Here is a 72,089-nt window from a genome sequence, read left to right on the forward strand (position 1 = left end):
CGAGTGTTAATATAATTTCCAAGGAAGGGGGGGGGTGTTCCAGGCGGTTTTAATCGTCGCTCCATTAAACACAGATAGCTATCATCAGCACCGCTCCGATGGACACAGATTGCCGTTATAAAATTCTTTATAATTTTTTGGGGGTTTCAAAATTAATGTAGGGATAAGCGCAGTCTCTGTATCTTAATATGTGCATAAAACTAATTAAAGTATGTTTGTTTCCTATTATAAATTAATCGGTGAAAAAAATCTCTCTCTCTCTCTCTCTCTCTCTCTCTCTCTCTCTCTCTCTCTCTCTCTGTTCCTCCGGTTATTAAACAAAATAAAGATAATGAACCAAAAATGCATGATTTAATTTGATAATCGGTTTAAGGTTTGTATTTTTTTTTTCAATTTTCATTATTTCTAACTCTAGATCTGCTAGATACATGTTAAAGATGAAAAAGACTCTCAACTGCCTTTGTTATATCGGGCAGGATATTACTGCTTTGTTTGTCTAGACAGTTTTGTTCGTTTGTGTATATCTAATTAGAGTCTATTGTTTGTCCAACTTAAGAAAACCCCTGGAACTAACACAGAATATACAAGATATACACAACAGTTGTGTCGTGTGCCCAGGTGCATGTTTGTGTATATCTAATTAAAGTCTATTGTTTGTCCAACTTAAGAAAACCCCTGGAACTAACACAGAATATACAAGATATACACAACAGGTGTGTCGTGTGCCCAGGTGCACGTCAGGGTTTCTAAAGGCGTTGAATCTTAGTATGTACGAGTATACGATAAGTCTAGTGAGTAAAAGTTAATTTACATTTGTAATTCATTTTCAAAGTATTATTTCCTAGCTCTGGGTTTCAAAGATGTTACGTCTACAAATTAACGATACATGTATGTAAGAGTAAAATCCTGAGGCTAATTAATTAATGTACCGGTGATCATAAATAAGGGTTGATTATTTAAATATATGTATAAGGGTAAATATGTCAAATATACCCGGCCTGGCACATCATACAATTGTATATACAAGTCATTTGCAATTGCCACATGCAGTAAATACGTCACCGGTAATTGGTAATTTTGTTTGTTATAGAATTAATAGTTTAAAAATCATGTACATACAATTACATGTAAATATTTAAACATATTGGAACGGCGCCGCGATCATGAAAACCGGGAAATTGCGGGAAATTGAACAAATGCCCTAATAGTATCAATGCATTTCATAAAAGAAATGATTTCATTTTCTTTCATACATTTTTATAGCTATAAATTAGATGAACGTATATCTACTCGGTTTAAATTTATTAACTAAGAAAGCCTACTATACTGAACCTAACGGTTTCCATTTAGGTATAATATATTTTTGTTCACTGAAGACCAAGTTTCGTATTTCATTCTAAATACACGCATGCATGTAATTTATAAATTAGATATAATTGATTGTTACAAACTGAATGGTTTGTCAAAATCTTTTCAAGTAAACACATTCAATACAGTGATTCAATATCCACTGATATATAGGATATAAAAACGCTCATATATAAGTAAGGTGCCGTGGCGCAGAGGAAGTGTGGTGATGCTAGTGAACTAAGGGTCCCGGGTTCAATTCTCGCCGTGGCCGTTTTTTTTGTGTGTTTTTTTTATTTTTCTTTCTAGAACAAAGACCGTTTTAATACCTTTTCTTTCATAAAGTTAATACATTTTGTTGGAAATTAACCACAATATTGAAATATTTTTTTTTAATGGCTTAAAGGTGGCTTAAAGGTAGCTTAAAGGTGGCTTAAAGGTGGCTTAAAGAAGTTTGGACATTAAGGACCTATAAGTTGTCCTTAAAGGTGGCTTAAGGATAGTCTTTAAGCTGCCTTTAAGCCATCTTTACGCTTTCTTTAAGCCATCTTTAAGCAACACATATAGCTTAAAGGTGGCTTAAAGATCGTCTTTAAGCTACCTTTAAGCATCTTTAAGCTATCTTTAAGGAGAACTAAAAGATTGTCATTCATCCTGTGTCTTAGTTCGAGAATTAAATCTACTTTAGATTATCTTATTTCTGACACTCAGTCGGGCTTTATTAAAGGAAGATACATTGGAGAAAATACCAGATTTATATATGACTTAATGCATTTTACTGAAGTTAAGAAAATACCAGGACTATTAGTGTTAATAGATTTTGAAAAAGCCTTCGATTCAATTTCTTGGTCTTTTATTTACAAAGTCTTAAAGTTTTTCGGATTTGGTGAATACATTATACAATGGGTTAAGATTCTTAACACTAATTTCAAGGCAGCTGTTTTACAAAGTGGTTTTTTATCAGACCAACTTTGTGTTGAGAGAGGATGTAGGCAAGGAGACCCTGTTGCACCTTATTTATTTCTCCTTTGTGCTGAGATTCTATCAGCCTTGATAAAGGAAAATAATGATATTAAGGGCATTCTGATACATGGTAAGGAACATAAAATAAGTCAATATGCTGATGTTACATCTTTAATTCTTGATGGCTCACCAAATTCACTATTTACAGCTTTTGATACTTTAGAATTTTTTTCAAAACTATGTGTGTTAAAAGTAAATAGCTCTAAAACAAAAATAATTTGGATAGGATCGAAAAATTTTCAAATCAGGTGTTTCATCACTCTAGATTGAAACTTGATTGGGGTTCAACAACATTTAACTTATTGGGTATCTGTTTTTCTGTTGATTTAGAACAAATTACTGACCTAAACTACTCTATGCAGATTCCTAAAATAAAAAGTATGATACAACATTGGAATAGAAGAATTCTAACTCCAATTGGTCGTGTGACTGTAGTAAAGTCCTTAATCATTCCAAAAATCAACCACTTATTTATATCATTGCCGACACCCAGAAGGGAGACAATTTTATCTCTCAATAAAGACATTTTTGAATTTGTTTGGAATGCAAAATGTGACAAAATACCAGTCTCAATACCATCTACCTATATTCCAAGTTTGAAGTCTTAATGTCAAAGGGTATTCAAGTTACGGCTTGGACAAATTTGGATGAAGAAGAATAAGAAGAAGAAAGTCGACAAAAACAATATGTCTCCCCTTTGAAAGGGGAGACATAATAAGAATAATCTTAATTTTTTACCCGCACAATAATAGAAAGGTCTTCCGTTGGAAACGGAAAACCTTAATTATTCCATTTTTTTTCATTGGGCACGATGTTTCACTTTGCCAGAATGAGTATTGAACAACGATGGTAATTGATTCACAAAGTCATAAATACTCCTGATATCAAAGAGTTTGATTTAAATGGGGCGCTTGGTGTCTTTTTCAATTAAAATCGTTTAGAAACATTAAGTATAAGAGAATGTAGAGATGAGAAATGAATGAGTGAAAAAATCTGAAACTGTTGTAATACTGGGAATTTTGTTTGTTTGATGTGTTCTTTATAATACAATTTTACGTTTTTTGTTAAAGATATTCCTTGCGATAAAACAAAATAGTGTAAACACATGTACATACATAGGTCTACTGCCATATTGTAAGCTATGGTCAAAGAATAGCTACATTAACTTGTGCTTTCTTTTTAGGAATACAGTATGGATGACACATTGACAAATTATGGTGATGTGCACCTGCGGGGAAGTGGAGTCCGAATTGGAAGTCCAAAAAAATAGAAATTAAACAGAATGAATAAAAGTCACTTAGAAACTCTATCTTTAATACTTGTATTTTGAAATTAATATATTTTATCAGACTAAATATTGAGGTGAAGTAGGATTTTTGGCCAATTAGAGGAGGATGTGTCTTCTGTGCAGACAAAAGTTTAGTGAGGAAACAATCCTATTATTGAGTGCTAACAAACACTTTTCAGACCTAAGAAGAGTATCAGGGAAATTACATGTAATGCTGTTGTCACTCACAACAGCGAACACTAGCTTAAAGGACAAGATAGGATAAGGGCCATTTGTGGCCCCCTCAGCAAATATGTTCATTTTACTACCATGCATAGTATTGACCTCAGTAATCAACATGATAGGATTTTTTTCTTGGTAACCCTTCAGTATAGTTGCTTAGCAACGAAACAAACGTGACCATGGTTTCGGTCTAAATCAAGAAAAAAAACATCTTCATTCAATTGGGAAATGTTAAGTTACTGTTATTTGATTAGCATAAGTTTATTTAATTGATGTACCAACATGAATTAATGCATTAAATGCATAAAAATTATTTACTCAGCGTTTCCATGGCAACCATGAATTTCCTTAGTAACCAACCAAATAACTTCTATTTCAAGCCCGATTGCATTCTGAGAAGTATACAAGTTAATAAAAAACTTTAAAAAGCTTTTAAATAAATAATGTAAATAGATAATGTAACATATTTTTTTTACATTAACGTTCATTACATTGTGTTTCCTGTTACCAAAAAACATTCCATAGCAACCATATGAATATAAATAGATCTGCAAATGTGTAAGTTTGTTTGTGCTTAACATAGCATTGACCTTAGTTCTCGACACCTAAGAGGATTTTCTTGGTAACCATTTGATTTACATATACATGTAGAATCGTGCAATTCAAAAGATATGAGTGAGGGTTCTGTTATTGAATAGATAAAGGAAACACCTTGTCCTTTTACTTATATGGTAGTTACAATAAATTACGTATTTATCATCCTTCTTTTTTAAACTTTAAAACTATCAATTACATTAACACATCAAAAGAAAAACGTAATTTAAATTCAGAAATTCATTTATTCAATGACTTTTTTCGGTAACCAACTAAATAATATTTCAAGCCCAAATACAAACAGCATGCACAAGTATAAAAGCTACCTAGTATTTGACAAGCACACATAACATAGTATTCATATTAATGTAATGGTTTCAAGAAATCATATTATAGTCAACAACATTGTGATTGTACATTTACACATGTTGTATACACATCAAAAAATTCTTCACAACAGGCTACACGTAAATTGTAAAAATTTAGGCTACATGTACATGTAAAAATCAACAGAATTTATCGTACTATAAACAGAATGTATGGTACATTTATGTACATTAGCAAATACATATAACAATTACATGTACATATGTGCACTGTAAACGAGAAATGAACATACATGCATTGCCAATAATGATATTCATGAAGGATAAACATAACTATGAATTGGCTATAAAATTATTACCTTGATAAACGAAAAAAAATGGCAATTTGGCAACTTATTTGAATGTTTTTTTTAGAAGTAAAATAATGTTGTTTTCCAAAATAGCATGCGTCTCTGTTAAGACTACAAATTAAGTAATTGTGTCAAGTGATGTCTTCTATAAAAACAACAATTTGATATCAGAATATTAAAAAAGGAACTTCTAAACAAAATGTTTTGATAAAATATAGCTACAATTTAAAAATATCTCAAAATGAAAATTTCAGAACAGTTAACACAGAAGAAAAACAGTGCAAATTGTGTCAAGTTACAGCTAGTATATATTTAAAAAAGAGATGAACATTTCTGACCAATCAAGCCGCCCACAAAGGAGATTAACAACATGAGTTGGCCAAAAAATGTATCTTTTTTTTAAACTAAATAACAACATTTTATATGAATGCATACAATTGTAGATGGAGATTTAGAGACATATAATGCTACAGTATATATATGACAGTTCGTATAATCCAAGATTTATCAGTTTACCTTTAGTCAATTTCGGAATAAAGATACATAATAATTGAATGTTGGAAATTAAATCATTTTGTACTAAACATATAAATATGAATGATTCAAAGTATATTCCTCTACAGACGAACTGCACTCAGACAAAGTATCAAAGTCAGGAATATCATCTGCATCCAATACAGACTTAGAGAAACTGAAACAATCAGAATTTTGCTGCTGGAATCTCTGATATCCTAGGTACCAGATAATGCTGGCAATATGTGCACAACACCCTACAACTCTTGCTCCAACCTTGCATGTACAATACCATCCTGTTATTTCTCCATCTAAATTGTATTCTATAAACGATATATGCGAAATATTGTTGCAGTGACGAGATTGGATTTTCACTCTTAGAAGATTTTTTTTGATTTTGCAAACCTGCAGTTGGTAGGCATTTTCTTATCCATATGCTCTCTTGTATACAATGGTGCTTGTTTTAGCTGATATACACCAAGTGTAATCTGTCTCAGTTTGTCCTCTGACAGCACTGGGAAATCATTCAGGAAAGAAGATGAGCTATCTATATCTGTATAAATGCTTCTTTTTTTTAATAACCCCTCATTTTCAACAATGGCTTTCACTAGATTTCCCTGTCTACTCTTCTTCAACATTTCTTCAGCAAGTTGTATATCACATTGTGAAGAAGCAGGAGGCGAACGGTACTTATTGCATATTGCAGCTACAATTCGCAGAAAATCTCCAAGATGTGGAATATAATGATTGGACACAACTTTATCAAAAAAGCGCCACTGTTTTAATCTTCCATTAATGCTTTCCACTATCCATCTTATCTTTGTAATGAGGCGACTGGCATTGGCATCTTCTGTAGTATGCTGCTTAGAACCTTTTTTCAAATAAACAGGCATTTTTACTGATAGACCCCGTTCTTCTAAAAACTCAACCACATCTCGAAATCCTCTGTCAACAATACACAGGTCATTGTCTTGCAGCCAATCATTCATTCCCTCAGAGTTTCTGGTTACCATATGTCTTGTTATTGCAGCGTCATTATTCTTCCCATTTGACAGGTAGGGGCCCAGGACCGATAAAATGTACCCATCTGTACCCACAACAAACATTGTCTTTACAAGCGGCCGATGTTTATGAAGATTGTAGGACTGGCGTTGAAACTTGTAATCTGAGCTTTTCTGGATAAAGATATATGTACCATCTAAGACTAAAATTGCAGATTTATCTTCATCGTCACAAAATAGTTTTTTGGCGATAGGAGTAGTATGCTTTTCGACAAAATCATCATGGCTAATATGTTCAAATCCAACATTTTGAGAGACAAAATACTTGAGGGAAATTCGAGCACTGTGTATGCATCTTTGAATCTGACATTTTTTCATGGAAAATATGGTTCCAAGGATATGGTTTGGTAATCCAGTTCGAAATTTTGTCATTAAGATGGCCACACATGTTCTTACCGAGCGCACTGATGATTGGCGAATTGATGATGCAGAGCATGCCAAATCCTCAAACTGTTCTTTTGATAAACCAGTTAGGTTATAGTACTCCTCATCTGTTAAACTTTCAGGATTGTCGAAGTCCAAAATTGATGACTTTTTTAAAGTTAAACGGACATTTTCAAGAAGATCAACTAAATCTGTGCGATTGAAAAATGAATTGTCATACTTTGCTTCTAGTTTTGTTAATGAATTCTGCAGCAAATTCTGTCCCTTTAAGTGAGATGAACAGCATCGGGCTGATGATTTAATGAAAATTCCGTTGTGGATAAAAGCTTGTGTTCTGGCCGTCAGTGGTATGGTACATAACTTCACACGTTTGTTGCTTTTCTTTCTACAGATTACACAGTACTTATGAGAGGAATGCGTTGAGGGGATCGTCAGCTGAATTATTCTAGGACTGCTCTTTTTGTTGTTTGATGTTTTAGCTGTATGCAAATTCAAATCACAATCACTGTTATCTGATATTTGTAGATTTAGGGAAGAAGATGAATTTTTTTTTAGTGAGTATAGATTCTTCTACAATTATTACATATGACATCATCACTTCCAGGATCTCGTCCAGATAATTTGGATACGTATTCTCTGAGGGAAGGCTGCTTGATTGGTCTCCTTATTCGTACATGAAATTTACAGCATAGGAAGCATTTGTATTCTTTGGGCATCTGTAATAAGAAATGTTGGACTTATTTAGTACTTGAAAATAGTTTTCAATAAACTAGATAATTAAAAAATCTGCTATGACCTTCACGTTTAACCTTGAAACTTACTTCAAGGTCACTGCACAACATTTACTCAAAAGGACTTCTCTCTCTCTCTCTCTCTCTCTCTCTCTCTCTCTCTCTCTCTCTCTCTCTGTGGGTGAAGTATAAGTTAGATTTGGCCAATGTAAGAGAATATATGCTCTGGACAAGGTTTTTTTTTAAACATAATTCTGCAATGACCTTAACATTTGTCCTAGAAACTTAATTTAAGGTCACTAAATACCGTTAGCCAACAAAACTCTGTTGGTAAAGTATGAGCCAGATTTGATCAAGGGGAGAAAAGATAAGCTCCAGACAAGTGATCTTGGATGGACAACCAGACAGCCAGCTAGACAGATGGACGGTTATACTGACAGGGATGGGGTCAATTACTTTGGAAAGTAATTAATTAAATTACGATTACTTGCATAAAACCCTCAATTAAATGACCGTTACCATTACAATTTTTTGCTATTTGATTGCAGTGTCAGTTTTTATATTCAATGTATATACTTGTATTTTGACAGCGCATGATAATTAAAATATGTTTTAATATTTTATAATACCAGTTACAGTACGTATTATACACCAATTTAAAGGTATAAAAATTTACATGGTTTGTGTATAAGTAGATCAAATGCATCATTTTTAAAATAAGAAAAATCATTCAAGAATTCAGTTAACAAACATCATATTTCAGCTCTCAATGTGCATCCATGCCACATGCATGTATATTATTTAAATGTTGTTTATAAATATATCTTTCATTAAAAAAAAATATGTTGAAGAGTATTAATATAAATTCATATGCAATGTTGTAGTGTTATCAGTTATCTTTGTTTTTCACCCAAAACCCAGTCACATGTAGGTGTTAGATAAATGTGATAATAATAAAATGTATAAAGATGATTGATATTCAAGACTAAAATAGTATATTCTGCCAAATGAAACCTATAATCAAGTTCAGACTGGCAGAAATATTGTTTCTCAGTCAGCCCAGTTCTTCATATTTAATTATGTTCTCTGTATATATAATTATATGATGACAGCATATACTTCTTTTTTAAAATCTTTGTTTTGATAAAAAAGAAATATGCATTTTATTAAAATTACCATATACATACTGTAAACCAGCTTTTATTCGCTTCGACTTTATTTCGCAATTACTTTGAGATAAACTGGATTGCGGTGACTTATTTTTAAGACCAAGCCTTATCAACATACGTTTTGTTATTACAATCATATGCCGTAGATTGGTTCGCAGTGAGATATATATTCGAGACGACAAGGCTGTGGCAAAACTCGCAAAAATTTCTCGCCCACAAATAAAAGTTGGTTTACAGTATATGCCTGCTCACAAAAATTCTGTTATATGTAATGTTCTTTCATGGTCATTTACCTTGTAATTTCATCGTACTTGAGTCCAATTTTCATGAAGCAGATCTACACAATCTAGCACTGAAATGATGATTCATGATCTGAAAAAAAAAATCAACAATACAAAACACATTTCTTAAACATATGCCATGAAATGCATTCATAAAAAATATTTCTAAGGTTTCACTATTTTGATTCAATTTAATTGATTAAATTGTCTTATATTTCTTCTTATATATTTTAATTAAGACACTATTCTTCTCAAGGTCACTGACTCAATCACTACATCTGTTTACAAGCTCAATACCTTACCCCTGTGCTATGATGATGTTCAACCATAATGATTGATACAATTTAACAAAGCATTTTTAAAAATTCAAATGAGGTACCTTGCAATTTTTTATTCATATAGGTTTGAAAAATATGAATGTTTTAATTTATTTTCATAAATAATTTTTAATAAAGAATAAAATGTATAATTAATTTATTTTATATTAATATTATGCATTTATTGAAACAAACATATTTCCACTTTTTCAGAAATACAAAAAAAAAATATTGTATAAAATAATTATAAGAGCATATTTTATTATATTCTTCTTTGAACAACGAAAACTTGTTTTAGATTTGATACTTAAACGATCCACATGGTAATGTCTCAGTGTAATATTCCACCTTAATGCAAATACAATCACTATCTGCTTTTCAGTACTTTCAGTACTTTGATTATGTACTGTCAACAAAGTTGGGGGCTTTCCGCATTCTAAAAATAGATTTCGAGGGGTTTGAAGATGAATTGGGTTTTCAGCAATACAATCGTGATTTAGCATTGTAAATACCAACCAGTACGTACATTACTTTGAGCTACTAAGTACTACATGGCTTCTATGCACAATTTCACTGTTTAAGCTACTATAGCTTCTATAGTGACAGCAGGCGACAATCGTCGTCTGTAAAAACGAATGCGTTTATTTACACCAATTTTTTCATAAATAAATAATCATAAAACACATTCTATTTTAATACATATGAACATTTTTAATAATATTTGTTCTAAATTTGTAAATTTTAACTGTTTATAAGGATATGGTATATATGTAGTCATTTCAAGCAGTCGGCTGTGTTGCAGGAACGCTACGTACGCCGCGTCAATCTTGATACTTATTGTATGTGTTGTTCACATTAAAATTCATACTTTAAAGAATAAAAACCAAATTAAATCATAATGAAAAGTAACATTGCTGATAATTTTGTGAAAATACACATATGTAACTACATAAAATAATGTGCACTTACCAAACTTCTGCAAGTTCAGCTTCACCGTCACAATGTTTGTTTCCGGAAAAAATTACGCCGATCGATTCAGACTGATACTTATAATTTTTCACACGATTTTTTTCTCCGAATTTTCGATATTTTAACATGAGCGACTAAGAATACCACGAAAAAAATTTAAACAAAGAAAGTTCATATCTATTGCTTACTACAGACGAAATTTTGTTGTGGTATTCTTAGTCGCTCATATTTTTTAGAACGCAAGAAAGTTGAAAATAGTGGTTTTCTTGGTGTTTTTCAGAAATAGGCATGTATTCCATCCATTTAATTTTATTTTTCCAACACTTGTGAAGAAATCAAACAGTTTCTATAGTTAGTGTTTGTTATCAACTTTATAAAAAATATGATATTTGTTAATGTACGTGCAGTTTATTTTATAGAAAAATTGGGGGCATTTCTACTATACATATCCTATCTAGTTCTTTTTCTTTCTTATCTCATGCAAGTGTGACAAGATAGTAATAGTTGCTGTCATTGAAATTTGCATAACATAAATGTAATGGATTAGGTCAATACATAACAAGTTTTTTTTTAATGACTATTTTGAAATAGCAGGGCCAGGAAGGACCTTTGCCATGTACCGGTCTTGTAAACCTTGCAAAGTTCCAACACAAACTAATTAGTTTCAACAAAGATCAGCCTTTTCGTACATAAAAGGTATGGCCTGTTAAATACTTCTGATAAAAGGAATATGCGATAAAACTTGGAAATGGTTTGGTGAATCTGTAATTAGAAAATGTAACTTTTTGCTTGGTATTAAGATCCATTCTATGTAAGAATCAATGATTTATAAAATGGTCTGGCCACGCATAGTCACCAATTTTCCTTATATTTCATACATGGACACACCTAGGTGTAAAACGCAAAAAACCACTAAAAGTTGGTTCCTGGGGGTAACCGTTGCCATGGTAATCGAGGCTAAAGATGGGAAAATAGCAAAACTTACCTACTTTGAAGCCATATTAGAAGGTTTTGCCCACTAATGTAAACTATCAAAGACATAAAACAGCCTTTGTCCTATTTTCAACTATTTAATTATATAAGAAAAATGATGGAGAAACCAATACTTTTAAAATGTTACCATGGAAACCGTTACAGATTTTTGAAATCAGTTTTCTGCGATTTTTTGATAAGCCCAAATGGGAAACTGTTAAATTTTTACATCCATATCAATGTCCATGCAATATATATTTTATCATGAAAATTGACATCCGTTGCTATGGCAACAAGGCCAAAAATTAAGAAAAACTGAGAAATTGAAGATTATTTTGATATGCTTTCATTCCTGATTTTAGAATTTATTTGCAATTGTTTTAGTTGAAACTTGTAAAAATATATCTAAATTTTTATTATACAGGACAAAAACCATTTTTATGCAACAGAGAAGTGCTGTTGCTATGGAAAATTAAGTTGCGTAAAAAATCACACAGAAATTCTTTCTTTTTGAAAAGTCCATAGCAACGGCAGTTATTTTTAGAAAATATCAGATTGTTTTCAAGTGTCGATAAAGTTAAGGACATACTTTATTTTTTCTCACCATTTGATTTTATATATTAATTCATTATAAGGTAATAATATCCATTCAAATATGCCTAAAAATATTATGATTTTCCTTATTTTTAAGCGTGTTACCATAGCAACGGATCTCAATTTTCATATTTAAATTCTTAATTGCACAATCATAATATTGTTTACCAAAAAATCCAAGATTTGCACTTTTTATTCAAATTAAATGAAGAAAACAGATTTTAAAATTCCTATTAGGTAACTATGGAAACGCTCTAAAAACATGCGTTTCTCCATGAATTTTCTTCTTTCTTTTGAAAAATGACATCTATTTTTAATAATATATTTTACCCTGGAAACCCCAGGTTCTACACATTACTCACAATATGTTCTCAAATAAGCATTAAAATGCCATTTTTACCACTTTACCCTCGGTTACCATGGCAAAGGGACCACATAGCAACAAACAAATGGTGTTAAGCTTTTTTACTCACCAAAGTATATCAAATTGTCAAGTATGAAGAAAATACGTGAATATGCGTGGCCACCGAATTTTGATTCTTACATAGAATTGATCTTAAATATTCAAAATTTATATTCAAATGCCTTTTAGTAGACTTTAAAACCAGATACTACATCTTTAAGGTAGAGAGGTTGACTGAACATTATGCAAAAATCCCCATATTCTTCTCTTCATTTTTTTCAGAAATGACTTGACAGTTAATAAGAGCATTTCCATACAGTTTACAGAAAATACCATATATTTCACATTCAGGTATGCGTTTAATTTTAAGCAAATTTTGATAAAAATGGATTATCTCCTTATTGGGGACATATGACAAAATTTCGATGGTTGAATATTGCGCATCATTCTTAGCATTTATTATTATATATTACTTTTCAAAATATTGCTCAGTAAAGTGCTATGGAAGAAAGACTTAAGAGCCGTTATGGCCCATAATTGAAGGGCCAGCCCCTTTTTCTTGGAATCATATAAAAGGTTTTTTGATATTAAACATATTTTGTTCAACAAGTTATTAGAAATTCTTTGCCGTTTTTTACCTATCTGGTATAGGACGTTTTAGGGGCCATCCCCTTATCTCCTATTTGGGGCTAGAAAACGAAATTTTTATGATTGAATATTGTTTGAAACATAATTCTAAGCATCTTTTATTCTATATCGCTATTCAAAATATTTGTCGGTTTTTAATTACATATGTATAATTGATCGAAGTTTTGGACTTCTGGGCCCTTAAAACTCCAAATTACGTAACACATGATAAAAATTTTATAATGTATAGTTTTATAAGTGAAAGATGAACATTTTTGCCTCTTAAACATATTACAAAATATTTGTCAGTAAAGTGCTATGGAAGAGAGACTTTAGAGCCATTATGGCCCCTAAATTGAAGAACCAGCCCCATTTTCTTGGCATCATATAAAACGTCTTTTGATATTAAACATATTTTGTTCAACAAGTGTTTAGAAATTCCTGGCCGTTTTTAGATATCTGGAATTGGACGTTTTAGGGGCCGACCCCTTACATGTATAGCAACAAGAGTCTGGTTTATTTGTACTGTTTGCTAAGAAAATCAATTCAATTTTTAAAGAATCAGGAATAAGGGGGATATATTATATTTTTTTTATACTTGTAGATTGTATGTATACTTGCAAGTTATGAACCTTAATAAGAATTTGTACGATGTATGTTTAAGTTTTATCAATAAAGTTTTAAATGTATTATTTCATATAAATAATTTATAACTATTTCATTTTTTAGGGAAAATGTCCAAAAATATGTTTGGGTTCGAGGTATTCCCTGTGTACCATTCAAACGTTGGTGGCCAGGAAAATTTTATTCCTGTAACAGTGTGTACATCAAATCTGACAATGCTTTGTGAGCATAATAGATTTACCATTTTGAAAATGCATGTATGTGAAATATCCATTGTTTATGCCCTCGCCATAAAATGGCTGGCCCAGGGCATATAGTGATGATACCCTGTTCCGTCATTCTGTCATTTTGGCACATCTAGTTCAACATGCACATATAGGATGAACGTGGCCTGATTTAAATTACCTTTGTAATCATTACCAACCCTTAATCTAGTTGTTATTAATTCTAGCGACTTTAACAAATATGTTTTAATTCAGAAGTTTGTGTAGACAGCCATAGAAGTATGTGATTAGCAAATAAAGGCACCATTATGATTTTTTACATTGTTCCTTTGAACACTGCACTTTATCTTTTTACCAGCTGTGAATGTAACAAGCACAATTTGAGGGTGTTACTTTTTACTCTCATATGTTAAGTTAACAATTGAAAGTATACCAGCTACAGTATGCTGCACACATACAAATGTTAAATGTTAGGAGGTTTACATTTGAATAACTTATTATTTATAGCTACCTGCTATCTTAACTTAATCATTTATATTTAAAGAATAATGCATCGATTTTAATCACTGAAAATAACGAAAAAATGCTGTAGAATTTTACTACATTAATTTTATGTAGATAACCATTCAAAGAAAAAGTACCTTTTCAAGTTAGCCAAGAAGCTGCCAAGTATAAGGACATTGGAACAAGTAATAATTAATTCTATTTTTATGTTAACTTTATTTTTGAGAAAGGTAAGGATGAGCCACAAGATAATCTTGTTTTGTCCGTTTTCATGCACACAGTCATTTTATCCAATATTTTTTTTTTGAAATTATCAAATCAAGAAAAAAATTGCAATATTTATGAATTACATTCATGGAAATTATGATAAGTTATTTATATACTTTACTACCCAAACTCTCCATAAGTGGAAAACACACTGTGTTACTCCCTGAATAATTCTTTTAAGCTCACCTGAGCTGAAAGCTCAACTGAGCTTTTCTGATCAAAATTTGTCCGTCGGTTGTCGTCGTTGGCGTTGTTGTAAACTGTTCAATTTTCTGCTCCAGAACCACTGGGCTGATTTCAATCAAACTTGGCACAAAGCATCACTCAGTGAAGGGGATTCAAGTTCGTTCAAATGAAGGCCACATCCTCGGTAAAGGGGAGATAATTTAAAAATGTGTTGCTAAATTTCCAAAATCTCAATAAGGATAATTAGGCTAGAAAAGCTTAAACTTGTGTAGAGGCATCCTCAGGTAGTGTTGATTCAAGTTTGTTTAAATCACTGTTCCCAGTGGTAAGGGGTGGGGCAACAAGGGGGGGTCAAGTTTTACATGGAAATATACAGAGGGAAAGTCTTTAAAACTCATCTTCTCAAGGACTATTTAGCCAGACAAACTTGTGTGGAAGCAGCCTCAGATAGTGTAGATTCAAGTTTGTTCAAATCATGATCCCTAGGGTATGATAGGGCCATCTTAGGGAGGGGGAATGCAAATTTTTACGTAAGAAGAATTAGAGAAAAATCTTTAAAAATCTTCTGGAAAAGTATTCAGTCCAAAAAACAGTTGTTGGTATTTACCATAAAAATATGTGAATAAAAATTGGAAGATTTAAAAAAAAAAGTTTTGAGCAAGATCTACTGTACTTACTTGTCAAGATATTTTAATTTTGATCATGTAATACTGATTGTGCTCACGTGAGCTATGTGGCCTCTGGGCCTCTTGTTATTTCTTTTGTTGCTACATTTAAAAAAATAAACAGCAATTTAAAGAGTTCACCGGGATATGAATTTTGTTAGTCACGTGATCAAAATATAATATAGTTCTTAGGCACATATAAAACTACTAAATAGAATGTGTTTCACACTACGGCATTAATACAACTCAAAAACATGTTGACTACCGAATACCGGAACATAATTAACGATGCTATCAAATACGAATTAAGTTATAACCTAGCAAAAGCACGGAATGTTTTACTCATAGTGTTTTGTAAAGACCTGTACCGGGAGTGAAAAAGTCGCCGTTTTATTTGAAAGCTTAGATGCCATAAAACCAGGTATCGTTGTCGTGAATATTGCGGACCAAAGAAATTAAACAAAACAGAGCTCCCTGAACCTTTAAAAGCAATAACCATAAGCAGGAACGTATATAAACGGAATAGGCAACTTCTACATTCGCCGTGTTTACTTTCAATGCGCAGAATCACGCGAGCCTTGACAAGTTTGTAGAACTATGGCCAATCCCAGTAAAATATATAGGTTTTTAAAGCGATCTGGTTAGACCATCGGAATTCGAGAAGCACATATTTAGATTTTTTGAGGCGGTACCAGTCAATCCGTTTATGTTGGCATGTTAGTAAAATAATGCAAGGAAAATATCATCCATTATATACTCGTGTGGGATAGTGATATTTCACCTCGGGGCCAAGATTCACGGTCTAGGACTCGGCAAAGCTTCGTCCTAGATCGTGAATCTTGTCCTCTCGGTGGAATTTCTCTATCCCACACTCGAAATAATGAATAAAAATCTACTATTGGTATTGCAAAATCACCATTAAGCTTATTAAAGTCATTTATGATTGAAAAATTAGCAAGACGCAAGAACAACCGATGTAATAGTGTCTAAAGAATCCTTTTGTTTTCGATTTAAAGGGGGGAGAGGTAACCATTACCTATGGCCTCTGTATTCGTGTTCAAAATTATAGGCTGTAACCTTCTAGTGTAATGGATTTTGCTAGATCATTCATGTGGTTGATCTCTATTTGTTTTTCAAGGCGCAACATTTCTTGCTCTTGAATGTCGTTCAAAAGATTTTCTCTTCCATTGTTTTTCTACATTGTAACAATCACATCGTTGTAGGATGTGATGAAGACACAATTTGAGTGTAAGGTGTTGTTCCACCACTTAGAAGTGGAAAACTTCTTCTATCAATTCAGAACCAGGAAACTAACAGGAAACTTTTAAAAGACATTTTGATAAAAATGAGAGATGATGAGGTCCGCAGAGCAATAGAGGGTGATGACCTTATAATGCGTTCTGGTCAAAGATTGTATGAAGAACAAGGTCATCATCCTCACAGACTTCAGAAGACGAGAGAACTGAATGTTCTAATATTTTAAGATCTCAACATTTTTAGTCTAGAAGATGCAATGAAAGCCTCTAATTGGGACTCCCTTCTTCAAGGTGTTGAAATCGTTTCAGAATTTGATTACCACACACAATCCTTTGGCATACCATCCATAGCACTCAAACATGGCTACAGTCTACTACAGTCTACAGCTGACAACGACCCATATACATTAATATAGATGTATGTATTGCTTATCCTAAGAAATTTTTATTTGGTTATAGAGAGCAGTGAAACACCATTTTTTGGTTTTGAAGTTCTAGTAAAGCTTTTCAATATATAAGAATGCCTGCATTAGAGATAATTTAATGTTTATTGTAGCTAAAGAATTACAAAACATGTTACAATAAGGCTTAGCGGCACTCTATCCTCATAAAAGTACCTAATTCCTTCTTAGCAGGCACAGCTGATGTCTGTAGAACATAAAAAATGAATTGAATGGAAAATATATGATAATATTTCACCAATACATAAAGTAAACCAGACATAATGATGACCGTACCTCTAAATTTTCTTGGCCAGGAAATCGTTTGTCTTGTAGGCCTAATGATCATAAAAGTATGCCCAAAATATTTATGCTTCGCTGTGATCCTAATAATTGTCGTCAAGTCCACCTTTTATTGTTTTTAAAGTTGTTTACTACATAGTAATATATATTAATACTGTTACATTGATTAACAAGTTTACAACAATAATAACTATGAAACATTGATTTCAAAATAAACATCTCACAAAAGTCGTTTAAGATTTTACATTTTTGATGTCTATTACCCTACAAAACAGTCACAAACTATTTCAATATCTGTACCATACCATCTGTGGCTAGCAGTATATGTCTGTACTGAGTCTCGAAACCTAAATCACATGTAGCAGTTGCAGGTATACTATTTGCTTTGGAAATGAACACCTACATTGAAATTACAAAAAGGACCAATTTACTATAAAAATAAATTAATATGCGAAATTAAACTGCGTTCTCACTATACAATGCATATATAGAACTTTCTAATCGAAAATACTTTATCATAATCGAAATAAATTGACCTACTTTTTCGTCTGGCTTTTAGGATGCCAGAAGTCTCCTTTTACGAGATGATGATCCCAGTGTTTTAGTCATGTTCCTTTTCATGTTGAGTTGGAAACTTTACAATTTATCTCTGATCTCCTTCTTATACCTCATAACCTTTTCGACCTTCGCATAGCATCTTGTGCATACACCTTCGGCATTGGATGGGAGATCGGTCTGTGTGTCCTTTTTTGTGTGTGACTGTTTTTCTTCTGTCAATCTTAGTTTAAGTTTAACTGATTTTTTAATTTGAATATTACCATCTTTGATTTTTTCTTTTACTTAAATTGAAAAACCACAAAGACAACACACATTCGTAGTACTATATATTTTTTGTGGTGTCTTCGGTATGGTCGTAGCCATTGTAAATTCCTGCGTTACACCTTTGGGGAATTCGATAATTTCACGCGTATTCCGAAAGCGAGAATATGAGCCGAATATTCCGTAGCCAATGCGCTGATTGGAGGACTGAAAAGGTCACTGGATTTGACCTGTGAAAGGGGCTTCGTTAGATGTAGCGATCTATTAGGGGCGGATCAAAGTGTGACCAAGTAGACACGAAAGACATTTCCATATTTATTGAATGAAAAAGGTGGCAGGATAACAATCTGCAATATAAACAAGAACACAATAAGTAATACAATAGCTTTATACAAGGTACATATACCTTCGTAAGTGAACACAATTATGTGATAAATTGTACAATAAACATTCATTTTCACAAGAAACAAGTTTCAGTTAAGAATTTCTTGTCAAGTGTGCAACTAAAATAAACGGTCATCACCTGTCTTATTGAACCTACTCATGACAACATTACATTGCATCTACATGTATTAACAGCACTATACATGTTCCGGTAGATCAAAAGATACATAGGTGGAACAACATCCTAAACCAGATCTTTTACAAGAAGTTTACTGAATCAAAACATTATGACTAGATCTATGTTCCATACATTTGCACAAATGATGGGTTACTTAATGATGTGCACACACATGTGCAAAATATCATATTACAAATTAAATTGTGAACACTGATGCCTTCAAATACATCTCGATGATATGGGTACCTAAAACTAGGTCAATTGAGTGCAAATATGCAAATATGCAAAATACGTATTAAAGTAACAACATGCAACTGATACACAAATCAGAATAGACCTACTCTACAAATCTATGCAATAACTGTATCATACTTCAAATATCATGACCATAAACTCGAGAAAAGAACACGGGTGTAATACTGTTGTGTACACGTGATCGACCGTGAATATAGACTGCATGTTTACATTGACAGATTAAATATATAAAAATAGTGTTGCAGTACGTTATGTATGAATAACAATAATAACTAAACAACATGTAATGTATTACCTATAAATTCAGCAAATATATCTGTTCAAGAACAATAGTTGTGCCAGCGTTCTTTTTTACCGCTTTTTTCCGGCGTATAATAGAAAACAAAACCGGAGCTACAGAAGTAGGAAGAAATCCGGAATACATTCCAATATTATAAAAATATGTGACTCGCTCACATACTCCCCTGCTAAAACAGGTAACGTCCTCGTTACTGTAGCAAAAATGTAATAATCAACTATGTTACACAAAATGAGCCTCATCAAAGTCAGAATCAGCATCCCTTGACTAGATAGAGTGAAGAGCCTTTGTTACAGTGAAAAAAAACTTAAAGCACCCAGAAAATTTTGTAAAAAAATATTGTTCAGCAGAAAAAACTTAAAAATGCAAAGTACAGCAAAAACAGTCATCCACAAACCAGAGATGTCAGTACACCTATTCATATATACATGCATGTAAAACACAACTAGGTTACAGGATAGATCTAACATATATTACAGGGTAGATCTTGGTTCATGATGTACATTGGTATGTTTCCTTAGGGTAGAACGGGTGGATCTTCTTAGTTCGCGGTATCCATTGTATCCAAGAGCGGATGGAAGATCATCTTCGTCAGAACTGTCACTTTGCTCTCTGACACGAAGCGGTTGTAGATTCGTCCTATTTTCAACCCGACGTGGTCCAGACTTGCCAAGAGGTTCAATTAAGTAGATGTGTCTTTCAGGGTCTAGGCATTTCACAACCACAAACGGAGAGGAATTCCACTTATCCTGTATTTTGTTTCGCCCCTGGACTCGGTTTCTTGTCTACACTTGAGTTCCATTTTCTAGTAGCTGTTGAGAAGACTTGGGCTTCACCTTGTGTGCTGCTTCACGCAAAATAGCTTCCTTCTGAAGGCGCTCCCCTGCTTTTCTGTATGCCATCTTCATTTTTTCTAGATGTTGGGTGACATACTGGAAATGGTTGTCTTTCTGTCCCTCCTCATCCAGGTCTAAAAGTGAGTCTATTGGGAGCCTTGGGTGTCTACCCATCATCAAATAAAACGGTGTGAACCCGGTGGAAGCATGGACAGTGGAGTTGTATGTAAACAACAACTCCGGTAGAAGTTGCGGCCATTGTCGTTTCTGTTCTGGTGGGAGGTTCCTGAGTAAGTCGTACAATGTTCTATTAAACCTCTCGCATTGGCCGTTTCCTTGAGGGTGGTAAGGCGTAGTTCGGCTTTTCTTCAAACCGTAGATCTTACAGAGTTCAGCAACTAATTCTGACTCAAAGTTCCTCCCTTGATCAGAGTGTAAACGCTGTGGTACACCATAGTGCATAAACCATGACATCACGAGAGTTTTTGCTGTAGTTGCTGCAGTCTGATCACGAGTAGGGATAGCTACGGTGAACTTTGAAAACACATCTGTTATCACTAGTACGTTTTCTCGCCCATCACTTGCTGGCTCCAAAAGAGTGAAGTCCATTGCTAGAATTTCATTCGGTTCATTAGCCAACAGGTGGTTCATAGGGACAGACACGCGAGGTGATGGCATTTTGGCAACATTGCAACGTTTACATGTTTTGCAGTATTCTTCAACATCCTTGCGCATTCCAGTCCAATAAAATCTGGAACAGACCAAGTTTGTGGTTCTTTCTATTCCTTGATGCCCTTGTTGGTCATGGAGCCTCTCCAACACTTGCTTTTGCAGTATATCCGGTACAATGAGCTGTTGTAATTCGCCAAGGTGTGGGTCAGTCACTTTTCGAAACAGTAGTCCACCCGTAAGGGAAATGCGATCCCTCTGCCTCAGCATGGCAATAACTTTGGGAGATTCTCCACCTCTTTCTTTGACAGAAGGTGTCCGTCCACTTTTAAAGTACACAAGAAACTGTTTAATGGTACTGTCACTTTCTTGTATGGAAATAATATCTTTCCGACTGTATCTTGGTAATGTATTAATTGCTCCACAGAAAACAGAGAGTGTGTCTTGTTCACATGTGTTCCGTTGTTTGTCCACTTCTTCCTCTTGCAATGTTATAGCGTTCTGATAGACGGTCACCTGGAGTGTAGGTGGAATTTCTGTTGTGGTCTTTGGCAACCTTGATAAAGCATCTGCAGCCTGATTCAGTTTTCCAGAGCATTATTCTATGGTGAAGTTGAATTGAGCCAATTGGGCAGCCCATCTTTGCTCCACAGCTCCGAGCTTTGCACTGGTTTGCAAGTAAGATAAAGGGTTGTTATCTGTAATGATCTTAAACTTGGAACCAAGCAAGTAGTCTCTGAATTTCTCTGTTACAGCCCATTTGACTGCTAACAGTTCTAATTTAGCCGAACTATAGTTGGAATCGTTCTGTTCACTGGGTCGAAGAGTCCGACTTGCATAGGCTATCACACGTAGAACATCATTCTGCTTCTGCATTAGCACTGCACCAAGTCCTTGGAGGCTGGCGTCGGTCTCAAGGATAAATTCTGATTTGTAATCTGCGTATCCTAAAACGGGGGAGGAGGTCAGTTTCTCCTTCAACTTGTCAAATGCCTCTGTGCAATCTTGTGTCCATGATGCCTGTAGCTTACAGTTAGCTTTAGGTGTAGTCTTTTCCTTGTTACACACTCCTATCAAGTGGTAGAGTGGTCCTGCCACTTGTGCAAACTTGGGTACAAACCTCCGGTAGTAGCTTGCAAACCCAAGGAAGGAACGAAGGTCTTTTACAGTGTTTGACTTTGGCCAAGTCTCCACTACGTTTACTTTTTCGGGGTCCGTGGCTATACCTTTAGCTGAGATTACATAGCCCAGGTATCTAACTTGATCCTTAAAAAGATTACACTTTCGCCCTTTTAGCTTTAAGTTATGTTTTTCCAATCTTCCCAACACCTTATCCAAGCGAGTCAAATGTTCCTCCAACGTTGATGAATATATAATCAAGTCATCAAGGTATACGAGCAAGATTTGGAAAACAGAATCATTGAAAATATTCTGCATCAACCGCTGAAACGTAGCCGGGCTGTTACACAGGCCGAAGGGCATTCGAGTGAACTCGTACAGTCCAAAAGGTGTGCTGAATGCTGTTTTAAGTTGGTCATCTGGGTGCATTGCGATTTGGTGATACCCACTAGCTAGGTCCAACGTTGTAAAATATTTTGCACCAAGCAAGGCATCCAAGGATTCGTCTATCCGAGGTAGTGGGATCCCGTACTGTCTTCAAATTTAATTTTCTATAATCCACGCACAGGCGAATGGAACTGTCCTTCCGGACTACCACAATAGGCGCAGCATAGGGACTTGTGCTTTCTTTAATGATGCCTTTGTGTAAGAGATCCTGTATGTGGTTTTTCACTTCTTCAAATTGACTCGGTGGGATCCGTCTGTATGGTTGAGCTATTGGCTGGTCATCTGACAGCTGGATACTGTGCTGTGTTTTGGTCGTATAGCCAAGGTCTAGGTCGCCAGATATGAAAACATTTCTGTGTTTTTCCATCAGGTGTCGGATTTTCTGTTTTTCACTTTCATTGATATCTAGTTTCTCCAGGAAATCCATAGGGACAGGGTCATTCTCTTTTACCTCCTCGAAATCAGCTTTCAAGACGACAGTCTCTTCATTCTCACCAGTCTGGAAAAATTCTATCTCTGAATCTCTATCAAAAACACAGTTCACCTCCCTTATGATTCCAATCCTCATGTTCGGTTTCAACCAAAGGTCTGTTGGTTTGAGGTTAGCTATCCTGACTGGAAATAAGTTCTTAGAAGTTGTAGACACATAGTTTATGACCATTACTTCTGCATTAACTGAGAGTGGTTCAATGTTCACAACTTTATCAGACATAGTTTTCTGTGTCGGCCCAACCACATTCACAACACTCACGGAATTTGCAGGAACACACACTTCACTTCTCCATGCCACTCTGGCACATCCCTTGACCTCTGACCTCACATGTTTTCAAATCTTCGGCAAGAAACTCTTGAATATCTCCATACATTGCGAAATGATGTTCATCCCCATTAGGCCAGGTTTGTCAATCCTACCCTCCTTCTCCGGACAATCCTTGAGAATTAGAATGCCCCTGCCTTCAATGGTTTTTTTCAAGCAAAGGTATGTATACATCTGTCTCGATATATCCAATATATGGGATATCCAGTCAATTTGCAGCCTTAAGTCTGAGCCAATTACGACCGGACTGTACTTCAAATGTAGGTTTCAAAAATTGGTTAAAAAACGATTCGGTAATTGTTGTTACCATAGATCCAGTGTCTAAAATAAATGGCACAATTATGTCACCAATTTTTAAGTCTATAACTGGACTATCTCCTATCAGTTTCTGTACTAGTGGCGAGCCTTTTTTGTCACTGCCTACAAGTCGGCTCTCAGCCGTAGGCCTGATCCGTTTAAATCCTGAGTGTTAGCTGATGCCTCAGAATCTCTTTGGCGTTTACGACATTCTCTCTTCATGTGGCCTGGTTTTCCGCAAAAGTAGCACTGTCTTGTGTTACCAGTTTTCTGACTTTTGTTCTGCGTTTTCAGAAATTCCATTTCCTCTCTCATGTTCTTCATTTCAGATTTAAGATCGAGCAGGAGTTTGGACAAGTCGGTTGACTCTGTAGTTTTGGGTACAGACTGAGTGGCCAACACTGGTACCTCATATTCGTAGTCATTGGTTGTGCCACTGTGGTGTCCTTTGAGTCCTCAACCAAAAGTGTTGCCTCTTCCCTAATGTCACTAAAGGTAATAGATGGTGTGCTTCGGATTCTTTTTTTCAGCTCTCTTCTCAACTATACCTCTTTGACATTTTCCGCCAACTGGTTTCTCAGGGTCGTGTCGCGATCCGTGAAGACTTTTTGATCTCTCTTGCAAACTCGGTTTAGTTTGCACATGAGTTTGTGACAATACTCTTGTAAAGTTTCATCCTCTTGTTTACACTGATAAAAGTCTGAGAGGAGTTCAGATATGGTTCCTCTGTCTCCAAACACTTCCCTGAGGATATCTAAAATATCTTTCGGCTTCTTTTTTTCGGCTGTCGACCTGTAACGCACTTCTTCTCTTGCTGGACCCTCCAGATGGCTGATGATGAAATTCACTTTTTCAATGTCCGACGTTGGTCGTGTCTTCAATGTAAGTTCAATGTCCTCAATAAACGCATCGACGGTTATATCACTGTCCCGTTTCCCCGAGAAGTTATTGATCTTCCTCTCCCTTGGAGTAAATACCACTTTTGGTTCTGCAGCATCTCTGGCCATCACATGGGCCAATTTCAGCTTCAAATCCGCAAGTTCCTTCTCCAAGGATTTTACCTTCTCTTCAGCCATGTCCGGTTTTGAGCTTGTCGTCGCTGACGTCTACCACCTTTCATAGAGTCTTCTTTGGCAATGGAAACTATCCTACCGGCGACGCCATTTGTGACCAAGTAGACACGAAAGACATTTCCATATCTATTGAATGAAAAAGGTGGCAGGATAACAATCTGCAATATAAACAAGAACACAATAAGTAATACAATAGCTATATACAAGGTACATATACCTTCGTAAGTGAACACAATTATGTGATAAATTGTACAATAAACATTCATTTTCACAAGAAACAAGTTTCAGTTAAGAATTTCTTGTCAAGTGTGCAACTAAAATAAACGGTCATAACCTGTCTAATTGAACCTACTCATGACAACATTACATTGCATCTACATGTATTAACAGCACTATACATGTTCCGGTAGATCAAAAGATACATAGGTGGAACAACATCCTAAACCAGATCTTTTACAAGAAGTTTACTGAATCAAAACATAATGACTAGATCTATGTTCCATACATTTGCACAAATGATGGGTTACTTAATGATGTGCACACACATGTGCAAAATATCATATTACAAATTAAATTGTGAACACTGATGCCTTCAAATACATCTCGATGATATGGGTACCTAAAACTAGGTCAAATGAGTGCAAATATGCAAAATACGGATTAAAGTAACAACATGCAACTGATACACAAATCAGAATAGACCTACTCTACAAATCTATGCAATAACTGTATCATACTTCAAATATCATGACCATAAACTCGAGAAAATAACACGGGTGTAATACTGTTGTGTACACGTGATCGACCGTGAATATAGACTGTATGTTTACATTGACAGATTAAATATATAAAAATAGTGTTGCAGTAAGTTATGTATAAATAACAAATAACAATAATAACTAAACAACATGTAATGTATTACCTATAAATTCAGCAAATATATCTGTTCAAGAACAATAGTTGTGCCAGCGTTCTTTTTTACCGCTTTTTCCGGCGTATAATAGAAAACAAAACCGGAGCTACAGAAATAGGAAGAAATCCGGAATACATTCCAATATTATAAAAATATGTGACTCGCTCACAAAAGTTTTAATGTTAATTGTATCTTGTGATATGTTAATATGTTTCAAATGTGAACAACCTGTCAAGGACAAAAAGGAATTCACGACAGTATTACCGAGGCTTGGAATGACATCAATTAATGGTTCATTGTGGATGACTCCATATAACAGTTGTATTGGCCGAGCTATCACCACCCCACACCGATGTAAAACAGCACGATCTGGAAGGCATAGTTCATTTTGTAACAATTAACGGCTGCATGTGGCATTTCCGTGGGCACAGGATTTCAAAATGGCGACGTTCCAAAAGGAGATTTCTTTCAAAAATTTGAAACAAGAAACGAAAATTAAAAATGAACCCATGCAGTTTATATATACATGTAATTATATGGTACGACTGTATACATAAATGTTAAGGGCAAAAACGATTACTCACTTTCAAACTTAAAGCAGTTACAATGTCTAGGGCTGTTTATAAACTGAAACAGTTACTTATTTTTGTGATCGACTTCGGCCGATCACTGTTGTGTCCATATGAGGCATCCGGCAAATGCTTCCACGTTCGCACATATTCCGCTTGCATAAGTAGTTCGTATAAAAACTTGAAGCTTTGGTTTAGTATTTATATATCATTTTACTCAGTTTTATTTCAATTCATTTACCTAAGAGATGCAAACATACATAAAATACAGTTTGACCTGTTAATTCAAAAATGCACATTTTGTCTCACGCGTAAGAATTTCGATTAAAAGATTCATTCAGTAATGCAATTGACCTCGATGAACTGACCTCAATCTTAAGAAGATGCTCCATGAACTGACCTCGATCTATTGATGTTGTATAATAGTAGCTAGGAAGCTCTTTGAAAAGCCGTCCTCAGTATTCTGAAGAAGAAGATACATTAACATTTAATATTTACGTTATAAATATAAAACTAGACGATAAGTTTACGAACGGCTTTCCAAAAATGTATTTCAAAATTAAATTTGTTGACGGTTTATAATGATGAAATTATGGTGTACAGATTCAAAATATTCTATATTTTGTAAAAATACAGTACTTTTTAAATTATTTTACATCAAACTGATCATGTTGATTGGTTCTAGCTATCTATACATCATTATTGCCGATCATTCCTTTAAAAGGAATACTTGTTTCATTATACATGTAACATGTTATATATTTCTTCATAGCTTGTATCGCGTCTTATCCGTACTCGGGTACTGAAACTGAACTTTATTTATTTTACAACGATTGATAAGCAAGTTCTACAACTTATATTAATATCTCTCGTTGGCACGGATGTTAGCGCGAGGGGCTAATGGGAATAATAGATAGGTGGGACAAAAAATCCAGACAAAAACTGTTATTTAACTCGTGCGGGGACACCGTAGCATCAATTCTAGACCCCAACATCACAACTGTACCTGACCATACATCATACTGCAAGTTCCTGCCAGTACAAATTTACGACTGTCCAGGTAAAAACCCTGTGCAGTAACATGTCTAAGGTTTGCCAAAGGTTGTTTAATGCCTTCTTGTAGAGGGTGAAAACTATAAACATATAATGACATTGTTACAATATGTGACCGTACTTCTTTATGTAAGAATATACCAATCTATGTTTTACAACACGTTAAAATAAATCATGAATGTTCTTTAATCCGGAGATGCTTATACTGCTACTATAAGCCAAAGACAGCAAAATAAAGATGTTTTTAAGTTACAAACATTGTACATGTACTATAATCAGAGTCTTCTTCATCTTTCTCTGTTTCTTTTTAAGCATTGCTTGTCCTGTTTCTCGTTGTTTTGGGCATATTTGGACCTGTATTCCGTCCTAATTGGTTGGATGTTTTCCTATTCCGTTTGCTTCTCTACTCTCTTTTAAAATTTTAGATAAATCGTCCCCAAACAACAGTGAAGTGACTAGTTTCATAAACCCACGTTAAAACTTTTCAGAACGGGTCTTTCCACCTCTCTTCTTCTTAAAGACATCGAAGTACAGTCGTCAACCAGTAAACAAAGGATATCCGTATAAGCCCGTTCTGCATCTTCTTTGTCTTCTACTGCTTTATCTTGTTTTAATATATACTGTAGATTCCTTATTTTACGTGAGTACTTAATTCCGCGATTATACGATTGACCATCAAATCGCGAGAACATAAAATTTGCGAATGCCAAAATTTCATTACAGTTTCATGTAATTTTACATGTCCTCCAAAATTAAAAGCGAGATTTTAGAATTCACGAAACGGGCTTATCGCGATTTTACGCGGATATTAATTCCTCGCGTTTAATTAGGAATTTACAGTATTGCAGCGATGGCAAAGCATTTAAAATGCCTCATTCTCAGTCCAGCTAACTAGTAACGGCGGTTTGTTATACTCCAATATTTAATCTTCTTTAGACATTTTGTCTAAGTTCTGATGAAATAATGCCAGGTCTTAAAAATGAATAACTTCCTCCTACTAAAGCTACTATAAACAATACTTATTAATCCAAAGACAAGATTAGAAACATCCTCACTGAAGCCAATATAGCCGCACACTGAAGTCTGATGACCTTGCGCTTTCTCATGTGGTTGCGTAATGACATTGACAATGATGAATTAAAATTGACCACTGCCCTGCAATGAGTAATCTTAAACTTAGTTGCCCTTAAAGAGATATCCTTGATTGATAACATCAATATCAGTGTTTGAACTTAATGCCCTATCCGGATAAATAATATTGATTTATTAAACATGCAGTAAATGATATTTTATTGACTACACAATTAATGTTACTTTAAATAATTTTAGCACCGGGTGAAAATTAATGTTTTTTTTCTCTGTTGTGTAGACAGTAACTTTTTATAAATCAGTACAAGCTCAATACAAGCTCAGTTCTTGCATAAAACGTGTATGCAAGAATTTAATGAGCATTCATTTTGTGACTTGTTTTTCTACCATTGAGATTCTCATCATATAATTTATATGTCATCATAATGAAGGTGGCAGCATTTAATTGTTGACGTTATGAGCCGCGTCACACAACTAAGTTCCGATGATATCTATGGTCGAACGGTGAAATGGCCAAAACGACTAAAAGGCCTATATAAAGCAGTTTAATTAATAATTGGACAAAGATAAGGTACTTTCGTCTGGGTAAATTGGGTTCATCCTTCGTCTTTGTCATACATTCAGGGTTAAATATGCAGTATACATGTATCAAGCGCATGTACAGTAATGACCACTAATTCACAGAAAAAATCGAGAAGCTTTCCCGCCACTACCCATCATAGTTAACTCGGTGCTCGCTCGGAGAAGACCACCCGTGTAGTATATCAACTTTGTTTACTTTTAATTAATTTGTGAAAACTGTTCATTCTTTTTGGCCTTTATTGGATTAATATGGAAGAAAAACAGAAATGTATTATCATCCAGCTGCGCCCGGGCTCCTCTAGCGAACGTTTTGCGAAAGAATCGACATCGTCTTCGGAGATGCTGACCACGCTGACGTCATTGGTCAGAGGAGGGCACGCTGCCTCAGAGCAGCTCACTAACATGCCCACTAAGGATTCAATGCCAATCATTTGTGGTTCTTATTCCACCTTTTTGTGGCATTGCCACAATCTGTCACTGGTGAGCAGAAAACAAGTCGACTCCAAAGTCGCTGAATGACCCACAAGCGGTAATTTTATACGCCAGCCATTTTCCTACTCATAATGGCTCTGTTTTGGCGCATGGTTCACTAATATCTCGGCTTCTCCAGTTTACGAAATCAAAGTCTTTGTTAGCAACACCAGTCACACAAGTTGCAGAAATTCGCAAAGTTTGAAGTACGGCGACTAGGCCTTACAATTCTGGATTACTAAACACAGTCGGGTTCGAGTGTTACTGGAAGTTTAAGTGATATAACTTCAAACATGGAGGCGCCCTTGCTCGATCAAAACACAGTCACTTGTTTACATCAGGCATTCGAATCTATGCCATCGTGAGCTCAATTAGACAGTTAACGCCACAGATGCATAGGGATAAAGAAAAAGAAAATGATGATGACTGTCGGCCTACAAAACGTATCAAATTAGATGATGCATGATCGAAAAAACGCGGACGATGACTCGGGCGTAGAAATAGAAGACGAATTAACACGATGTGGTTCATCTTTCGTCAAAAGGAAGACTGCAGGTAGCTGGCAGACATGATGTATAAAGCGTGTAATTCAACAGCTGATTCAGATTTTGTTAAAGACATGAGAGGAAAATATAAACGACCGATTGCTATTTCTATTTTGTTGGTACCGACAGTCAACAGTTCGGTTTATAAAACGATATCCAGGTTTCATAAAGACTATTATCATGGAGTCCAAAAGACCCAAGGTAAGCTATGTAGAGGCATATATGCTATAAGTATGTTTGCAGACAATTTGAATGAGTTAAAAAAAATCAACCCCTGAAGATGAAATCATGAATGAGTTGCTTACTCTATCTGAAAATGAAACATTTCTATTTTATTATACTTTCATGTTATATACTGAAATCTGATTGGCTTAGACGCAGTTGATAATTCGTTATATTACCCTCAGCGTTAGCAACACACTAAGCAACGGGTAACACAACGAATTGTTACATGCGCGTAAAATATGCGCGTACGGTTCGCCGTAGAATTCACGTCACTTCTATATAAAAGCAGTAAAAATACTCTCTAAAATTAAGACATTCAGTATATAAAAATAAGTAGTGCCTGTTTGGGAGGATAACAGTTAAAATTTGCGGTTGACAGTGGTTGCCCCGGGGTGTCAATTTCAACTGTTACCCTCCCAAACAGACACTATGTTATAATAACATGCTTTATTTTTTATGTCACTACCTCTTTGAAGATAACCAAGTTATTCAGGAGTCTTCGTGGTGAAGCGTTCTTCAGTTAGATGTAAATCGTTTGTTGTAAAGGTGTCTGAAGATTTGGTTTCTGGAATTTGATTATTGGAAATTGAGCACTTTTAAGTTACAATTAATTGAATAAAACTTTCTTGTAGTGGTAGAGGAAGCAGACCTACAGGAAGAGGAAGAAGAGGAGACATCACTTCGAAGAAAGAAATGCTCTTCATCTAGTAATTTTTTTTTCTTTATATTACATGTATACCCCATTACTTATTTGAGTAAGTTATTTGACATTTCAATTTAACTTTTCTTATTTTAAACTCAAGCAAACTGGGTAATATCAGTCAAACTTTATGTGCAGAGTAATTCATTGTAAAAGAGGTCAAGTGTGTGTTTCAGTCTATGTTTAGATATGATAAGATAGAGGTGGTCCAGATTCAGGTTATAACACATTTTTATAAGATGTACAAATTTGTTTCATTGCAGCACGAATAAAATGGACTGAGGCTGAACTGGAGGAGGTTAAAGAATATTTCAGAGAATGTCTTTACACACACACCACTCCAGGAAGAATAACTTGAAATATGGCAATAGAGAAACGCAGGGCTAATGGAGGTTCCATTCAGTATCGGCCATGGGAAACTTTAAAGAAGAAAGTGTGGAATCTGATCCAAAAACAGAAATAAAACCCATTTTGAAGTTTTGCATCAAATGTTTGTTATGTAATGATGTTTGTAGTGTTCTTTTCCATTTTCTCTTCTTTCTAGTTTGAGACAAAATTTTCATCATCATTTACTTGTCACTGAACTTGTCATTGGTAATTTCTTTTATTGTGTGAAACACATGCATTGTATCTGTTTAGTAGGATGTAATCAGTTTGAAAATTTTATCGTACGAAAGTACACATATTCATTAACCTGGACATTTGATGAGAATATATAGGAAATTTATATATACCTAGTATTTTGCAGAAATACCTGGTAAGGTATCCTAATTTTTGGCAAGAAAGCTTCTCAAAGTAGTAGTAAATCAATAACAAATTCCTGGAAAGAGTTATAAAAAATTGAGGAACGTGTCGTCTGACCGTAATTACCACATTTACCAGTAGTCAGTGATTTTTGATAAAAAAAAAATTTATAGGCTTAGAGACCATTTCTTTCTGTTCCTTTACATAATTAATAATACCTTTCAATTAAGATTCAAGAATACTTCTTGTTTTCATTGTCGTAAAAAGTTATATTAGTACAAACCTGTGCAGATGTCATACTTTCAAATACCGGTACTTATAATTGTCACAGTGTTTGTTTTCTTGCTAATGAGGCAAAAATTACTTGTGTATATCTAACTGTACACCTATGAATAACTTTTAAAATACTTGTAGTTATTGATTAATCAATACATGTATATTTGCAATATGAAATTGCACTGATTTTTAGTTATTACACCTATATTCTATAAATGATGAAGTATTTGTTGTTCTTGTTTAATCAAAATCAATAAATGTCTTAAATATATCTTTATTTTCTTGCTTTAGTTTTTGAGGCAAAAAAGACACAGTGGTTGATAATGATAATGAATATTCAATGTAGACCTTTTTTCTTTTGAAGAATAATAAATTTGCATTTAAGTTGTATTTGAAATGCATTTCATGTGAAATTTGAAGACATTTTAAACAGGTTACACTCTTTTATGAATAACTGAATGTTAAGTACATGTTGAACATCGAGTTTCCATGAAATTGTCGATGTTTGCTCAATCTGACAAAACTGACAAACCAATAGTGAACATGTTCTTGGTATGAAAATTCATGAAGGAAATGATAAATCCTCTTGAAAGCTTTCAGGTGCTGGGCATTTATTTTTTGGACGAGGCAAGTCCTGAGAGGGAAAATAAGTGCTTTTATTGATCCCTTATGGATATTTTGCGTTATTACTTTTTATATTAATAGTCAACTATTCTGAAATAAAATAAGTAATCTCATAGGAAAAGTGTATCTTTTTGCAAGACCATGGAAACAACATAAAGACATAGAAGTCGATGAAAAATGTTCTTAAAATAGGTTGTTTTTATAACACATGGAAACAGATTTTTCTTGGAAATTTTAATGTGTTTAAACATTTTTTTTTTATTATCCAAATTTGATTTTATGCGGCTCCATTTGCCTTTAAGACCAAAGTTGTATGAGCAAGATATTCTCAACTATTTTTGCGTAAATGTTCATTATTATTCTCATATTGCCAAAATTCGATTATATGCGGCTCCGTTTGCCCTATTCAAGGAAATGTTCATTTTCAACCGCATATGACCAACAATCGATTACAGTTGAACCTCAATATCTCGAATACTGATATCTCAAATACAACGGATATGATGAAGTGATTTGTAAGTCCGAAGCCCATACTTTAAAGGTATTTTACACTCACTATCTCGGAAGTGTTTTAACAGTCCCATCTAGTTCGAGAAAACGAAGTTTTACTGTATTTACTCCGTTTGCCATTTTATGTGCAAATTCAGGTTTATAAGCACGATACTCTAGACTATTTCAAGGAAATGTCGATTTTCAGCCGCACATGACCAAAGTTCGAATTTTTGCGGCTCCATTTGCCGTTTTCAAGCAATTCAATGTTTATTATCATGATATTCTGTAATATTTGAAGGAAATGTTCATTTTCAGCCGCACATGACCAAAAGAGCTAGAGCCACGAAGCATTAAAATGTGCCTTAAATTTTTCACAAAACTCAAGTTTGAAACAATACAAATTGTAAATACTTATAATGTAGGGCACAATATTCTGCTTCTATGCATATGCAATTTTTTCACTTCGGCCCTACCGTTTAGCACATGCGCATTATCAAACATACTATGATCGTTAAAAATAGCTGAAAATTGTAGATTTTACCGCAGTATTTCCCAAATTTGATTGTGGCCACACTTGAGTACCTCTTTGAAACTTTTAAAACTGAGAGATATTGCATAAATGCTTCTGCCTGCAAAATTTCGTAGAGGTACTCAAGTGTGGCCAATGTGTATTTTACAAATTTTGAAAATTTTAGATACAGAAAATAAAACTGACCACTTTATTTTAGGGTAATTATTTGCTTCCTTTTTATTGAAATAGTAGAATTTAATTAATAATGATAAAGCATTATTTGTGATTATTTACAAAATCATCATTTTATTAAATATTTGAGGAAGAAATGCATATAAACTGAACTTTAACATGTTTTATCTAGTAATTTTATACTGTGTATTCATGCTTACATCGTGCATCATCAATGACGTCATAGTTTGACTTTTGCGACGTCAGTTGAATCTGTACGTGGAATCTTTAGTTCTTTTAGTATTTTGCCAATAGAATTTACCAGTAAAGTCTGCATTTTTAAAAAGCATTATTTCTATGTACCACGGTATTTTTCAATTGCAGTGGAATATGAGATACATGAACATTGCTAACAAACAGAAAAAAAAAATTAATTGGCAAAGTTAACATTGTACGTACGTAAGTAAATATATATTCCTATACCTTTATGTAGAATAAGCGATAGCATGTATAAGTAGCTAGTTATGGGTTTTTTGTCAAACGGTGAAATGCATTAAACGAAAGGAAAGATGCAATGATTTTTATTTTTACACAAGTACGTGTTCCTGAATACCGCGGGAGAAAGACAGTCGACATCACGTGTAAACATGTACATGAATGATAAACTTAACTTATTCCGTCAAAAAACTTATTATTTAATTCCTAAGTACAGCTGTAATTGAATATTAAGCCATCGTCCCTTGCATAAAAACATTTTGCCAATGCATACGTCCTTTCTTTATCAGCCACCTGTTGAACAGTGTTGATTCGTCGCGTGGTCAATGTATTTCCGGTGAACCGTTACAGATTGATTGTGTCCGTTTCGATGAAGACGGCTTTTTGGTATACACAGCTTAGAATACATTATCAGCATGTGCACTATATAGAAATCTAATCCTAATTGCGATGTCTTTGTTGATAATTTGTCCAATAAAAAAAATCATCCTAAATGTGTGTAGATCGGTGACTTAATTTTGCCTATAGAATTCTCAATTGAAATCATCTTTGATTATTTATGCGTATTAAATCTAATTAAAGTTTTTCTTGTATGGCATATAGAAAAAACTTCAGATTGCCGGGCCCTTTCTTTAAAAAGAACAACGATGAGTACAGGGATATTTAAAACAGTATTTGTTTCCATTCAACTCCCCCCCCCCCCCCCTTCCCTACCCTCTGAAAAAAACCGATTTACGGCCGAGATCAATAAAAATCTATATATATGATAACACGAATTCGACTTTTCAAGACAATTTTACATTATTTATGTGCCACTGCTTGATGTTTTCAATAAAAATGTCCATTTTAACCTATCTTTGCTTCCAAATAGTAAACCCACATTCTCTCTCTCTCTCTCTCTCTCTCTCTCTCTCTCTCTCTCTCTCTCTCTGAAATATGATCTTAATTCTCAAGACATTTACGGATAGCTTATCACTTGTAACAATTCTCAAAGGGCATGAATATCACTAGAAAAAATGAAATGTAAATGAATAGACGTTATGGCATTTATAAGGAATAATTAACTCATGAGTATATTTTTAAAGAAATCGATATTCTTTTTTCATTTAATTTATGAACATTAAAACACTGCTGTAATGTCATTCCCTTATATTTACATTATCCAGTGTCTTTGTCTGTGATAACACTACGTATCGATTCTGTACTATATAACCCATAATACAAATGACGCCAAATTGAGGCGCCGGCGGGGTTTGCTTATTTATATTTGAAGATTAAATCGTGCGATGGCCTAAAATTATATAAATATAAGTAATAAGGAACCATTCTATGAATATTATGAGGTGATAATTTCGGTCGGGGCGTGATCAAATCTATCATAAAGCCCTTCTGGCTTTATTGGATTTGATGACGCCCCGACCAAAATATAATACTCAAAGAATGATTCCTTATTCCTTGTGTCCAGCATTTATCTTAGGATATATTAAGTGCAATAATAGATTAAATACATGAATCTTGTATTTACTATCAGTCCAAACTAATGTACAGTGTAATTGATATACAAAAGAGAGAGAGAGAGAGAGAGAGAGAGAGAGAGACAGACAGACAGACAGACAGACAGACAGAGAAAATAAGTAAGATTATTTTCAAATGGGTTATAATATTGGAAGTGATATTGATTTTCATCATGGATGGACAGTGCATTCATTTTGCTTTTAAAGGTGCATGTCTGTCTCCTATTCTATTGTGACATAGCGAAGGGAAGGGGATTTGGGTGTTTAGCACTTCTTATAACAATAGATTGTTTTGATACTTAGATTATCCTGGGGGCATAGTGTGTTGTTGACACATTTCTTATTGAAGTGCAAACTAATTGTTTAAATGATTAAAAACTCTTAATAGCAACACTCTTAAAAATGTTATGAAATTGTGCTGTTACCTTTAGTAATATTAACAATTCAAAAATGATTTTAAAAAAAAACCTTTTTTAATAATACATGTACAATTAAAACATTTTTATCTCAAGAATTATTTCTTTCTTCTTTAAAAATAAATTCAATCAAATTCAATTTCAACTATTCATTTATTCATCACATTTTTTAAAGTGAACATGTATTAATATGCGTATTAATGCAAAGTAATGCCATGTAATGCCAGCATTACACTAGATTTTGGAAAATAATGAATTACATTACCATTACTTGTAATACTAATTTTGTGGCATTACACATTACTAGCATTACTTTGAAAACATGTAATGCATTGCAATGCATTACTATTACATTAGAATTACCGCAAGCCTGCTCAGGAATCAACAATGATATTCAATGGAGTGATATAGGTACTATATATGCCTCAAACACTTCTGTATGAAAAAATATCACTGTTCTCGGCCCTATAACGGGCCTCGAAACTGTTTTATATTATTTCATACAGAACTGCTTTCGGCATACTAGTATATCCATTACATATACACAGTCGCTAAAAGGTTTTATTTTTCACTTGAACAGTTCGTGAACGGTGAGCGCACTCTAAACGAACGGCGAGTGCACCCTGAGCCGAATTTGGATAGCGCTTATGAACGGTGAACTGTGAGCAAACGCAAGCGCAAAGTGAACGTTGAACGATATATGTACTCTATGTGAACGCAAGATAAACGATTTATTCGGAGTGCCCCGGGCGGTATTGTTACATTGTGTTTCGTTGGTAATCAGGAAATAATAACAATAAACTACATGTTTGTATTGTTATAAGCCTGAATATAATATTATCTGACCAAACAATAAGTGAACACTTAACGAACGCAGTGGCCGCAAGGCGAAATCTTTGTGAACGCACGGTGGGCGTTTTGTGAAATGATGAGCGGGAACGGAGCGGAGCGGAGAGCGCAAGTGAACGCACGGTGAGCGCACATGAACGCATGGTGATCCCATGGGAAAATAAAACATTTCAAAGGACTGAACCCTGGCATCTAACTGATGTAAAGCCCCAGGATTTGGTGAAAATATCGAATCCTTGAAACAAGTAAAATAAGCATGTAGAATAATGTACACAGACTGTTAGAGTAATGCATCAAAATTCGAGATTGCATATATCTCTATTAAATTCAATTACCGTATCTCTGTCATATTTATAAATTTATTTTTAATAATTTGTGATAACATTGGTAGAATTCAATGATTAATCCTCAGTTATACATTGCGCATCATCAGCATTACTTCATGCAGTTTCAAATTGCAGAAAAAAGAACTTTGAAGACACCGACATATTTACATGTACCGCCGTTATATTGACCTTCAGCACTGGTCCCTGTAATATTTTTTAATCTTTATTGTAAATAGGCTTTTCATGCTATTTTCATCAATAAATTTATTTTCATTAATTAATTATAATGTCTACATGATAATTTTATTTGTTTTTTGTTTATTTTATTAGATTCGAGTCATACGTAGTTTTATCATTTCATGACGTTACTTAACAAAATTGACGTCTGATCTACATTTTTCATCAAAACAATGCCATATTGTAAACTCTGTTAATAAAAAAGTATGATATATATCAGAAAAAGAAAAACAGTTTTGAAAAGCTAAGATTCTACCCTATATTTTACCAAAATATGGTAATTTTTAATGATAGGGCAATTTCTGATGCTTCGTGGCTCTAGCTCTTTGATTTTTGCGGCTCCATTTACCCTTTTTAAGCAAACCTAGGTATTTTAGCATGATATTCTCAACTAATTCAAGGAAATGTTCATTTTCAGCCGCACATGACCAAAGTTCGATTTTTTGCGGCTACATTTGCCGTTTTCAAGAAATTCAAGGTTTATTATCATGATATTCTCTAATACTTAAAGAAAATGTTCATTTTCAGCCGCACATGACCAAAGTTCGATTTTTTGCGGCCCCATTTGCCGTTTTCAAGCAATTCAAGGTTTATTATCATGATATTCTCGATTTTTTAAAGGAAATGTTCATTTTCAGCCGCGCATGACCAAAATTTGTTTTTATGCGGCTTCATTTACCCTTTTCAAGCAAACCAAGGTATTTATTATCATGATATTCTCAACTAATTCAAGGAAATGTTCATTTTCAGCCGCACATGACCAAAATTTGATTTTTGCAGCTCCATTTACCCTTTTTAAGCAAACCAAGGAATTTTAGCATGATATTCTCAACTAATTCAAGGAAATGTTCATTTTCAGCCGCACATGACCAAAGTTCGATTTTTTGCGGCTCCATTTGCCGTTTTCAAGCAATTCAATGTTTATTATCATGATATTCTCTAATATTTGAAGGAACTGTTCATTTTCAGCCGCACATGACCAAAATTTGATTTTATGCGGCTCCATTTGCCCTTTTTAAGCAAACAAAGGTTTATTATCATGATATTCTCGATTTTTTAAAAGGAAATGTTCATTTTCAGCCGCGCATGACCAAAATTTGTTTTTATGCGGCTCCATTTACCCTTTTCAAGCAAACCAAGGTATTTATTATCATGATATTCTCAACTAATTCAAGGAAATGTTCATTTTCAGCCGCACATGACCAAAATTTGATTTTATGCGGCTCCATTTACCCTTTTTAAGCAAACCAAGGAATTTTAGCATGATATTCTCAACTAATGCAAGGAAATGTTCATTTTCAGCCGCACATGACCAAAGTTTGATTTTTTGCGGCTCCATTTGCCGTTTTCAAGCAATTCAATGTTTATTATCATGATATTCTCTAATATTTGAAGGAACTGTTCATTTTCAGCCGCACATGACCAAAATTTGATTTTATGCGGCTCCATTTGCCCTTTTTAAGCAAACAAAGGTTTTTTAGCATGATATTCTCAACTAATTCAAGGAAATGTTCATTTTCAGCCACACATTACCACAAATTGATTTTATGTGGCTCCATTTGCCGTTTTTAAGCAATTCAATGTTTATTATCATGATATTCTCTACTATTTGAAGAAAATAAAAATTTTCAGTGGCATATAACTAAAATTCGATTATATGCGGCCCCGGTTGGCTTTTCGGCCGAATTAAGGTTTATGAGCACTATATTCTCTAATATATAAAGGAAATATTCAATTTCAGCCGCATAATGAAATTCGATTATCTGCGGCTCCATTTGCTTTTTTCCTGCAAAATAAGGTTTTTGAGCAACTATTTTATAAAAATGTTCATTTTTCAGCTGCATTTACGAGGCTCTATTATTTGCCTTCCTCTTGCAATATATTTAATACGTCTTGAGTGTTTGAAATATTTTTACAACCAAACTTTATGCAAGGGCATACTCTACGTACAAACATTTTCTAGGCAAGCTATTAACAAACAAGTTGATGAAACAAGGATATCAACAGCCCCGTTTGAAGACAACAGTTCGCTGGTCTATACAATGACCTTGTCGGCACATACAACCTATCATTAAATGCTAACTGAGGTTTTTCATATAAAGTTTATACACTGATTTTCCAACTTTTTCTCGTACTTTGCACAACCATGAGCAGACGGCATGTACTTTTTTTATATAGAGGTCCGTGTTTGCTCTGCTCCAGATTTGTATTATTTATATGGCCATATGAGATTGAGTACTGTTCGTTAACATCATATTTCATTTGACATCTCTGAACTACTTCTCCAATTGTGTTTCATTGATTTGTAATCCTTATTTAATACACTTTGAAATTGCAACAAAGGAAACTAAAAAAACACAAGCATAAAATATAATGTTTCTTTATTTTCAGTCATTTTAATACTATCAGAATTATGTTCATTATTAATATTAATGAATGAATGAATGAAAGTGATACAGAAAAAAATGTAAAACAGGATATATTTGTTGGAAATTAAAATTTGAATAAAGTACTATATAAGATCTCAAATTACCCCTTTAAATGAATGTTTATACAGATTTATTGTTTAAATCAATAAATGTAACATACAGTCATGATTTTGAATTTGACCAAAAACAAATTGACATCATGATGGCAAATATAAGCTCTTTATCTTTAAGAACAGCAAAAGTGTGATTTAAGCTTCGAGTTCATTGTCTACTATCATTGCACATGAAAATGTACAGCAAAACTAACAATGACAAAAATAAAATTGGATAAACAGATTGAAATGGAGTGAATAAATAACAAGTCTGTATCAGTTTGTATAATATTCAAACATGATGATAAAAAGATGATTAAAAGGAGTGTCTCGGGTTTTTTTTTGGAAATCTACAAGGTGAACTTGACCTTGCACCTAGATTTTGCCAAACAGACATGAGTCACAATACAGATATATATCTTGAATATAATACACTCTCAAATCAACTTCCGTGCTCAATTTAACCTTGTATATACCGATCAAGCACAAACGGACAATGAAAAATAGACAAAATGATTAGAATATACCCTTAACATTTGGGGTGGGTAAGAGTTGGGTGAAATACTGATTTCATTCAGTTTCACTATCATCCGATTCAGATAAGTCAGACATTTCTTCAAATATACAATCTAATTCAATAAAATCTGTCTGCAGAGGCATATCGATAAAAGAGTGAATTTGACTCTCTGCACTTTTATCGGAAAATTCAGATAAACACAAACGATATCTTATCCACTGCTCTTCAGCTTTCAACTTAAACATCATAAGCATATGCTTACGACCAATTTGATATCTGTCATCTTGTGTGGCTTCCACTATAAGATTTAATAAATGTTGATTTTCATCATCAATATGATTCAACAAAGCTTTGACCTCTAGCATTCTCATTTTTTCCTGCTCCATTGCATGCTGGTAGAGGGAGTAGGCCTGGCAAGCCTTTATTTTGTCTTCATCGAGGAAAGGCGAAACATTCAAATCCTTGAAGAATGTAGCAGATGGTGAGCTGACTCCTTTCACTGAACTTGCTATTAAATTCTTTAAGGCTTTTCTTTATCTTTTCACTGTTGGAAGACAGCTGTTTGGAAATTCTTTTTGCCATCTCTTGTCCATCTGCCAAAATTACACAAAAGCATTAGATAATAACATGCATGAGAGATTACCTGCACATATTAGTGCAGTCACCCAGTATGCAGTAGTACATATGTAGGGCTAAAGAAAACTATCAAAAGTTAAACAATGTACTAGAAATTTAAACAAACATGGCTACAAATAGACCAAAGGTTTTTACTGTGCAACCTTAGTTTAGTTCTTGAGGATTTAGTTGTAATTATCATTAAAAATAACCGTAATCTCTGTTATTTTGACGAATTGAAAAATTGACAATTTCTTGTTTATGGAAATTAATGAGCAAAATTTTGAGAAACATTAAATCAAGAGTATTCAGTTATAAATATAAGAAAGATAAACAAAATTTTCTTATCAAAGTATTTCTTCAGTAAAGACAGAATGTATTGTCTTTCATTAGCAAACATTTGTAGTTTTTTGAGATGTCCTTGCTTTAGTTTGTTTTTCGCTGATTCGGCTAGCTCTTCTTTCTGGTCATCCAAACTTTGTACATTTATCTGCTTGCCTACTTTCTTCATTTCATTTTCTGTTCTGCAAAAGAATTTTAAAAAGTCAAAAAACCATAACAGAATCAAAAACTATTACAATCAAAAACAAATCCTTTCAATATTTTTTTTTATTATTTTGATAGTTTTCCGTTAGTAATCATTTTCAAAAAGATGCAGATTCTTTATTCTAAATGGATATCTAGGTTTAACAATAAATATTGCAAAATAACATTGAAAATTGAAAAAAATATATTATAAGTTTTTGTCTTCAAACTTGCCTTCATTACTAGGCAAACCTCATTATCTAAAATTTGTTAAACTTAAAGATATCTGAGGATTTGAGACAATAAAAATTACAAACTACAAAGAAAAAGAGGGACTGTCATAATATTGTGACATATCCCTTGTATTCAAGATGTTAGTGTTTGAGCTAATTTTTTTTTTTTGGTTGACATCCATCATACACACACAAATATGACTTACTTTTGAAAATGGTCTTTAAAAAGTACCTTTTCATCCTCAACATTGGAATCAGCTAACATTATCCTGCACAACATAATATTAAAGTTTACATATCAAAAATCATGTGAAATAAAAACAGATGCAGAGAAAATATGTTTTTGTTTAAATACTTCAAATAAGTCAAACTTCATTATCTCAAACTGGATGGGGCAAACAAAAACAATGTCAATACTTCAAATAAGTCAAACTTCATTATCTCAAACTGGATGGGGCAAAGAAAAACAATGTCAATTTTGTTTTTTAAAAATCATTTTAAGAGACTGAAAATATTTACGACTTTGTCGTAAGTTCTTTTGTAAAATAAGTTCAGCCATTACCTGTATACATGTACAAGTACCACATGTATATAGGTAATGGCTATAAATTAATACCACACATGAAACAAAATTTCAGTCTTTACTTCACCATTCTGAATTGCTTGATCTACTACTACAAAACAATTAAACTTGTCTGTTACTTAACAAACAAACAAAAATTAATAATGAAGATTCTAGAAATAACCCTCCATTGGTCTTTCAAGGAGTTCTACTAACCTCTGTGTAGCAATCTGCTTGGAGAGCCAACAGTATCTTTCATCTGGTGTTAAACTGACTGTGAGAAATGGATAATGAATTCAGCATTAACTGGTTATTCACAAGCAACGTGTAAAAAAAATACATGTTTGCTTATACATGTACATACACCAGGCTTGGGGCGAATTACATTGTAAAGTAATGCATTACATTACCATTACTTCATGAATTTGGGCATTAAATTACCATTACTTGATTTTCTTGAAGTAATGCATTGCATTACCATAATATGAGTAAAGTAATGCATTACCATAACCATTACTTTTTTTTAAAGTAAAGCTAATAAAGAGTTTTTGCAAATGTTTCAATATTTGAAACATTTGCAAAAACTCTTTATTAGCTTTATTACAACGCTCTTTAACAAATCTACAGCTTCATGCTCAGTATAAGGTTCAAATTCAATGAATAAACAAGAGTCATTCTGTATTTGAGACATTTGGCATGATACAATATCAGATATGAAATAGAGACACAGGATAACATGCGTAACAAAAAACAATTTATGAAATAATGTTGCGGTTTTTAAAAGCTAAATAAAGATACATCCCCAGATTACACAAATCTTTATAATTTTGGGCACTTAATTTTATTAATTTATAAACAGATGATTTTTCCGAGTTATATTTCTTAATATATTTTAATCGTATTTCTTTTTACGGAGGACACTTTAAAACAAAAGATTGCTGTTGCACTTTACGATCGAAGTTTCAAAGGGTTCATCTTTTAAATGCATCCATCTTCCGGGCTTTACTAAGCTTGGACTAGAAAATACTGTTTGACGATCTTTATCTTCGGATATATTAAGTGCAATAATAGATTAAATACATAAATCTTGTATTTTCTATCAGTCCAAACTAATGTACAGTGTAATTAATATACAAAAGAGAGAGAGAGAGAGAGAGAGAGAGAGAGAGAAAGAGAGAAAATAAGTAAAATTATTTTCAAATGGGTTATAATATTGGAAGTGATATTGATTTTCATCATGGATGGACAGTGCATTCATTTTGCTTTTAAAGGCGCATGTCCGTCTCCTATTCTATTGTGACATAGCGAAGGGAAGGGGATTGGGGTGTTTAGCACTTCTTATAACAATAGATTGTTTTGATACTTAGATTATCCTGGGGGCTTAGTGTGTTGTTGACCCATTTCTTATTAAAGTGCAAACTAATTGGAGTAAATTGTTTAAATGGTTAAAAACTTTTAATAACAACACTCTTAAAAATGTTATAAAATTGTGCTGTTATCTTTAGTAATATAAACAATTCAAAAATGAATTTTAAAAAACCTTTTTTAATAAAACAAGTACAATTAAAACATTTTTTTCTTAATTAGAATTATTTCTTTCTTCTTTAAATATAATTTTAATCAAATTCAATTTCAACTATGCAGTTATTCATCATATTTTTTAAAGTGAACATGCATAAATTTGCATAGTAATGCAAAGTAATGCCATGTAATGCCAGCATTACACTAGATTTTGGAAAGTAATGCATTACATTAGCATTACTTGTAATGCTAACTTTGAGGCATTACACATTACTAGCATTACTTTGAAAACATTACCATTACATTTAGCATTACCCCAAGCCTGATATACACACACCATTGACAAATGCATGTATATCTTTACAAGCTTAATACTCAACAGTATTTACCAGTAAATCTTACCAGAAACTTGTCTTCCACTTCTTGATAACTCTTTCCAGAGTAAAATCCATTCTGCTGCACTGCCTTCAAAAGATAACCATTTTTGGTAAATGTATATGGTTAAGTAAGATCATTGATAGTCTCCCCATGTATTTTCCTCAATATTTCTTTTTATCTATCAAACTTCGTTTACAACATACCATCATGCTTTGCTTCTACAGCAGTGAACACGTCTCTGGTTTCTTGTTGCAATTTTTTGGCTTTCTCAAGCATGGCCTTTTAATCGTTCCCCGAAATATAATTTAAAGTTCAAATTATCAATCAACTAGCAGCATAATCAGTGTGTCAAATTATGAAAACATTTTAATTAATAAATAAATAATGCAGCGCTTCTTTACCAGTACATAATAATCCACCCCCGAATATGAAAATGTTTAAAATAATATCATGTAAAACCAAATATACCTAATTTTTCCTTTATTCTGTTTGAATAATGTTCTAATGCATCCACTTACAAATAGTGTCTGTTTGACACAGTCATTTCTTTTGTGATAGAACTGAATTTTCTGAGGTAGGACCACAATCTCGCGACACCATCATTAAGTCCAGTTCCCTCCACAAACCTTTGACCAAATTCAAGCTAAAAAAAGGTTTGTTAAGATTTACTTTCTGCTTTTTAAAACAAAGTCAAATCTGGAAACCAACGCCTTTAAATTTAATTTGGAGACAAATCTCTAAAGCAGAAATTATGCAGAATTCAGTAGGGTTAATCCTTTCTTAATATATACACTATCAGAAGTAACGGATCATCGACACATTTTGAGAATTAATACGCAAATACTTCTGAACTTTGCAATCTCGAACACTGATATCTCAAATACCATTGTCAAAATGATTAAGAAGTTTAAATTCCTTCTTCTTTAAGTATTTTAACCTTAATATCTTGAATCCTTGGATATCTCTGAGTTTTTTCTCAGTACCTTGATTTCAATATAACGAGGTTTGACTGTATATTTTTTTCTGACTAGTTTCCACTGTAGGTTGGTCTTCATTATAACAAACAAATAAGAGTTTACAAAAGTTTGCAGCTAAAAAATGCTACTTAAAAAGAGGAGTTACAATTACAGTTCTTATTGAATAATATCAATATAATGTACTTCTCAATTTCAAATACCCCATTCACTCCAATAATTGCATATGACTACTAAAGCTAGTGATTTCCAATAAAAAATATCTTTCCAAATACTAAACTTCAATCATATTCTGTCACGTACAATACTATGCAATGTATATAAAAAAAACATACACATATAATTCTTATTTTTAAATTTAATTTCAAAATTGCTGGTAAAGGATTCCAGTATTCTTAATACAGTGTGCTGACTTATTAGATTAAGCCAACAGTGTACTTTGATCCAATAGATTTTAATAGAGCATACCTGGCATGCCATATTATGTGCATAACTGTGAAACACTGGCACAACAAACTTAAAATTTGCCTGTAGGTCTTTGTTTTCTTTCTAGAAACAAAAAAAACAATATAAAGAAAAATGAAATAAGACAGGTAAAAAATAACTCATGAGTTTTCATACTACTTATTTTTATTAACTATACCTGCAAGTGTCTCTGAAGGCTACATGCTATGTCATACATAATAATTCCAGCTCTTTCATCCTGTTCAGAATTGTCAACCAAGTGTTGTAGGAGGTGCACTGAATATGCCAATCTAAAAAAATTTAGTATAATACATGTATAAGCAGACTGTTACTTGTGGCACATTTTAATTATCAACAACTCAGTCAAACCTCATTATCTTGAACTTAAATTACTGTAGAAGCAGAAATATTTGTTGAGGATTTAATTTTGTTATTTTTGTTGACAGTTTAAATCAACGAAATTAAATTTATGACAAATTTTTAACCCAACTATCAATAGACACAGAGTTGATACACAATACATATAAGGAAAATACGATATGTGACAAAATTGAATGCCAATGAAATTATATTTGGTATAATAACAACACAATTTCAACCCAAGGAAAATATATGCTTCTATAGTATTTTTTATGGCGTCGAGCGAAGCTCGAAAGCCATCTAGGGATCGTACGTCCGGAATTTACATTTTTAGGAGCCAAACAACTCAAATGAGTGCAAAGTTTTCGTATGTGTTCGAAGAAAAATAGATGACATACTTCAATTTCGAGCAGAACTGTACGTCAACAAAACAAGTTTGCAGATTCGAAATGGTTGCCGTCTTTAAAAATGTTCACATTTTATTGAAAACAATATGTCTCGGTTTCAGCGGATGAATACACTAGCACCGAGACACATGCGATAGCTGGGCTTACATACTCAATTTGGTTATGAAATGTTCTAGCCTGCAAAATAGATTATTTTGATACATATCGAAAATTGACAATGCACAAATGTTTGATCTTGTAGAATCAAAACTTCCTAATCGAGCGATAAGTACATCTACAACCAAAAGTTATTTTAAACCAACTACTGAACTACTTTCACTTTGTAAACAACGTGAATGGGTGCTTTCCTTTATCTACCCCTGATCTTTTCGGCCCGTGTCATTTGGAACCTTGTGAATTTTAGATGAAATTGATAATAAGAGACAGAGTGGTTATCAGCAGTATACAATATGTAGAATTAAACACAATAATAATTTTAATATTTATTTTCATAAAAATAGAGAAAAAAAATCTAAAAAAATTTTTAACTCTAAGATATTTCTATAAACTTAAATTTTTAATTGAAATTCCAAACTTTTTAAGAATTAGGTGAGCAAATTTGTAAAAAAAACATGCATAATATACGAGGAAGGGGTCAGGAAAAATATATGTACAAAAATAAATTACACAGGAAAAAATGGTCCTACATGCACAACTTCAGTCTGTTCACAGGTCTTCTAATTCTCATTGACCTTCTATGAGGAGCAGCTGAGGTGGTTGAGGGGGGCGTTGTCGTGGGGGAGCGTTGTATGGGTAGTTCCCTAATGTATTGGTGTAGAGCTGCAGCAGGTATTGGCCTCTCTTCATACGCGACACACTCTTTCTACACAGATTCTGTGTACTTCACATGTACAAAAAAACCATAAAGTGGGTGAAACATTGTGTATCAAACATACATGTTTTGCAGCAGTAAAATAAAAATCTGCAAAATTACAGATACTGTGAACTTCACATGTACATAAAAAACCATAAAGTTTAATATTCATTGTGTAAAAAAAAAAATCTGCTAAGATATTGTGTACTTCACATGTACAAAAAAAAGAATATTAAGCTGTCAAAATATGTACTTTGCATCTATTAAAGCATCATTTGCATAAAAGAAAAAGTCAAATGCTGTTGCGTCTCTCAAAAAAAAAATGACTTGACATAAGATTACACCTATAATTGTTAATTTACAAAGCAAGTTTCTTGGCCATTTGCTATCTGGTACGCTTAGCAATAGTCCCTTCAGGGGTATCCAATGGCTTAGTAGAACAATCAGTACTGGGTGTGGGGGTGTGGCAGTGCTGCTGCTAGGAGTGGTGTAGAAGGAGGGTGGACTATGTAGCTGTACTACCAAATCGGCTGGTTGGGGGGTTAATGTTGGCTGTGGTGTAGCAGATGCCTGGGGTACAACAGGGTTATCCTCAGTATCCTGTGGTGTTGGTTGTGGTGTAGCAGATGTCTGGGGTACATCGAATGTATCCTGGGTATCCTCATGTGTTGCAGCTATACATAGGTCGCAGCGAGAGTCCTTTCCTAACTTGCGTAGTAGCCACCTTCTTATAGTCAGCAATATGATGATTAGGGTACTGAGAACACATCATGCAAGCATTCATATCAAAATATAAAATAAATACTTCTGCAAAACTTTTAAACTCTGTCAAACATTACATAGTCGTGATCATTATCATCATCAAATGTTGATATGTATGCATGTATTGTTTTCCACTCTATTTCAGACTTTTTGTAGGTAATCTACCTTTTCTATTTATAATGTGCTGTCTCGATTTCTTTGTGTAAATCTTAGTTTCTTAAGTTTATCTTTGATTAAAATTAACATGCAAGCACAAATACAAAAACTAAACTAGAAGACTAATTGTTCTCGAACAATTAGAGGTCTTTCCACGTGCCTAAATCAAAGTTTGATATATTAATTAACTGAAATGTGTTTCAAGCAAATGAATGAATTTTTTGTTTTACATGTTGCTCAAAATGATTTAAATAATAGGTAAAAAATGAAATGAAATCTGCATGTTGTTTATTGTGTTTAATAGGGTGAAAACACGAAGTATCTTCTATACTTATAAATTAAGACATTTTGCCAATAAGCTAAAGCATGCCTGTACCAGAGTAACTGCTTACACATTTGGTATTTCAACACAAGAAATATGATGTCCGTAAGCTATAATTGAAGTTTACCTGATAAGTAGTTATTGCAAACTTAATTAAAAACCTACTTTCAATTTCGATAAACCAGCCCGAAATAGCAAAAATGAGAGTTAGGTGGTGGACACGCTTTGGTGGATCCAAGTCAGTGGAAATCTGAATTGAAATACATGCTTACAATTAAATGATATTGTATGATTACGCAAAGAGTGAATATCTTTACTGGGAACTTACTTGCAGTATACATAGAAGTTAAGATTCGACAAATGTTGGATAAATAAAACAAGGCAATTCTTTTCTTGAATGTGCGATTTTAGTTTTGATGGATAGAACGCTTGCGAAGCACGACCTCTGGCGAGAGAATGGAATAGAACTTTCCAGAACGGAGTAACCAAGAACGCGGTTTGACTAATGAACGTCATGGCAAATACTCTGTATAAACAATTCATCAAGCATTACCGGCAGATACATGTACCTTAGATAGGTCATCTTTGGTTAATACAAAAAAGCTACTATACAAAGTGGAACAATTTGATGCGATTTTAATTTTGGTGGAAAGAACTTTCAAGAACGGGGTGCCTTGGAACGCGGGTAGACTAATTAACGTCAAGGCGGAAGATGTAGGGCGAGTTAGCCATCGGACAGATACTTTGGATCTGACAACTTTGGTTTAAAATAACGTAATAAAGATGCGTACGCTAGCGATTTTTTAATTTCATATATTTTACAGCACGACAGGTTGGTAGAGTAGTAAACATTATACATTAATTTGTAAATCATGAACAGTCTATTCTGCAGTATGAATGATGTATGCATAAAACGGGGAAGTTGAATTGGGGGAGGGGGTGGCCTCCTCCCAAGTTTTTTTTATTCACAACAGGTATATTTTTTACTGAAATTCTGTTTTGGGAGAATGGTAAAAACAATAGTAAAATTTGACTTAAAGAACAAAATTAAGAGATACGACGCACTAAATACCCACTTACGTGTTTGAAATAAAATAAAAATGTTTGTTATTTTTTGTTTCCAGTTAGCTGCAAGACTTCTCTTAATATTCAGCCATGCAGTTTTGTTTTTATTTCAATTTAAAAGAATAGGCTAAGAAAGCAATTAAGAAAAATTTCGGATAAAGCATGTACAACAATGAACAACCCCCCCCCCCCCCCCCCCCCAAGGTTCATCATTATAAGCATTGTATCATATTTTTGTGTAACGTGTTAATTCCCGCACTTGCGCGGGATATCATCTAGTTTCATAAAAATGTCTAAAAACATCCGCAATTTAAGTCGACCACCATAACTTTTGATATATACATTTCTTCCTAATATTCACTTTTTTATTCAGAATGAAATATATTTTTTTCTTTAAACTACACGAGCGCAGTTACGTACATTTTGCTATGTATTTTGTCGTTTGCAATTTACGGCATACACAAATGCAATAGTTTTGGGCCAGAACTATCTCAGTTTTTATGTGCCATAAATTGCAAGCGTTTAGCGTAGGAGGAATTATAGCCACAAGGCATGTCAACGCGGATTTTACCGAAGAGCTACAGATCGGCAGCTAATGGCGCACCTTTTATTGACCAGTCTAACAGAATGTATAGTTTCATATCTCTTGCAACTTGACAAGTTGAGAATTCAGATGTTTGGTTGAACAGTACATATATCTTTGTAAAAGTCATGCAACAATTTAAATTGGAACTGTAGACTTTTCAAAAACATTCAACCTTTACTATATCCATGATCGTAAAAAAGGTCTTATGTTACCATGTTGGTTTAACAAATATTAAACGCCAATTGTAAGCTAGTTTTCCCCGAATAGTGTACAAATAATTCCTTCATTCTTGCAAAACAATGAAAATGTTTCATGGCGAAACGATGCATTCTCAAATTCATCAAAATAAAATATAATTCAGGTTCTTTCATTTTTTTAAATTTTGAAATACATAAATAGTCTCTTCTCACTCATTCATTTCATACATACATTTTAAAGTACCCTGATCTTAGTATGCAAATTTATTATGAACTTATTTAACTGAAACGTAAAATGAAAGGATAAACATTAACAAAATAGGGGAAACAGTATGAAAAAACACCAAATATCTGAATAAAAAATATTGTCCAAAATGATTTTGCATGTTTTGTTTTTAAAGTAACTGAACTTAAAGTACCGACCCCCCCCCCCACCCCACCCCACTCCTTTGGATCAAGGTACTTTAATGACTCTCACAGTTTCTCACATTTTGGCCTTCTTCACATCTCTGAAAAGAAAAAATAAGATTATTAGAAATTCATTTACAAATTGATAAAGCAGGCGAAATATCACATAGCTTTATAAAATGATTAAAGATAATAAATTTGACTTACATTTCACAAATTTCTCCATTTCTTTTCAGTCCGGTAACCTTTACCGGACTGAATTGTCTGCCTGGAAAAATCTTAGCAAGGTTGTCCTTCGATATTGTCAGCATCATATCGTTAATCTCAATGAGATTGCTGCAATGATTAATTCATAAATATCAGTTGGATAGAACATGGATGTAGACAATTGGGTTATGTTTATTGGGTTTTTTGCCTTGTTAAATGAAATCAAATCATTTAAATGTGATATTTTTAAAAACTCTCTTTTAAAATCATTTTAATACCTTACTTTGACAAACGTAAAAAGGTGGCATGGCAAGGAAAATTATGTTAGAAAGAAATTAAAACAATAAATATAATCAATGTAATAAACATCAGCAATAGTTTTAGAACGGAAGATGCATTTAAAAAAAATAAAACGAAAGGCAAAACCTTTCTAAGAGAAAAAGAAAGTAGTACCTGGCAAAGGACACAGACTCGACCACCCCCTCAAATGTTTCCTGGAGTTCTGTGCATTCATATGGCTGCAATTGTTAATCAATATCAATCAATATTAGAGTCTGATGAGGCATCAAAATAGCATCTTCATATGAAGAAATTCGTTGACAATATTTCAATATTTTACTTAAACTAAATAGAATTCATTTAATTTTGAAGCAATACTTTTGTCTCTATGTATAGATATTACAATGACTTTTTTGATAGCAAAAACAATTGTGACGAGACAGTGTATGCATTTTATCTCGAACTTTGTCAGAGGGGTGGACGAGTAGCACCTCTGCTTATTGAAGTCGTTACTGGGGACTATATTTCGGACAATATACATGTCCCCAGCAACGACTTCCAGGTCTGTCTCCTTACCCCAGAGGGTAAGGAGAGCAGACCGACCGTCCATGGACAGCTGCACCTCCCTTCTTTGCGAACCGGTGGACACCACTCCCGTCTCACCAATCTAAATTTAAAATCAATTATTAGAATAGTACTCACTTGTACATACTCAAACAGACATCGACGCAAATGATATTTACACTTACGCTTTTTACTTGGACCGGGCCAAGCGACAGTCGTGTGCTGTTAGCAAATGACGATGCGTCAGCCATGTTGTAGGTTGTAGGATTAAAAAAATAATTTCTGATTTGTTTTTCCTCCTTGGTCAGTTCGAATGAGGTGTCCATTATCTATAAAATATATTTAAATCACTATTCAATATTCCTATTATTTTCGTTGATATACATCCTCTCGTCGTGTGTGTGTGTGTGTGTGTGTGTGTGTGTGTATTTGAGCGTTTGTGTGTGTTTGCCATTATTTTGTTGTTGTATTATAACTGTTAAAATATTTTTGAAGAAAAAGGGATGCAATTTCGTAAAATGAAAATACTTACGACCGAGTCCGCCTTGAGCTCAATGCCAAATGTGGGGTGGCTAGTGGCATTCAGAATTTTGTATTTCTTTCCAGGAATTAAACTTTCAATGGTAGATTTTTTGAAGCTGGAAACATTTCGCACAGCCCTCTCCCCCTGAACAATCGCTGGCATATAATACTTGATGCTCCGGCCAGATGAGTCGAAACGGCTCTTAATTGTTCTCATCGTAAATTGATGTACAGTGCTGCTATCCTGAAAGTTGACAAGGACATGTACACTCTGAGATTCTGAAATTAAAGAAAAATACTATGAATAAATATCTAGAGAAACGAATGAATATATGCATCTATTGACACAATTTAAATGTAAATTGTACGTCCTGAGGCAAAAAAAGAAAGCACAACAACAACAACAACAAACACGGTGTAGTAAAATACTGATGATACATATATTATAGAATGAGAGAGAAAAGCAGGGAATACTTCATTAAATAAATCTGCAAAGTCACATGACTCAGTGTGAATACACACCAGAAACTCACTACAGTGTGTATTTCTTCCTTATTTACCCGAAAGTCAATACATCTAGCTAGTCATGTAATCGACTGAAGATTCAAAGGAAATTTACCACATAAACCATTTATTACTGAACACACACACACACACACACACACACACACACACACACACACAGAGAGAGAGAGAGAGAGAGAGAGAGAGAGAGATCTAATAACTTCAGCAAGCTGCAAGACGAATTATTCTAATACATGAATAAACTCCATCCTCTAGATCAACTCCTTAACATTTGCCTCAGGCTAATCTAATCAATTCATCATGGTATACTCAAGATGCATATATTGTCAAATTTGTGGAGATCAATATATATTAAGAGAATTCTGGATAAATAAGATTGAACTGCATTTCACACTTTTCTCCACGTATGCACGTTTTCTATTTAAACTACATTATATTTAGCACTAAACCCTACTTCGATACAAAGACTCTTATGTTAATTACATTATATATAATTCAATTGTGTAAATTCATTCCACATTTTATGTTATAAGTATTGTAATTTGAAACATATACGAGTAATATATCTTGTCAAAGGACATGCACAGTCTAGTACCATTGCAATTTGTATGCTTTTATTAACTGTTTTGCCTATAAAAGACTTTACACATTCACTGTATGACTTATATAATTAGGATTTCTTGCTGATTTTTACGCACCCTATCAAGACTGAATTTATAAGAAAATCTAATTGAATTGAAAAGTCTTCATGTGTGTTTCATTTCTTTAAAAACATATACTGTTTAAATTAAATCAATTCCTATTTGCCACCTGCTTTGTAAAATCTAGACCTGTAGACTTTGAACACTTCTTCAAACATAAATCAACTACAGAATCTTAATCATAATTCATTTTATTTAAGGATCAAACAACTTTTGAGCTAAAATTTAAAAGTGTTTTAATTTTCGAGGGAGGGTCCGAACACCCCTGTGCTCCTCTATATTGTTGCCTGCTGTCAAATGTGTGTAATGAAGCTTGTCGTACATCTAAAACTGCTTGGTTTTAGGTTTCATGTGAAGTTTTTAAAACAATAAAATCATATGCAAATCAAATAGGGTTTATACAGATCTGCAACTTGATTTGATCAATACTTACATGTATCAGCCAATTTTCATCAGATTGTGATGGTCTGCCTTGGATAACTGCATGCACTTAGATGTTTTGTAGAGATTATTCATGAGCATGACCTTGTCAAAATTTTAAGGCATGGTATTATTGACTGTTTTCATATTTGAAAATACCACACCTTATTCATTAGTTAGTCAGCTGTTCTAACTTAGTATTAAATGTTTCCTGTGTACAATAAAGAATGTGACCAGTATTAGTATAATAATCAAGTATTAATAGTGTTGACCCCCTCGCTTATGTACCAGGGTTCTTCGATTGCACACATGGACACGTATCGTAGAGCATCGGCAGAGGTTGAAATGTACATGTACAGTTTAGTTCTGAAGATTAAAGAAAACAATACAAATATAGAAAACGGACTGAAAGGGGTTTTTAAAGTGTTTTTCCACAAATACTCATGCCCTGACTAATAGAACGCTAAACATGTTAAAAAAAATAATAAGCTCTCGATTTACTTACTTTCTCCGGTCCAATCCTCATAATACAGGCTTTTTTAATGGTCCATGCGTGTGTAAATCTCTGATTCACTATCAATAGTTTCTAAATTGAAGAAAAGACACATCAATAAACAGCCTTAAAAATTCTTTGGGAATAGACAGAAAATAAAAACATGATTTATAAAACACACCTTTGTCAGCGAAATCAATTTCATCAAAGTCTTTTCCTTTGAATTTTTCAATGGTCCCATTATTGATTCCATGTAATATTTTAGAGACTTTGGCAACTTCTAGTGTACTCTCGGGTAAACGGTAGAACTCCCTATGCACCCTAATATCATGTCCTTGAAATGTGGCAAGAATATCTTGCGAAGTTTCACTAAAGTTCAAGACCTGAGCTAGTGTCGCAAGTTGTTTTCGGAGTTTTGTTGAAGTAATTGCACTAGGGTTCTAGAGCTGAGCTAAGTTACAAAACTTTCGAATACAGTCTGTGCCTCTATATGGTTTGGATATCCCTGGCCTTGAAAACAGATATGGTTGCGTGACACCAGCTTCTTCTCTAGCTTCCAGAAGAATGTCAATAAACCTCTTCATTTCTTCTGTAAAAAGTACTGGCACTTTTCTCCCCCTCTTTCCCTTAATCTCTACTCGTAAATGGGATTTACATAACGTTTTCTCAAACTCGTTGAGGGTACTCAAAATAATAGGATCTGTTTCTCCACTACCCTTCAACGCATCATTATAGGCTGACACAGTCATTCTCTCTGCTTCTCCACTACGTCGCCGATTATATAGAATGACTTGTGCCAAACAAAGCTATAGTCCCCTCCGGTGAAAACCGGTAGAGGGCTAATAATAAGCTTGCACATCCAATATTGAAGCTATGCCTATCTTGACCATTCCTTTTTTAGTTCATTCTTCCACCCGATATAAAACAGAATTTCATTGGTTTAACTACTTCCCAATTCGATTTCTTAACTGTAATGATGTATTTGTTGATTCTGCTTGCATTTCCTTTAGGAGCTTTGACTGCGTGTATAAAAAAAAACACCACACTGACATGTATGGACTTCAGAGATTTAGCAAGCAGGACCTGGAGAGACGTCGAAATTTTCAGGATCAACAAACTGAGCTCCGGAGTAAACTTGAAGAAATTCAAGGTCATGCACTCCCTCTTAAGATGCGATGACATCATTGGTCAGAGGGGGTCACAGAAAAGCTTGAGGATGAAGTTTTCTCTGTAAGTATCGTGTATTATTAAAGTCTTCCGTCTTCAGCGGAAGACCTTACTGTTTTTCTACGCGTTCTCATTCTTCTATATTATTATTTTTTTTCTTGGTAGTCACCCTTCATTTCTCAGCCATTTCTCAATCGATTTTAATGATTTTTACAGGGATGATGTCTAAGGTGAATATCTCTTTGCATCTTACTTCCTGTCTGAAAATTCACTTCCGTTTCTGAATTATCTCCCTTTTTCATGTATTTTGGAACATGATATTGTCCACGCATCTCCTCAAAAACTGTTATAGTTAGGGACTTGAAATTTATATGCAAGATAGAGTGGTTATGGTAGATTTGCTTGCTTGTTTAAATTTGACCAGAAGTCATCATCCTTGAAGCTCGCCCGGAACTGAAAATGTTGATGTTAAAATTTTTTGACAATTTTTACGAAATTTGAGATTTGATCACGAATATCTTTCTTCTAATCAATATTTTTGCTAACACATGTAGAGCATCAAAAATTTATCTATAAAAGATCTTTCAACTGACACCAAGCAAAAGGGGCTGACCCCTCACATTGGGGGCCAAGAGGGGTCTTAAGTCTTATATCTATATCTCTTTAATGAAAAATATTTTGTCATGTATTATAGAAGCAATAATGTTTATCTTCCAGTTATCTACCTATATTTGTTAAAAGTTTTCTGATATGTTACATAATTTGGATTTTAAAGGGGCTAGAAGTCCAATATTTTGATCATTTATTTCTTAAAAAGGAGAAATATTTTGAAATGCATTATAGAAGAGAAGATACTCAGAATAATTTTCGTAATAATAATAATATTTAACCACCAAAATTTCGTTTAATGGTCCTTATAAGGAGATAAAGGGTTGGTCCCTAAAACAATCTTTCCCTAATATCTCAAAAACAGTAACAAATTTCTAAACACTTGTTGAACAAAATGTGTTTAATATTAAGGGACCTTTCATTGATATCAAGAAAAAGGGGCTAGCCCCTCAAATTACATGATAAGAGGGATGTAAATGTTTCAATCAAAGCTCTTATATATATATATCAGAAACAAAACAAGGGCGAGAAGTCCAATACATGTATGATTTATTTGTAAAAGAAAAAGAGGATATAGAAATTGAAGAAAAGAGTCTGTTTAAAATTAAAGGATTTTTCATTCTATTTCCAAATCATGTTTAGCTGGTAAATAGCAGAATAAAGGTCAAGCATGTATCTCAAACTCTAGTGATATTGGGAATTTAGTATTTTCCGTTTAATATAGAAGTCACCGACCACCACCCCCCCCCCCCCCACCTCTCATAAAATCATTTAGTTTTTCTGGCCCGATTTTACTTGATCTTTGATCTCGGACCTTTAATTTCAACTTAGTACCATTCTAGATTACCGTACTAATTACCAGACCAATTCGTTCATTATTAACAGAGTTATGAACTTTTTGGCATTTGAGTTTTAATTTTCGTGTTTGACATGTACTGTAGAAAAAAGTTCTAACTCCCGAGCCCTTCACTCAATCCTCATGAAATTTTGTGTAAATGTACCTCGGACCTCATTCTGTTTTTCTGCCAAATTTGCAGCAGGTTGAACAATTAAGAAGAAATTTCCGATATCAAGCCGCGAGTATAGCCTGTATGGGGACTTAAAATTTACACAGTGCAAGGGATGTAAGCAGCCGCGTAATATTTCTGTTGCATGTATATTTCTTGTTTTCCGTTTAGTCTGTATCTACGATAGCGTGTGAACTACTTATGAATGTTAGAACTGTGGAAATTACGGTCATCAATTTTTTTTATGAATAAATTTACGTGTTACTGATTTCGTTATTTCTACATTTATAAGAATTTTATCAATCCTGTTGATATAAAACAGGCAAACATAATAGTAAACGACACAAACAAATCTCTACTCTGAAATACATGTGTAAAATGCATCAGTCATTGTTTTAGGACTTCCCCTAATTGTCGTTAACCGAATCCGAAATCCACACCTCAAAATTCTACTTTCGATTTATTTACGACGAAAATCAAGCTCGGTCCTTTTCACCCCCCTCCAGACACAAACACGCATTAATATTTCAAATGACCTCGCACTGTTACCAAACCTGAGTAGTGAGACATCTTACACGTTGTTTATCATCTCATACAAAAATTCAGCTCCTGTCCCGGGCGGAAACGCCCCAAATTCAAAGAGAAAATCGGGAATTATTTCGCGTCAGCCATGTTTTGACGCGAACCTTCGATGATGAAATATAGACTGGCAATGCCTGTCTGATATGCGCGATATATATTTCGTATGATAGAGACAGAGGACCAGTCTGTTATGACACCTGCATAGGCTGTCGCTGTGTGTTCGAATCTCGCCGGAGCCAAGATTTGTTCTTTCTCTCTATTTCCTTCTCTCCATTTTTTTTTGACTGTCTAACTAAGATATTCAAAATAAAGGGGTTGTTGGACTGAAGTACACGTTGAAAACACTCGTACATTAAGATTTAGACAAAAACATTCTTTAATTATTAGGGTCTTCCGTCTTCAGCGGAAGACCCTTCTATTATTCTATTGTTTCTTTTTCACTTTTCTTATTATTAAGGTCTTCCGTTTCCAACGGAAAACATTATTGTTATTGCTTTGTTCCTTTTTCCCTATTCTTCTATATAATTATTTTTTTTATTACCAATTTTGTGCACGCAAGATCTCGAAAACTACTCAATTGATTTTTATGAAACTTGTCGATCTTATAGATGACGATGTGAAGCGTGTTGCAAATTTTTTTTATTGATGACGTCACTTCAGGTTTTGAGATATAGTCGTTTTGTTGATTTTCAGAGAGGTATTTTGTCGGCAGTACTCCTTTTAAACTATAGCAGATATACACTTGAAATTTTCAGTGATGGAAGACGGAAGATTGAAATTGTGCATGAAGGTTTAAAATCATTTCGATCGCAAAAAGCGCCGAAGCTCGCCTGGACCCAAATATTGAGATTTAACAAATATCATAATTTTTTCTGGTTTTCTTTGTATATCTCTTTTCTGAATAATATTTTGTTAAAACATATGTTAATTTTTTTTTTATATTTATAAGACCTTTTATTTGATATCAAGACAAAGGGGCTGGCCCCTCAAATTAGGGGACCAAAGGGCTCTCAAGTCTTTCATCTTTAGTCCCTTTACTGAGATATATTTTGTGAAAGATTATAGAAGCAAATATGTTTATCTTACAGTTATGTATCCAAGCAGTGTCATGATTTTATAATGTGATACGTAATTAAGGTTTTTAAGAGTTCAAAATTCAAAACTTTGATCACCGATATCTCAGAAAGGAAAAATATTTTGAAATGCAGTATAGAAGAAAAGATACTCAAAATGATCTACTAAAGACTAAGAATATGGATTCTTCAAAATTTCGTTAAACGACCCCTATAAGGAGATAAGGGATCGGCCCCTTAAACGCTCTTTCTGAGATATCTCAAGAATGGTAACAAATTTCTATACACTTGTTGAACAAAATATCTTTAAAAGTAAATGACTTTTCATTTGATACGAGGAAAAAGAGGCTGCACCTCGAATTAGAGATCTAAATGTTTTCAACCAAAGCTCATACATCTAAAACAAAAAAGTATCTGGCCCTTAGAATGTAGACCTTTGTCTTATATTTTTAATCACGTTTAGCCGTTAAATAGCAAAACCAAGGTCGTACATGTATTTCATGTTCTAAAACACACGGAAGACCTCCTCGTTGCTCGCAACGAGATCGTGTCTAGTTATTATTATCATCACTTTTTTTACCGACAATAAATAGTTATATTTTTTTCTTTCTTACTTTCAGATGTCCAGTACAGTATCTAAAGAAGTCGAGAGAAACACGAGGTCACAGTCAGAAGTGGAGACGAGAGATGCCATTTATGGTATTATTACTGGAGGTATGCATTAAGTAGTTCATTAAGATATAATTATATAATTACAACGCATATTTATTCATACCAATTAAATGTAATGGATAATTCTATGATATCTATTTTAAATAAGGGGTCATCATTATTGTTCTTGTCTTCGGATTGATTGCTTTTCTTGTATTACAAAGAACCTCGTCAAAATGATGTTGAAATTATAAGTTGAGACAGCATCTGTGACTGTATAGTGTATGAACGTCAGAAAATGGCCTTGTGATTTAGAGTGATTGTTACAGGCATTTTGGTGTTGGTGATCCAGTGTGTCGCGTATGGAGAGAGGCCATAACTACTGCAGCTCTACACTAAAACATTAGGGAACTACCCATTCAACGACCCCTTCTCAACCACCTGCTTTTTTTAGAAGGTCAATGAGAATTAGAAGACCTGTGCACGGACTGCAATTGTAGGACCATTTTTTCCTGTGTATATTTTTTGTACATATATTTTTAATGGCCCCTCCTCGTATATTGTGTATAATTATTAACTATTTCTTTTTCTTTGATTTTTTTTCCAATTCTTTTGCAATATTGGTTTTTCTGAGTTATGTATGAAAAAAATTCCCCCAAAATTGTGTATTTTAAGAAATGTGAAATTGTGAATTTTTGGGGTTTTTTTAATCTTAAATTGGATTTTTTTTCCCTGTAAGTATTATTTTTTTTTGTACAAAACTACTTTTTGTAAATATTACTGTTTAAAAATATAGTCAAGGAATAAACTTAACACTCATTTTATGGTATTGCTTAAAACCATAGAGATGTATCGCAAATGGCTTGCTTAGTCCTCAATATTTCTTGGTCAAAGCAAAGCTATCGTTGAAGCTTATCAAGAGTGTATGCTAAACACATTTGAGTACTTGGTGGTCGATTTATCTCCCAATGCAGAGGAAGACTATCGAATGCGCACTAATATTTTCTAAGATCAATAATAGTAAGGTCTTCTGCTTCCGAGCGGAAGACCTTAATAATAAGAAACAGTACTAAAACATTAAGGTCTTTCGTTGGAAACGGAAGACCTTGGTAATATGCTGTATATATCTACTTTATGGGGCCCCCTCTTTACACAATGAATAATGTGAAATCTACATCATTTTTGATAGTGTTTCAGACACGAGTAAATAAAAACGACACCGTAAAAACAGTTTCCATAGTTCAGACACATTTCTGTTACGGGGATAAAGGAATTATAGCTATTCCCAAGAAAATATTACAGCGGAAAATTATCCTGGTTTCTAGCAATTTTTGATATTTTTGAATAAAGATGGGAATAATGATGGGCCCAAGTAAATTAGAGTGATGTGCCTAACAATACTGTAACTGATTTATACATGTATAGCTCTTTAACATGTCACGTGACAACATTCATTCCAGTGTATTCATCAATCAAATGTGAGTTAAGTTATTGAAGTCATACGAGCTACGCCAGGTAAACAACAGTCATTTAATTATAATTGAGAAGATACATTTTTTTATGTTTTTAATTTGAAGAATTGGGCGAATTGAAGTACAATTTTCTTTTTCACATCTATAAGATTTTTTTTTCCTCAATAAAATACAATAACAAATTTAAAAAAACCAATAACTAGTAAGTAGTTGAGGAAGAAAATGCACCTATATATCAATTATCAGCTGATATATCAAAGCTTTAAAAAGCAACACGATGAATTGAATGTTTTATATAACTTTATGATTTATCTACCCCTATACAATAGTGAAAAATAACTTCTTTAACAGTACTTGTTGAAAGTTAACATACATGTACATACTGGTAAAGTGAACTATGATAACTTATAAACTAGTCACATCCTTGTTACTAGTCTGAAATATCTGACGTTATCCTGGATTTTTAAACAAATTTGATATTTTGTTTGATATTTTACATTGCAGAAAAACATGCCTGATATAAAAATCATAAAAAGGCAAGTGAAATGTCATATATGTCGAACTACTATGTTATTAACATACTGTTCTTCAATTTGAAATAAGTATTTGGGTGTACATATAACCTTGCCATATCTATGTTACTTACAGTTACATACTGTTCTTCAATTTCTTCGTCTTCACCATGGATATGATCAACATTATCGTCACCATCTCTGTCAAAATCCATATTTATGGCACTGCTACAATACAAAATAGAGTCTAAAGTGCCATCCAAAGCAACATTTTTGTTTCTATAAAACTTGTTTCCAATTGTATCTATCCTAGTAACCGTTCGTATTCTTGAAGCAATAACTAATAATTTCTCCCTTGTGGTAACACATTTTACATGTACTTTAATTTTCAGGTACCGCTCTGCGCATGAGCAAAGCATATCGTGAACAGTCCGTGCTGGAGGTAAACGCGTGGTTTTAATCGGTCCGTGTTGAATTTCTCTAACACTTTTACAATGTCATGTTGTCGTTATTTTATTTTTCAATTGAATGCATATAAAAGTACATGTACAGTTTAGGCAGATACGCTTTAAAAAAAATTCTTACCTGAACTTTTGAAATAAAGAACCGATATTGGTATTCGAAGTAGAAATTTTCCTTTCCGTGCGCTAGGATCCCGTGTGTTGCCAGCAGTTCTTGAACGTCAAGAATGAGTTGTAAAGTACATGTATTCTATTTTATTTCTGAACTCGGGGCATTTCCGAAACCTTTGCGATTTGTTGTATTTTTCATACGCCGGAAATCATTTTCTTTAGTATGCCTTTTGTATAAGCCGATGCGACTCGAACACGTTGACAATCTCAACAAAATCATTCGTGTGTGACCATTTACCTGGGTTACCTGTTTGGCAGATATTAGGGCTATAGAAACTAATATGGCTGACAGTGGCCTGTCGTTTAAATGACTTCAGTAGAGCTTTAAGAAAGCATATAACAGTGACCAATAACATGCAATTATCAAAATTCTTATACCTGAGAATTCATTATTAACAAATTTTACTGTACATGTTACCACTAGAAAAAAAGTGATCAGAATATTTTGCTGAATGTTTGACAATGCACATAAAATTTTAATTACGTGAAAATATGTTAAGGAGAGTGAGCTGGGCATCCTTAGTTGCATGGAAGCAGTATCACAGCAAATTAAATACCTTAAGTCAAAGGGAAAAGCAATGGTGCCACTGATTTAAAAATGCAAGGTATGGAAATCAGCCGTGCAGTAACAAGTTAACTAGCTTCTTTTTGATAAATGTATTGCATAAATTTAATAGCTGAAAATTAGGAAGGGGGTCCTTACCAAAACCCAATCCCCTTTTTAATCCACACATGGAATTTATACATTTCTATATTACATGTATTCCTTCTGTTATGTTGGAAATTATAGGGGGTATACATGTAGCATTACTGCCTAATAGACCAGTGTGTCGTTAGGTCTTTCCATGTGCCAATATTATAAATCCATAAATTTGCAAGATATGTGATTTCTACTCTAGGAATTAATGCAAATAATATTTATCCTGAAAATACACATTTGGGAAAGAAAATTACATGACTGACTTATCTTTATATAACGATATTTCATTATACAGTCTTCCAACATGGTACTGACTGGGGAAAAATCTGAGGCACCAAGGCTTGTTGTTGTCACTAATGGAGATGAATCTGTATCAACTTGTATCTTGGTTGGTGATGGTGTCAGTATGGATGTAGGGCTCAACATAAAGGAAGCGTTGAACATTTTAATCTTTCCGTACTATGCACTAGATCTGACGTATCCTACACAACATCAGTTGGTGGGATTTCTTCAACACGATGTACTTCAGGACAGAAAGAATTACTTCTTCATGTCGACCAGCTACCTCAAGTTTTCCAGAAAGGTTGATGTTGAGCTAGCCAATGAGTAATAAGATTTTTACATGTCCGAAAATAAAGTAGTAAACATTCTTTTCGTTTGTTATCAGAACTGTAGAAAAGACAATTGAAAATTGAATACATGAGTTTTTAAAATTAATAAAAGTTTGAAATGTATATTCCAGTCTCATTTTAGATTTTTCTGTAAAAATATATACAAAATAGCCATCTAAAAAAATATGTATCCCTTGTGAAATTTTTGAGTAAGCCTCAGAACCATTGAATAAATGTGTTAAGTTTTTAAACACCTGAAATTTCATGTCTTTATAACCTTATCGCAAAACATGAGTAACATGTTTAGATTTTGAGCACTTTTGTAAATATGTTAAGAACATGTTAACAAATTTAACACATAACAAATCTCTTACATGGTTGGTGTTTCGAAAAATGTTTCGGAGCTAAACACATTTTTTACAGTGTACGTTTTAAATAGTATTGCTACTGTATTAATGATCAAGTACTTTATTAGTATTCACTCCTTCAACGAAACCCATCTCTGCTTCTGCTACAGGTGTGAAGGGATTAGCGATCAGAGACAATATAATTTACAAGAATGTACATCAAGTTCTCAGTAAGACAACTAAGGAAGCTTCACATTTATTGATTGGACGAAGCAATATACAAACATTATTCTTGTTGCCCACAATCAGTTCTAACAAACAAACATTAAGTGATTAGTTATACATACTTTAGAATGAACTCTTTATTTTAAAAAAGAGTTCATGAAAATAATGTACTAATAAACTACACATATCCTGAAAAAAAAAATTCTGAAGGTAAATGCCTTATTTAATTTGTAGACGCAGAAGACTGCCGAACTCTAGCAGGCATTCCTTTTCTCTTCAAAGAAAAGCAAGAGGACCTCACTTAATTCCAGCTGGATGACTAATGCCCCATCTATATGTTGGCCAAAGACAAGCTGTTGTCAATGGGAGAAGAACAGTTTGCTGTATATGTAGAATGGTGTTAACTGCTAATATGCGAAAATTTCTTCCAGACATTTGTTGTTTTCATGGCTTTATGGACATCATAACTATGCAACCAGTTTTTTCCTCACATGTGTGGGAGTAGAGAAGACGATTTTAGAAAATTTGGCTTTTTTTATATTTGGCCCCATATGTGGCGCCCAGGGGATGGAAGTGCCATGCATTTCACAATTTAGATTACCATAGAGATGCCTCACACCAAAAATAGGTTAAAGATGTAAAATTGTTAACGCACGACGGACAACGACGGACGAAAACAGATAGCAATAGGTCAAATGAGTTAACAGTTGCTGAATGCCTTACCAGAATATATTCTTCTGAGTATTAAGCAATTAAAAAAATGAAGGGACAGAGCAAAAATAAGAGTGCGCATTTCAAAGCCAAAAACTACCGTTGCAGAGGCTCTGGGCAAAAAGGAGCTGGTAAAAACGGGGCAGCCCTCAATGTAGTTGCAAATTAAATTAGAGTACATATATGCAAGATAGGAAATGCATTCTGAATGTGGCCTTAGCTATAGAGACCACTGTCCCACCATTCAACTCTGTCCGAGAACTGCATGCACAATACCTGAGAATGAACCCACTAACTAACAGGAGCAGAACTCCTACAGAATGGTTCATATTGGGAAGACCAGCAAGATATTCAACGCTGCCTACCTGAAGCACAAACAACTGACTGCTTAACGTGCCTTGAATTTAACTTTAAAGCTGAACGACAAAAAGAAGTTTACTGGAAATAGACCCTTAAATGCCTGTACTGCAACTTCTGGTCAGAACAAAATAATATGTAGGAAGAAATGCAGACAGACAGCCGGGGTCCAAAGACTGCTTAAACCAATCATAAGCGTATGGGTAGCCTTAATTGAAAATTCGATAATGGGGACCATCCTACAAGAAATATTCCTGGCCCTCAACTGTCCAGCTCTATCCTACACCGGACTGCAATTCAGTGGGAGAAAGATGGTCCCATGATGGTGGAGATGGTTAAAGAAGGTAAGAAAGTACCTGAAGGACACTCTGGAAACTGCGGATACCCACCCCTTACACCTATACCATTTGAAGGTGACGGCCGCTACAACAATCCACTTTACTGGTATCGGGACAGAAATCCATTCCAGTCTGCACCACAGGGTACTTATACCATATGTGAAAATCTTACCACTGGGAAAAAAAACCATAGGGTCGCTGCAATAAAAACAAGCTTTGTCGTAAGCGTACAAAAATGGGCAAATGCCCATATCATCCAGGAAAATGCTCAGCATCCCTTACCATGGAGTGAACACTTCACCACCGAGGAAATCTGACACCTTTTTTACATGCTAGACCTTCATGCGTAGCAGTGTATAAACACACTGACTTCCCAAATCACTTTCAAAAATTGAAAATTGCGAACAACAGTGTATCACGGATCACTAAGGTTTGTTTTCTCAAAAGGTTTTACACACTTTCTCAATTGTCATTAATTGATGTAAAAAAAGTCATTATTGTTGACTATAGGTTGTACTGTGAAATAAATGATTAAACAGATTGAATTTTATACTTTAGACATCAGCTGTACTATAGTAAAAAAAGTGGTCGATGGTCTGCCTACCTAGTGCGACAGGAAAAGCAGTTCCTATATGTAGCCGATATCTTGAAACTGTCCGTACAGAACAGAATCATCGACACTGTAGGCATGAATAGGCCAGTAACGCTTGGTGTAGAAGATCCAAGACTTGTGTCGGAGACCCTAGCTCCTGTCCCTCTTGAGCTGAAGATCACCCCCCCCTTACACCTTCAATGGAAAAATCTAATTTCTTTAATTTACATTAATAATAAACGTGGTCAATAAACTTTTATATATAAAAGGAAATTAACAGCGTCCTGGCACCCGTGTACTTTCACAGGTGGGTAGTCTTGGGTTTCGATAGGGAGTCCTCCCTACCTCTCCCACCTCCTCGGCCTCAACCTGCTCTTTTGACGTGGAACAACGTAAACAAAACACGGACATAAAACAGGACAACATCTATAAAGGAAAAAATGTGTCCTACATTCCTTTGTTGTTTGGAATGACCTTTGTTGTTCGTGGACGTGTATGATGAGTGGCCCGGTCTTGTAGGTTGGTTATGTAACGACAGAAGTTGTTAACTATGTTCTTGTAGCCCAGTCGTGTTCTTCGCCGTTATGGCTGTGATAGTCTTTCTTTTTTTAGTGGCAAAGGTATAACTGTCTTTTTAAATGTTCTACCCTTGTTACTTTCAATTTTTTTTTTCACTGATGATAGAGTTTCCGAACGCCGATGTAGTTTCTGTTTGTAATCCATGGAGAAAAGTGTCATAGTTGTCGTTATCCTCTCTAGGGCGGTTTAACTCACAATGGAGTTAGGTTCCAAACCAAGATGGGAAGCGGCCCGTCCTTAATCCATGAGAAATACTCTCTTTCCGTTTGGCGAAAAGTAGGCGGGTAGATAAAATGACTTCGGTAGACTTTTGATTTCGTCATTGCCGATGTTCTATCAATATCTGGTAGGTTAATAGACATGTCCAAGTCCTGTATAGCGGCTTCTTGGTTTGAAAGAACCTGGTCTTTCATGATGTCCATGTAGTCACATTCTGACTTGTATCACGGTTGTGCTGTTTTTCCTTTGAAAACTTCTGTTCATTAATTCTTAAAACCCTTATTGCATGTACAATAACTTCCAAAATATACATAAATCCACAGCCACGCTATTAAAATTATTTCCAAAACTGACAGTTACTTTTTAAACTTGCACGAAATCATTCAACAAGCATGGGTCCAACTATGTTTTTATTGGTCGCTTATATTAACAAAACGGCAAATTAATGGTCATTTCCATACATTAAATGCAAAAAAAAAACAACAACAAAAAAAGTTCATAAGATTCAGCTGCGATCGCTGAAAATTGGTCGTTTTACACAAAATATCGAACAAACAAAAACATTTCACACAGCACCTCCTAAGGTTAAGCAGTTGAAAGAAATGTTGCAATTGCTAAATATCGGACGGTTTTGGGATAATTCTTTTAATACAAGTAGTATAGAGTGGGGCTGTTCGTGCTAATTTGAAACGCCAACTAATTTGAGGCGCTGACGATAGATCACGGAAGTGTATTATACCAAGAAAACAAGTTCAGGAAGTCAAAATCGGATATGAATAGATCAATAACACGACTGTTTTAATCCTTTTAACAACTTAATCCGTTGATCAATACATTAATATTAACATATTAAACTAATTTGACAACTAATAATTTTGATAAAGGTCATTTCGATGAATAATTTAAATCACAATTTATAGGGAACAAATTTAATGAAATGTGTCCATATGTATTTGCTGAGAATATGTATTAAGTGTATTAAAGTTGAAGGAAATTAGATATTGTTGTTACAATAGATATGAATTAAAATACGAGGAATCAAATTAAAGATATTTCTTGGCTTATGATATCAGCAGATTGTATCACCATCACCTGTGATGTCATGGAAAATCTCATGACATCACAGGTATTTCCTTGACTAGGACGTCAAACATTATAATCACGTGATGACTGCTATATAAAATACGATGAACCCTATTTTTGATTTATTTACGAGACTGTTAAGCATGACTTCCAAATTAGATTGCAAACCCCATTGCTTGGAGACAGATTCTGCGGATTCTACGTCGGAACCTGTCCCTTCTAGATTGGCTCCCGCTGCAAATTTTATCTTGTCAACAGGCACACGAGCAACCTCAGGCGAATTCATGAATGCAGGGAGGTCAGTCCAGAACATCTCTTCACCTTTCCTACTAAACTGGAACAAATGGAAACACCCAAAGTATGCCAATTTTACCGAACGTTATGCCAGCTTCAGCGATTGGCCAAAGTTCCTCAAAGGTCACAATAAGAAGGACTTGGCTAGAGCTGGTTTCATCTACACCGAAATTGGAGACAGAGTCACCTGTTTTTCGTGTGGATTGTCTCTCAAGGACTGGGAACCCTTCGATGATTCCTACAGAGAACATTTCCGTTGGTCATAGAATTGTGTTTATGCTAACATGGTGTCAGACGGGAAAGACTATTGAGTTATATATGTTGTAACATTATTCTTACATCCTTGTTAGAATAAAATCAAATGTAATTATTATATTAAACAAATTTCCGTTTGACCTGGTATTTATTTCATAAGATGAAATCAGTTAAATGTTATAAACCAATCAGACAAATATTCGGAAATGACAGTGTTTCCGATTTAAACTCTGTTTAGGTATAGGTATATTCATTTAGTTAAATTAACTGATCACGACAACATATCTACTACCCAGTGCAGTCTAGAATTAGGAAACAAGCGATACATTCAAGCATGTACATTGGACAATGGTGAACGTAGACATACGGGAATGGAAATCATCGGAAAATCGACAGTTTCCAACAATTAATATATCGTTATATAAAAATACCTGCAATTTTCTTGTGAGGTATTTTACATCTATCAATAGCCGTTCATACATATTGTAAATAATATATTATTTCCAATAGAGATTTCATAATTTTATCTTAAATTTCAAATATAGTACATGTAGTACTTATTAAAAAGGCAAGAAACATATGACGTTTTGTTGTTTTTTTTAGCCCGATTTTGGATTATACCCAAGTATGTTTGAAGAGACTGATCGAGGCTCATCAAAGGAATTTTCGTCAACTTCTTGGATCCAGCTGCAAATGGAAAATAATAAGTGAATTCTGAAAAATATATTGAAGATGAAACCAAAATAATTAAACTTGCAATCAATTTTGAAGCTTCAATTTGAATTTCATACTCTAGACCGTCTATTACTTTAAGTAATTGTGTATGATTTTAACAGTTTGATATAAATATATAAATATATCTCTTTGAGTATTATGAGGTGATCAAATAGTGTTGGGAGGTGATCAAATCCAAGAAAGTCCTAAGAGCTTTATGATAGATTTGATTATGCCCCGACCGAAATTATTATATGTCATAATATTCAAATAATGATTCCTTATATTTATATCATTATCAGAATTTGTATGATTATATATTGAAATAGTCATTAATTAAATTTTTTGGGTCCATACATTTAACAATTGACTGGTAGTGTTATTATAGACAAAGACACTGGAAATTGTACGTAAAATCTGGCCAGCCACTGTTATTTTGCTACATGGTGTAACTAAGACTAAAAAATTCATCAAATGATCAAATTACATGGTGCATGATTCACAGACTGGAATGGTAGCCCTGTTCTTGTCCACCAGTCTGGACAATTCTGCCTGTCTGTGGTGCACCTCTATGCCTTTGCTCTACTTGTAATGCCTTATGCAGGTCTTACGTTCAAGTGAACACAAAACATCTGAGAGAACAGTTATTTAGTCTTAAATGCCATGTTCATGTCATACAACTGGCAATAGACCGCAATAGCTTGAACAATTTGTAGCGATCAATTATGTTTCATATAATGCAGACTTATTATGATCTGGCAGTCCTGACTTATGAATAAAAATTATTAGCATCCACTGTGGTGTTTGAGAGAACATTTGTCTTATGTGCCGGCAGAAATTAAAATAAAACCAATGCCATTATAGTATATATTAGACATTTCTTTAAAAATGTTGTTGAACTTCTGGGTGCTGCCTCACTTAATTTGGGAGAAATATCAATAATTTAACAAGTTTAAAAGTTGCTTGTTTTCGTTTTTCATATGACATGTCATTTACCCGGAACTGTTTATTTCTTATTTTATGCAAGTACTTATATTGGGAAAAGACTTATAGACATCAAATGTTCACATATGGAATGTTGATCATGAGTTTTCTTAATGCGTTTTAGCAATATCAAAATAAAGGGGATAAATCTTATTCTGTGAATGGCGCTTCTTTCAAAGTTGGACAAGAATTATTATTTCTCTCATAATCTTTAGTATGTTCTCTGCCAGTGGTCTTATAAAGATGTACAAAGAACATTCGCTTACTTGAAATAGCTTTTGGGGGATATGCAGGTTGAGATATGATTGAGCGCATCAGGGATATGTCCATATCATATGCATGCTGGTGAAGAACTTCATTAACAGATTGTTCTTCTGTTGAAGGATTACTAGTGCTTCATTAACAGATAGTTCTTCTGTTGAAGGTTTACCAGTGCTTCATTAACAGATAGTTCTTCTGTTGAAGGTTTACCAGTGCTTCATTAACAGATAGTTCTTCTGTTGAAGGATAACCAGTGCTTCCTTAACAGATAGTTCTTCTGTTGAAAGGTTACCAGTGCATCCTCAACAGATAGTTCATCTGTTGAAGGATTACCAGTGTGTTTACCTCATACGTCTTGCCTTTCTTTGTCTATTATAAAACACATAAAGGAATGCTCTTTTAAAAGAATATATTAATAATGAAACAGTGAGAATGCTACATTAATGACTAATACCATACATATTTTTATAGACATTTATATAGGTTGTTTTGGCCCATGGTCTCAGGTATGCAGTTAATGTAATGAGACCATGACACAAATATAGTTTGTTATGGTCCATGGTCTAATTTTTTCAGTTGACATAATGAGACCATGACACATATATATGTTGTAATGGTCCATGGTCTCATGTATACAGTTGATATAACGAGACCATGACATCTCTATAGGTTGTAATGGTCCATTGTCTTATTTATGCAGTTGGTGTACTAGGACCATGACATGTTATATAGGTTGTAATAATCCGTGGTCTCCAATGTGCAGTTGATATAATTCATATCATGTATAAAGGTCGTTATGGTCCATGGTCTCTTTATAAAGTTGGTCTAATGTATACAGTTGATATAATTATACCATATCATGTATATAGGTCGTTATGGTCTATGGTCTCATTTATAAAGTTGGTGTAATGAGATCATGATATGCATAAAGGTTGTTATGGTCCATGGTCTCATGTATACAGTTGATATTATGAGACAATGACATCTTGAGAGGTTTTTAATGGTCCATGGTCTTATGTACATGTGTTTCTGATGATACCATAACATTTATAAAGGTTGAAATGGTCCATGGTCTCATTTATTAAATTGATAAAAAGATACCATGACATCTTAAGGGGTTTTTATGGTCTCATGGCTGCAGTTGTTAAAATCCCCCGAACCCAGGATTTTAAAATGCCATTTGAACATATAAAATATCTTAATATATGAAACTGTGCATCCGTAAATGTACATGATTAATAAAGAACTGCATTCTCTGACAGATACATGATATACAATAATACACGCACTTGCTACTTATTCGATGTACATTGGCGCCGAGGTGCAGTCGGTAGTCTACCCG

At 33.9% G+C, this 72,089-nt stretch overlaps 4 protein-coding genes and 1 pseudogene across 4 annotated transcripts; 2 read left to right on the forward strand and 3 right to left on the reverse strand.

The window, feature by feature from the left end:
- Positions 1-41,585: 41,585 nt before the first annotated feature.
- LOC128172757 (uncharacterized) lies at positions 41,586-44,798 on the reverse strand. The gene is made up of 5 exons (XM_052838511.1): positions 44,710-44,798; positions 44,531-44,593; positions 42,824-42,881; positions 42,252-42,314; positions 41,586-41,811 (listed from the first exon to the last, which is right to left on the reverse strand). The coding sequence occupies exons 1-5, from the start codon at positions 44,780-44,782 to the stop codon at positions 41,586-41,588; spliced, it is 483 nt and encodes a 160-aa protein (XP_052694471.1). The 5' UTR covers positions 44,783-44,798.
- A 190-nt stretch (positions 44,799-44,988) lies between these two features.
- Positions 44,989-48,395, reverse strand: LOC128172782 (uncharacterized). Its single transcript, XM_052838530.1, has 4 exons — positions 47,399-48,395; positions 46,124-46,235; positions 45,949-46,029; positions 44,989-45,149 (listed from the first exon to the last, which is right to left on the reverse strand). Exons 1-4 carry the CDS (start codon positions 47,437-47,439, stop codon positions 45,021-45,023), a joined length of 363 nt encoding a protein of 120 aa, XP_052694490.1. The 5' UTR covers positions 47,440-48,395; the 3' UTR covers positions 44,989-45,020.
- A 2,705-nt stretch (positions 48,396-51,100) lies between these two features.
- On the reverse strand, positions 51,101-52,811 carry LOC128172731 (uncharacterized). The gene is made up of 5 exons (XM_052838486.1): positions 52,644-52,811; positions 52,297-52,440; positions 51,722-52,214; positions 51,269-51,397; positions 51,101-51,162 (listed from the first exon to the last, which is right to left on the reverse strand). The coding sequence occupies exons 1-3, from the start codon at positions 52,794-52,796 to the stop codon at positions 51,888-51,890; spliced, it is 624 nt and encodes a 207-aa protein (XP_052694446.1). The 5' UTR covers positions 52,797-52,811; the 3' UTR covers positions 51,101-51,162; positions 51,269-51,397; positions 51,722-51,887.
- A 2,204-nt stretch (positions 52,812-55,015) lies between these two features.
- On the forward strand, positions 55,016-60,326 carry LOC128174691 (uncharacterized; annotated as a pseudogene).
- Positions 60,327-68,382: 8,056 nt separating this feature from the next.
- On the forward strand, positions 68,383-69,023 carry LOC128172770 (E3 ubiquitin-protein ligase XIAP-like). The gene has a single exon (XM_052838522.1). It carries the CDS (start codon positions 68,383-68,385, stop codon positions 68,797-68,799), a length of 417 nt encoding a protein of 138 aa, XP_052694482.1. The 3' UTR covers positions 68,800-69,023.
- Positions 69,024-72,089: the final 3,066 nt, after the last annotated feature.

This window comes from Crassostrea angulata, chromosome 2 (genome assembly GCF_025612915.1).
Source record: "Crassostrea angulata isolate pt1a10 chromosome 2, ASM2561291v2, whole genome shotgun sequence".
Lineage (NCBI taxonomy): Eukaryota > Metazoa > Mollusca > Bivalvia > Ostreida > Ostreidae > Magallana > Magallana angulata.

What these genes read in the sequence shown, in the direction of transcription:
- LOC128172731 (XM_052838486.1), bottom strand. Translation starts at nt 52,796, where the DNA reads ATGCCAGCGATTGTTCAGGGGGAGAGGGCTGTGCGAAATGTTTCCAGC. An exon ending in AGCTCAAGGCGGACTCGGTC is followed by an intron (nt 52,441 to 52,643) that starts GTAAGTATTTTC and finishes TATATTTTATAG; the next exon opens with ATAATGGACACCTCATTCGA. An exon ending in GCCCGGTCCAAGTAAAAAGC is followed by an intron (nt 52,215 to 52,296) that starts GTAAGTGTAAAT and finishes TTTTAAATTTAG; the next exon opens with ATTGGTGAGACGGGAGTGGT.
- LOC128172757 (XM_052838511.1), bottom strand. Translation starts at nt 44,782, where the DNA reads ATGCTTGAGAAAGCCAAAAAATTGCAACAAGAAACCAGAGACGTGTTC. An exon ending in TGTAGAAGCAAAGCATGATG is followed by an intron (nt 44,594 to 44,709) that starts GTATGTTGTAAA and finishes TATCTTTTGAAG; the next exon opens with GCAGTGCAGCAGAATGGATT. An exon ending in AAGTGGAAGACAAGTTTCTG is followed by an intron (nt 42,882 to 44,530) that starts GTAAGATTTACT and finishes CATTTCTCACAG; the next exon opens with TCAGTTTAACACCAGATGAA.
- LOC128172770 (XM_052838522.1), top strand. Translation starts at nt 68,383, where the DNA reads ATGACTTCCAAATTAGATTGCAAACCCCATTGCTTGGAGACAGATTCT.
- LOC128172782 (XM_052838530.1), bottom strand. Translation starts at nt 47,439, where the DNA reads ATGAGAATTAGAAGACCTGTGAACAGACTGAAGTTGTGCAT. An exon ending in GCCTTCAGAGACACTTGCAG is followed by an intron (nt 46,030 to 46,123) that starts GTATAGTTAATA and finishes TTTTGTTTCTAG; the next exon opens with AAAGAAAACAAAGACCTACA. An exon ending in CACATAATATGGCATGCCAG is followed by an intron (nt 45,150 to 45,948) that starts GTATGCTCTATT and finishes ACCTTTTTTTAG; the next exon opens with CTTGAATTTGGTCAAAGGTT.